The 70,952-nt window shown below is 33.6% G+C and overlaps 5 protein-coding genes and 1 pseudogene across 9 annotated transcripts in view; 3 read left to right on the top strand and 3 right to left on the bottom strand.

The window, feature by feature from the left end:
- The window catches only part of LOC107618263 (type IV inositol polyphosphate 5-phosphatase 3), a 14,101-nt gene extending 2,701 nt beyond the window's left edge, over positions 1–11,400 (bottom strand). The window contains exons 1-10 of one of the 5 annotated variants that reach the window (XM_088500512.1): positions 11,206–11,400; positions 5,160–5,440; positions 5,004–5,076; positions 4,810–4,914; positions 3,931–4,717; positions 3,653–3,837; positions 3,322–3,430; positions 3,055–3,194; positions 2,466–2,692; positions 1,857–1,986 (exon numbers count right to left, since the gene is read on the bottom strand). In XM_088500512.1, the coding sequence (XP_088356638.1) occupies positions 2,479–2,692; positions 3,055–3,194; positions 3,322–3,430; positions 3,653–3,837; positions 3,931–4,717; positions 4,810–4,914; positions 5,004–5,076; positions 5,160–5,403 (1,857 nt within the window). In that variant the 5' untranslated portion in view covers positions 5,404–5,440; positions 11,206–11,400 and the 3' untranslated portion in view covers positions 1,857–1,986; positions 2,466–2,478. Of the gene's footprint in view, positions 1–1,856; positions 1,987–2,203; positions 2,693–3,054; positions 3,195–3,321; positions 3,431–3,652; positions 3,838–3,930; positions 4,718–4,809; positions 4,915–5,003; positions 5,077–5,159; positions 5,441–11,205 lie in introns of those variants that run through there. The other 4 variants (XM_088500511.1, XM_021110764.2, XM_088500513.1 and 1 more) reach the window with 4 other exon arrangements.
- A 1,881-nt stretch (positions 11,401–13,281) lies between these two features.
- LOC148546810 (uncharacterized) lies at positions 13,282–16,388 on the top strand. Its single transcript, XM_088497830.1, has 3 exons — positions 13,282–13,870; positions 14,494–15,486; positions 15,565–16,388. Exons 1-3 carry the CDS (start codon positions 13,282–13,284, stop codon positions 16,386–16,388), a joined length of 2,406 nt encoding a protein of 801 aa, XP_088353956.1.
- Positions 16,389–37,867: 21,479 nt separating this feature from the next.
- On the top strand, positions 37,868–41,351 carry PDE338 (Nucleic acid-binding proteins superfamily). Its single transcript, XM_016321576.3, has 8 exons — positions 37,868–38,917; positions 39,209–39,283; positions 39,361–39,432; positions 39,678–39,758; positions 39,883–39,980; positions 40,230–40,355; positions 40,473–40,521; positions 40,634–41,351. The coding sequence occupies exons 1-8, from the start codon at positions 37,967–37,969 to the stop codon at positions 40,790–40,792; spliced, it is 1,611 nt and encodes a 536-aa protein (XP_016177062.1). The 5' UTR covers positions 37,868–37,966; the 3' UTR covers positions 40,793–41,351.
- A 507-nt stretch (positions 41,352–41,858) lies between these two features.
- Positions 41,859–45,095, bottom strand: LOC107616307 (ran-binding protein 1 homolog b). Its single transcript, XM_088498045.1, has 4 exons — positions 44,728–45,095; positions 44,469–44,620; positions 44,207–44,332; positions 41,859–42,428 (listed from the first exon to the last, which is right to left on the bottom strand). The coding sequence occupies exons 1-4, from the start codon at positions 44,877–44,879 to the stop codon at positions 42,202–42,204; spliced, it is 657 nt and encodes a 218-aa protein (XP_088354171.1). The 5' UTR covers positions 44,880–45,095; the 3' UTR covers positions 41,859–42,201.
- A 13,460-nt stretch (positions 45,096–58,555) lies between these two features.
- On the bottom strand, positions 58,556–61,135 carry LOC107616751 (receptor-like protein EIX2; annotated as a pseudogene).
- A 1,733-nt stretch (positions 61,136–62,868) lies between these two features.
- Positions 62,869–63,998, top strand: LOC107617092 (non-specific lipid transfer protein GPI-anchored 14-like). Its single transcript, XM_016318900.3, has 3 exons — positions 62,869–63,236; positions 63,451–63,552; positions 63,659–63,998. The coding sequence occupies exons 1-3, from the start codon at positions 62,915–62,917 to the stop codon at positions 63,790–63,792; spliced, it is 558 nt and encodes a 185-aa protein (XP_016174386.1). The 5' UTR covers positions 62,869–62,914; the 3' UTR covers positions 63,793–63,998.
- The last annotated feature ends 6,954 nt before the right edge of the window (positions 63,999–70,952 follow it).

Genomic DNA, 70,952 nt, shown 5'->3' with positions numbered 1-70,952 from the left:
AAATTAAATGTTGATGTGAAAAATAAATTTCACATGACTTGTTGTTATTTGTCCATATTTTAAACGTATCGGTACGTATGAATTTATCATCGTACCATAGCAAACACCATTTAATAATACTAATAAGAGATGAAATGAGGAGAGAGAAACGGATGAGAGGTGAAAGATAACGGATAAAAGTTATATAAAGGTTGCCAAGTAGTGGAAAAGTTAATAGAAAAGGTAATGCTAGAAAGAAATCTTGGACACCAAACCCATGTATTGCCATTATATATTGTTATAGACAAGTAGTGGAGAAATTAATAGAAAGGGTAATGATGGAAAGAAATCTTAGACACCAAACCCATGTATTGCCATTATATATTGTTATAGATTATAGATAAAATACTTATTAACGTTTAATTTTGTTAGACAATAAAGTTTTCCTCTATTAATCACTAACGATAATTACTGACGAAAAATGTTAACTCGCAGACATAGCCATTAAGTATTCAAGTGTACAAATTAGACAAATTAGTCTCCAATATTAAGTACAAAATAGTCTCCAAAAAATTTAAAAAATCTTAAAACAATTTCTTTGAATATTTTTAATCTCTTTCAAAAGTTAATGTTCTATAATATTTTTATGAGTCAGAATAATAAAATATTATTAAAAATATATATAATAAATAAAGAATACAAAAAAGAATGAAATGTAAACTAAAAGATAATTTTATTCTTTAATACTAAAATGTCAAAAAATATAATATTATTTAATTATTGACATATAATACCTATATTGAAGTGATGTAAAAATAATAATAATAACAACTAAATCTAAGAGATTATTGCATTATAAAAGTAATTATTTATATACCTAAACGTGTAAGATATTGGCACCAAATAAACTTAGAAAAATATTTATAAGTGAAGAAATTTATTTTTTCTTGATATAACTATTAATTGTAATATCACAAATAGCTTTAATTATAACTTATAAGTCTATTTTATGCAACTTTACAACTAGTGAATCCTAAAACTTTTAGAAAAACATGAACAAAATACTTGAATTTGGCAAGACACTTTTTCTTCAAATATTTGTAAAGTATTAGGAGTTTTTACATTGCATTGGAATTTTGTAAATCGTCCACATTGACTTTGTAATGGACTAAAACTTACAAATTTGACTTTATAGATGACTTAATTTGTTGCATGCAAATTTTAAAGTGTTATTTTCATAAATATTTGCACAAATATTTTTAATTGTTTATATAAAATATTTTATTTTAAATGAAAATTTTCTATTAACTTATTCTCTTTTTCATCATTAAAAAATGATCATAGAATATGATACTTATAAATTAAATTAGTATTTTGCATGATAAAAAATAAATATGAATTCATTTAATTATTTTAAATTATTTTTTATAAAAAAATTAAAATTAATATATAATTTAGGGTTTAAAAATACATCATTTTTTTTTGTATATATGAACAATGAAATTAGAGATAAATAGCTAAAAAATTTTAGAAATTAAAATTTATCAATATAAAGATAGTTATATATAAATAATTCAAAAGGATTATTTTAAATTTTTTAAAAATTTTTAGGAATTGTTTTGAAATTTTTTAAAACTCTTTGAGGACTGTTTTATATTTTATTTTTGAAATTGATATGTCCAGATCACATAGGTAGATATTTAACGGCCACGTGTACGAGTCAATGTTTTACATCAGCAATCACTATTAATAACTAACAAAAGTAAACGTTAAAATTATTTTATATATTTTAAAATCTGAAAAATTAAATCATCCCATTTTAAAAATTTTAATACTGATTTAAATAATTACTCTAATATAATTTTTCTTTTGGAAAAAAAAAACTTGTACCAAGACCTGCTCATGCATTACACATTTCATTTAAAACTTATTCTTTCTAACTTCTCAAATCTACCTTATACTTTATGCGATATTATCATCTTCCAAATAGCATATAACCTGTTTCACCTGCATTCAAGTTTCATAATTTTCTAGACTTATTTGGGTGAACTTAAAAAAAAAAGGTTTTATTTTAAAAAAAATTAAAAAAATAAAAACAATTTGATATTTAAATATCTCATTCTTCTAGACACATATACCAATGAAATGCTTTTTGTTTATTATATAATTATAAAGAAATTTTCCATAAAAGTTCTAACAATACATAACTCACTACAACAATATAGAACATATATATACATCCAATCTATGAACTAACTTTAAATCCTTTTGTAAGAGTAAGATTCCTTACAAACATATCATGCAATGCAAATATTTATGAATATATTGATTTAAGAATATAAATAAATAAAATGAATAAATATAGTAGTGTGTATTTGAGAAGTTGGTATTATCATTGGACCCTGCAAATCAATATGGTGATTTTATTTATTTAAAGATAATTAATTATATTTATATACTTAATTAATGAAGAATGAACAGTTCACCTGTAGTAAATAATTAAATATTCCAATTAGCTAAATTGTTGAAGACTTCTGCATTTTCAATTTCTGCATCAGTGAAAGTTAAAGCCTTCTGTAGCTTTCTTGGAGAGAACACCTCAACCTCAGCCATGTATGTGGCAGTTACAGGCCTATGATCTGACAGTTTAATCTCTTCTCTTCTATAACTTATCAATCTCAATCCGCTTCCGTAAGAAAGAATGCGATCGCACCTGAAATACAATACGATTAAGATATAACTATTCATATGATTTCTTTTTATGAGTCTAAGTTTTTTTGGAGTGATTTCATTATACAGTAGTGAAAACTCAGGTGCAATCAACTTCACGTGAAGTTGATAATTGAGAGTTGTTAGATAAAAATTCATTAAAATCAGTCAAATTATTTAACTGCTCTCAACTATCAATTTTACCTAAAGTTGACTGCGTAGTTAACTTCACTTGAAGTTGATAGTTGAGAGCTGTTTGATGAAAATTTAGTCAAATTAGTCAAATTATTTAACGGTTCTCAATTATCAACTTTACGTGAAGTTGATTGGAGTTGTATGTAAATGTGAAATTATTGTGAAGCATACCATGATGGTATACGTCTTCCTATCTTTGGATCCTCTCCATAGTACTTATCTGAATTAGCCTCATACTTATAAGTTGGTGCGAAGTTTAACTGTCCTTCTGACCATCCTCCAAACACACCCTTCTCCATTTCTTTCGCTAGCTGCACAAGCAAACAACAAATTTTTTAAGAGCATAATTATATATCTAACTTTATTTAATTAGGACTCGTTAATAAGTGGTAGAAAATTCATGTAACCTATTTCTATTGGTAATAATTATAATATTACCTGGTCTTTCTCAAATAATTTTGACCACTGTTTTTTTGAGATAAGATCTCTTGTTTTCTCATATGACAAATTGATTCGGTAATTCAGATCACCCAACCAAATTACTCTCCTGCAAATACAATAATTGAAATTGATCTAAGTCATTATGTTACGTTTCTTTTCATACAAAACATATAAGGCCATATAAGTAATTTCCTATATAAATATATATAAGAGAAAAAATCTCAAACTAGCTGAATTTGTTATTTTTTGCCAGTACTTTTAGTCATAAGTTCAATTTTTTTAGTCTAATAATCCAATAATATACTTTTAACCGAAGACATAGACTTACTCATGATCAAGAATATTCATTGGAAGTTGAATATCAGAAAGTGAATGAAAATGAGTTCTGTGATGAATCTCACGCACATCAGCATTCCTTCTGAGTTCATCCCCTTCTTTTTCACCAGCAGTCAGATGTGTGCATATAAAACAAAACAATGTTTGATATATGGACATGCTGATAGAAATTGAACCCTGAAAATAACACAAAATTATCTTTATTCATCTATCATTATTCTCCTATAATGATAACAATAATCCTAAACCACAACAACAAACTCACTAGACCTTGTTACCAATATATCCCATAACACCAACTCCAACTGTTGAAACCTTCAAATTCTGAATGTGTTTCCTCAGATTCCTCCGAACCCAGATGGTGATGAAGATTCCAACCATCTGTTTGCTCACTATTCTTACATAGGGTGATCTTCTCTTCCTCCTCATCAATGCTTCAAGATCAATCTCACCAAGAAAACCTATGTCATCCATCATGGTTGTTGGTTTGAAAGAACCATAAGTTCTGAAAGACTTCATTGTCTTAAATGACTTGAAAGTCTTCAAAGTCTTTGATTTGTTCAACACTTTCTGTGGCTGCAGATGCATTGGTTGCTCTGGCCAACTCAATCCAATTCTTTCACTTCCACTCAGCATTGATGTGTCCATGTTTATGTTTTCCTCCGCGGGCGAGTCTTCGTTGCGAAAACAGTTCAGCCTGTTCAGCTTTCTTGGGTAAGAAGGTAACTGGCTTTGCAAATCAGGATCAGCATTTGTGATGGATTCTTCTGTGGCAATGTCACCAACATTGTTGCCTTCTTCTTCATTGAATGGATGAACTTCTTCGCCGATGTCACTGTCACTTTCCTCAAGTAGAATCTCTTCTGCTACATCCGGGATGTCGGCCGTTGGCTTGAATCTGGAGGGCGAGGGAGGATCACTGAAGGATTTCATCTTAGTTGCCGGTGGCCTAACTCTGTTAAGTGTTTCTCTGATGATGTTTTCCCATTTTGGCACGCGCCGAGTGTCTTCAGCACCAAAGATATTGCCAGGGTTCAAAGGTACAATCTCTTGAAAACTGAAAAATCATATATAGAAAGCTCTTATTGGATCCAGAAATCTTGTAAAGATCAAATATTTAGTGACATTATATGAGAATGTATGAATTACCCAAGAACATAGATATCGGCAGGGTGGTTGATGCATAACCAATCATCAATGTCTAAATCATCAGGGGGAGCTTCTCCTCCAACATTCCATGTCCCAACACATATTCTATTACACAAATTGATGAAATCAAGTTTAATTTGCAACTACTATATGCTGTTGCATGCTAATTAATTAATTAAGTATAGAATGGTAACCTGAGTTCCTTGTTGTTTATGTACTGAGCCCTGGAAGTTAATGACTTTTGCCTCCTTAATCTTGGAATAAAATCTGCACCCTCATTCAGATTTGTTCTGTTCTATGAAGAAGATTGAATATTTAATAGCACAAGTGACAAAGAAAGAAAGAAAGACCTTGATTAGTATGAGAATGAGGAGAATCAGAATCAGAATCAGAATGAGAATCAGGATCATTCTGGTCATCAGGGTCATCAGCAGTGTAATCAGTTTGATTAGTTCCCATGTTAAGCCATTTGCGCATCACCACGCTTCCCCAGAAAGCCTGCAACCAAAAATATGTGACAAGCAAACAAACAAAGAAACCATGCAAAGACAAAGAAAGAGATACCTGTGGGTTGTTGGTTGACCGTTGCTTCATCACTCACTCTTGCAAGAACCTTACTTACTACTCTGATCTACTTTTAATCAATCAAATGAAAACAATCACAAGAGGCAAAACAATGTCTTTCATTCATCTACTTAACCAACTTAGATAATTATGCTATAAATAAAAATGAGATATAATAATATAGATATGCATGATATAATTGAAAACTTTAAGTTTAGAGATTTTTGTTTTGTTCTTTTTGATTTCTATCTAATTCTCTCTATCTCTCATCTCTGGATACAATATCGTATTATCTAATTAGATGTTTATATAAAATATTTTATATGCTTCAAAATTAAATTATATGTGATCTAATGATATAATTATATTTGCAGGTTAACTTTGAGGTGTTTGATAAAAACTTAGGAATAGAGAATCAAACATGTAGTTGCTGTTGCTGTTGGGCCCAACTACATGTTTGAGTTGGATGTGGTGTCTTTTCATCTTATGTTCTCTTATTTGATTTCTTTCAGAAATTTTGCTGGTGGTCGAGAGCTCTCCACGGTTGGCCCAACAAGTGGTATCAGAGCCGATAGTTTAATCGGTCTGGTTTTAAGGAGTATTCAAAGGTAAAGCATCGAAAGTCTTCCCGGCAAAGGTAGTTCGGGCGGCGTGTCTCGCAGTGTTTTGCGGGGATGTGATGGACGAATACTCGTGGTGGTAGAGGAGCTAAAGGGGAGTTGATGCTTGATGTGGAGGCTCACACTTGAAGAGGAGATTGTTAGCGTTGCAAGTGTGAGGAGTGTTGAAGTTAGTCTCACATCAAAGAGAGCAAGAAAGAGTGAGGAGTTTATAAGATGAGAGACGCATTAACTTAACAATTTAAGGTTTTGAGTTGGATGTGGTGTCTTCAATTGACAGTGTCACGGGGAATTGTATGTTATATTATATACCCAGAAAACAACAGGTCTCACATCACATATGTAACTAGACGGCAATAACTGGGTCCATGTCTATAAGAAGACAACATTATCCACACATTTTAATTTTTTTTTTTAAGTAAAAAAAAGTGTGAAGGGATTCAAGAGAAATAAAAATTTTTCACCAAATTAACATAAAAAAAATTTATATATATAATCAACCACTAAATCAATTATTATTTCATATACTTTTAATTTATATTTTATATTTCATATATAATGGATTTTTTATGTACATATATCTTGATTGGTTGTATCAACATTATACCTCCACTAAGAAAGAGAACAAAACTTACCAAATCTTAAAATGTGAACTTGGTTAATTAGATTTAAAAGATCTATCTTATATTAGAATAAAATGTAATACTATATACATGATGAAGGATACGTTGTCGTGTTTCTATCTCTATTAACATTATTTATTATCTGTCACAAATATGACTTAATGTTAATAATTTAATATGCTAAGGGATAAACCACAGCCATTCAACTGACACGCCAACTAATAATGGTCTTTTTTTTTCAGGTTAATTTAATTACATGGTCTGTGTTTGGCTGTTCCTATTCTAATTATTGACCCTTTTTTATTTTGCAATACTTTTTCACTAACGTACATTGAAACCCCTTTCAAGAAGTAACCAATCAAACATTTGGGAGAATAATATATGTAATTTGGCATTGCCTCACCTAATTAAGACCCCATTGATCTATTCATTTAATTGGACACAATTAACATTCACGGATTCGTCAATGCACCACTTGATTTATATTTTTAATAAGGGAGTTCTTTAGATAAAAATGTCTAACATTTTTTTTTAAAAGATATTTTTTAGTAATTAAAATTTAATATATATAATAATCAATTAAATTATATTATTTTTATCAAAATTAAACTAGACAAATTAATTTAATCAAAAAATAATAAATTAAATTTTAAATTAATTTAAATTAATATTATTTTTTATAAAAATTAACTTCAATACTTTTATTATAAAAAATAATTAAAATATTTTTATTATATATATATATATTAATTTTAAAAATTCTATATTTTAATTCTATAATAACAAAAAAAAAGATTAGAATTTAAAATTTTTAAAATTAATATATAATATAAAAATATTTTAATTATTTTTTATAATAAAAATATTGTAATTATTTTTTTAAAAATAATATTAATTTAAATTAATTTAAAATTTAATTTATAATTTTTTTAATTAAATTAATTTATTTAACCTAATTTTAATAAAAATAATATAATTTAATTAATTATATATATTAAATTTTAATTATTAAAAAACATCTTTAAAAAAAAGACGTGTTTATTATCTGAATGCCTCCCTTTTAACAAATATTGGATATTACTATTAGGATACTAGCTAAAACTTGACTTTAAGATATCAAAAGTCACAAAATAATGATACATGAAGAACATTTTACTGCTTAGTGCTTACCTACCCAAATATATTATTATATCGATTAAGAACAAAATAGCATATGACATCTAAACTTATTGTCATCATTGGCTCCATTATTTATAAATGTGTAACAACCAAATTAATTAACCACCGTAGATAGGTACAGAAAGATATGATTTGCCGCACTAAAAAGCCCCATTAATTAATAGAGTCTATACGTGTAAAGGGGAAGCAGACAGGAAATTAAGGGATTGCATTCTTTAAAACGTAATTTGTTGGATAATTGACTATAATTAAAAGCATAAAGGAAGGCCGCAACCACAAGAAATTAGAACATTCAATTATAGCACATGATGATGACAATAGTTGGTCCCCGTTTTTATGTGAAGAGTGAAGACTATATTTTCTTTATGAATTAAAAATAAATATAAATGAAAATGAAATATTTGGTGAAACTTTTTTTATGTCTTGTCAGCATTGACTCAGCTAACAAACAGAGTAATAAGCTGAGATGATAAAGTAGAAGCATATATGCATTGCCAAGAAAAAATACCAAGGTTGCATGCATACCTTAACAAGCACACACATATATAGGTGATCTCAACTCTTGTAAAATTAGAAATCTAGAAAAGCAACATGCAGTGGCTCCATTCATAAGAAAAGAAGAAGAAGATGAAGAAGTGTTTGTATGATCAAAATGTCTTCAAACTATTTTATATGCCAACATATATTAAAATAACATTACATTTATTTTTAATAGATACAAAAAATATATGTCATTTCACTGTTTAATATGGCATTGAAGTGCTTACTCATCTCTTTGTTTAGTGTTTACTGAGTTTATGTCGAAAAGAGGTCGAGACTCGAGAGACCAATAATCTTATGGATAATAATAGTATAATTGGAACTATCGCAAAAATTAAATCAATGCAAAACGTAAATCTTAAAAACAATTTTAGAATTTTAGCCTTGAATTAAATTATAAATCTGATTTAGTGATAGATATTAAAAAAATGACTAATTACTTAGGAATGCTCCTATAAAGACGCGGAAAACGTCTTTTTAAAGACGCTTACGTGTCGTATTATTATTGAACGTATTAATGAATAGATTATTTTTTAATTTCTTAACAAATTAGAATAAAACCGTTTTTTTATAACAATAACAATAAATTTTTTTTTTAGAAGTTTAATTGTATTTTTAAATTTTTAGGGATTTAAATATCTGTAAACAAAAAGTTAGGGATATATTTGTCTTTTTATCAAAAAATTTAAAAATATTCGGTTTATATATCGTGTAATTCAATCAGATCAAATCGGGTCTAATAATTATAATGTAGACAATTGGATTTATTATTGTTGCTATAATAAACTAATTTTATTCTAGTTTATTAAAAAATTAATTATTAACCGATTTAATAAAGATATCTAATAATAACATAACTGATAACACATGTAAACCTCTTTTAAAAATAAGATATTTTGAGTATCTTTATTAAAATGATCTTCTAATATTTAATGTTCAAGTAATATAACAACGCTTTGATAAGAAAACCAGTTATATCGAAGATAAGGATTTTTTTTTTTTCAAATTACTAGGTCTATTATTTTAAAATAAGTATTCACTTTCATTTTATGTTTAGATACATTAATTGTTTAAAAACCTTAAAAAATTAAAAAGTCACTTATTTTAAAATAGAAAGAATATAAAAGTAGGTAGTATTATATTTTAATTCATTATCACCAATCAAATTATAGTTATGGGTCTAAGAATAAAACAGAACTATGAGACTAACTGAAAATTAACCATTAAATCAGTCTAATTTAAAGTAGAGAGATCGGTTATTAGAAGAAAAAAATATTAAATCAATTCAATTTTTAATGATTAATTGGTCTTAAAACAATAAAGTATAATTTAAAAAAAAAATATATATATATATATATATATATATATATATATATTATTTTAATATATCTAATTTTACTCTAATAAGTAAATTTTAATTAAACTTTTAAATATTTAAAAAAATGTTAAAAAATTATCAAAAATTATTTATTATTAATTCAATTTTTTTAATTTAATTTTTTTAATTTAATAATTTAATAAAATATTTTATTTCATATTTTAAATATTAATTATTAACTAATAATAAAATATACTAAATTTTGATGGTGATATAACATTATTCTTAATTTAAATATTTAATCACCGATTCAATTTTAAAACCTTTGTCTATAATTGTATACAAATACAACAATATTGTTCCATTCATTAATTATTTCCTCGAATAAGATCACATGTCCACATCGACTATAAAATGGAACATGTGTTTCACGGTGGTTGTTTTAACTTCAAATTAATTAATTAATTAATTAACTATGGCGTATTGTTGTAGGGTTTCCACCGTGTGAAGAGAAATAATAACGCGTGATAATGACTGATGAGTTTCTACTTTTACTCTTTTAGTGCATTGGTTGCAATTGCCCCCGTTATTATTGAAAGAAAAAGTATAAAGAGACAATACAAATATTAAAAAATTTAAATATTTAATTTATTAGATATTTAAATATTTAATTTATTAAGTATATAAATAGTTATTTTAATATTAAAATTTAGATAAATAATTTAAAGTATAATATATTTTATTTAAATTAAGTTAATTTTAAAATTTGTTATTTATATATATTATTTATGAAAGTCATTAATTAATTAACATGATGTATAAATGTAACTTCAAACTGAATACTATTAAGTATTAACCCCTGTAGTCGTTGTTGGGGCAATTAAGATATTGTGAAAAAAAAATTGTAGAAAATTAATTTTTAATTAATTAATATTAAATAATTTTAAATTTTAAATTAATAATTTAAAATTTTATCTTAAGAGTTTATAATTTAAAATATAAAATTTAAAATAAATAAAATAATTTAAAAAATAATTAATATTAACTAAAAAATTAATTTCTTAATATTATTTGTTTTTCAGTCTCTTCAACCACCAAAAAACTAAAAATGTATTTGATTTGTATTTATATTTTTTATTTTTATTTTTAATATTTTTATTTTTTAAATTCTATGAAAAAAATAAAAACAGTAAAAATAATAAAATTTGATTTTTTTTTTCTTTTTTTTAATAAAATTCTGAAAATAAAAAACACTAAAAACAAAAAAAAAAAATACTATCCATTATTGTTATGTATGTATAGTTTGATTTCAACTTGAATAATATGCATCCTAAATTTTATTCCTATGTTACTAGCTAGTATTATCCATTCTTCTCTTCTTTGCTTTAGTTTGCCGACACTGTCTAGTAGTTTATTAACTATTAAAAGAATAACAGTGATGAAAGCTCGGATACACAGATCTTAAACGAATTGGACATGCAAATTAATTAATAATAATAATAATCAATAATTAATCATGAAATATATAGTAAATAATAAGTAAGAAGCATACCTTTAATTTGTTGATATAATTATTATTTGATATTTCTTGTTCTTAATTATTATGTGCTTGTGCTGCTACTTCATCATCAGCTTCTTCAGGCTTCAATAATTCTCCGATGAAGAAGTAAGAGAGAGAACAGAGACAGGTTTATGATGTTTATATATATATATATGATGATCACAACAAGAATATGCTAACAATTTGCTATATAATATAAACATATATATATATAACAACATTGGTCACTATCAATTTAATGGGAAAACAGGTAATACATATAACCTTATTGATACACGCGTCATATATCCATTCACATATCTTGTCTTAAATTATTCTTAATTATAAACCCTCCCTATATATGCACCATGTACATGTAGTTATTAAAAGTCATGCTATGCTAAACATTTTTTTTAATAAAGCATAATATTTTTTTATAATAATATATATATTTTTCTTAGAAAAATGTATAAAAATAATAGTATATATTAGTTAATATTTTTAATTCTAAAAATTCTTATTTTTCAAAAAATTTACTGTATAAGATTTGTAATTTAGGGAGAGATAAAGTTATTAAGGCTATATATATATATATATATATATATATATATATATATATATAGTCTTAGTCTCTTACCAGATTTTACATCAATACCCTTGACAAAAGTTAAAAGTTTATGATTTAATATTTAAAATTTAATATTAATAACTTAAAATATTTTTATTAAAATTTGTTATGTTTATTGAAAAAAATTGATTTCTAACATTATTATTTCTAAAAAATTAATTATAACTATTACTCTTCGGTCAATTCCATTCTTCGTTCAACAAAAAAATTTCAGTTATTAATAGAGAGATATATCGGTTAAAAAAAAAGAGTATGTAGTAGTAATAATATTTGCAACTAACACAGAGAAAATTATATTATGTAAGGTTCATGGATCACTTGACGCTATGAATATGATTTATATAGTTAACTGTTTTTTTTTTGTTCTGAATATATACACGTTTCAATAATATTATAGAGACAGGTTACCAAATGAAAGCTTTCATGCATTTCCACGTGAAAATTATTTGCTGCTACTCTCTTTAGGTAAAAATTATTCTTTTATTCGTTACATACTATCCAAAATTTAATAAAATTGCTGTCCAATAATCGTTAGTTACTAAATAATATTTAATTAAATATATTAAATTATTTAATTATTTTTAATTATTATATTAATATAAAATTACATGTGAATTTTCATCTATTTCTAATAATCTCTAATTTATTGCGATCCCACAAAACCATACAATCATCAATCAATCATGTGCAGTGCGTTGAATTTCAGTCACTCATTTAAAGGGTTTTCTTGGTACATAGATTTTATTTTTGCTTTATTATCTGTCCCTGCATGACCATGGAGACTGAAGAAGGATCTTCCGCCACTTCTAATTTTGTACTTTAATTTTATATCTTGATGACGGCATATATATATATATATATATATATAAAACGAAAGAAAGTACAAATAAATGGCTCAATTTTATCGAAATGGAAATTATATGTGTGTTTTTTTTGAATATGGAAGCATGGTGTACTAGACGTATATATGGGGCAGTTTTTTGGCAGTGTCACAGAGAAGAACTCGGACCGTGAATTTTCTTTGTTTCTGCAATTTGCATACGAAATCTCACGGTCCGATTTGTCTGATAATGGGAATTAAAATTTTGGGTGAACCAAATCGGACCCTAAGTGTTGTAGAAGCCGCATGGTCCGAGTTCCATGCTATAATTTTAAGAAGAACTCGGACCCTCCGTTTTGAGTGCATATCAAAATTGTTTTGGTGAACTGCTAGCTCAAATCGCATGGTCCGATTGCATTTCTTAAGATTATTTTAATCATGTTAACCTAGTCGAAGGGTGCGAGTTCTATTAAGTGGTCCATATAAAAGTGAGAAGTGAACTCATAACTGATGCAAGTCTTCGTCCCGAACTTGAGCGGCTGCCCCTTTTGTTTCTTCTTTCTCGTTGCTTTATTATTTGCTGTTTTACAGTTGAAGATCTAGTAGCTATTTTTATGTTTTTTTTGGGGGATTCACAGAAATGAGTGATAGAGTGTTACTAAAAGTGTATTATTTTGGTCAGATTTTATTACAAACATCTGAAGGAGTAAAATTTATTTATGAAAATTCGCTAGATGTTGTTATTCCTTTTATCATCTCATTTGAAGAGCTCAAAGGTGTGATCTGTGAAAAGATTGATTCTGAGAGGGCAAGAAAGATATCTTGTATTCTCTACAGATATCCCTTACAGGTGTTTGGTGGATTTATCCAGTTTCAAACCAAATATGTGACGGACGAAGCGAGCATGCAAGAGATGTTTTCAATGTATATTGAAAATCGGGCTCAGATCTCGTTCATCGAGTTGTATGTTGAGTTTGAACAATCTGAAGCTGACCGGAATATTGTACGGGAAGATTATAATAGTGACAGTGAAGAAGAGTTCGAAAGTAACTACGAGTTTGTTGGTCCAGATGGAGATGAAGATCAAGGTGAGAAAAATACGGCTCCAGATGTGACAGAGGTGGCAAATGCACTCACAAACGAAGTGCCATTTGAGAAGCCATCATTCATGCGAGTTTTGGACTTGGAAGCCATGCATGTTCCGAAGTTTCCGGAATATATGACTACAGGTACGAGAGACGTCGTATTTGAATTTTTTTTTAGTCATTTATTGATATAGTTATCAATAAATTAGTATTTATTTGCCATTATTTAATCATGCGTTGATGTCATAGTTCTCAGCATCGAACCGGCGGTCGAGCAGCTCAGGTGACTGAGTCACTGGTTCAACCACTGGTTCTATGTAAATAACAAAATAAAAAATAGCAGGAATGTTAAATAACAAAGTTGAAATGTATGTGTTTTATAACAATAAATATTTTTTTCACTTATATATGTATAGTATAAGTACTTATTTGGTAATAAGTATATTCTCTCGAACATGATTAGTAACTATTACGTGAGTTTCTAATTATCATTCACAGTTGATCGATCCCTTCATTGGTTAAAACCCACTGAACCGGATCGGTTAGGTTCCGGTTCTTTTGGCTTGGCGGTTGAACCGGCTTCTCCGTCCGGCCCGTTTTTAATATCTTCTGCTATTGTTCTTTTTTTAATTAGAGTGACATAGTAACATGTTGTCAGATTTGGATTTATATCATACTAGAGGCAGTGACTGTAGATGTACCCATATTATTGGTTTGAAATATCTCTGTCTTTATTTGATTTTTCCTATGGTGGTTGTCAATTGCAGAGATTCCTATTGTAGCAGATGGTGAATTTGCCGTCGGTATGGAGTTCAGTTCCAGGGAAGCTGTTATTAAGGCGATAAAGGATTATACCATACGACGAAGCGTTGACTACCGGGTGTATGAGTCTAAGCCATTGACATTTTATGCAAAGTGTACGCAGTACGGGTCCGGGTGTGATTGGCTTATCAGGGTTAGCATGATCAGCAGGAAGTACTGTTGGGTTATAAGGAGGTATAATGGTAGTCACACCTGTACCAGAGCCACCATTTCACAGGATCATTCGAAGCTGGATTCTATCACAATTGCGGAAGCGATAAAGCCATTGGTTGAGGCTGACCCCTCCTTAAAGGTAAAGTCGGTTATAGCAGAAGTGCAATCGAAGTTCAACTACACCGTCAGTTACCGGAAAGCATGGTTGGCTAAACAAAGGGCAGTAGAAAAAATATTTGGAAGTTGGGAGGTATCGTTTGAAGCGTTGCCTATATGGTTCAAAGCCATGTGTCATAAGGAGCCATCAGCTGTTGTCCATTTTGAGACTATGCCTGCATATCAAGGCGATGAGTTGGTGGGTGATATTCAAGTACTGCATCGAGTATTTTGGAGTTATTACCCCTATATTAGGGCATTCAGACATTGTAAGCCAATTGTCCAGGTGGATGGGACTCACTTGTATGGAAAGTATAAGAGTTGTCTACTAGTGGCAGTTTCACAGGATGGCAACAACAATATCGTCCCAATTGCGTTTGCTATTGTGGAGGGAGAGACTTCTGATGCATGGCACTTCTTCCTTAGTAACCTTCGTCAGCATGTTGTCACTCGGGATGGTGTGGGTCTAATATCCGACCGACACGAATCCATCAATGCAGCTGTGAAATGCAGTAACGGAGCTTGGTCACCTCCTAGAGCTTTTCATATTTTCTGCATCAGGCATATAGAGTCGAATTTTCTGCGAAAATTCAAGGCACCGTACCTCCAAAAATTGGTCGTCAACATTGGTAACCATTTACTAAATTTAAGTAACTTATTAACAGAAATAACCTTCAATATTTGTTTCACTTGTTGCTATCCTCTAGGATATTCGAGGAAGGTGCGGGAGTACGAAGTGCGTTACCAGCGATTACGGGAACGGGGTGAAGCGTATACAAACTGGTTAAACCGAATTCCTCGCGAACAGTACGCATTGGCATTTGATGGTGGATACCGATGGGGTCACATGACAACGAATCTAGTGGAATGCATCAATTCAGTGTTGAAGGGTGCACGCAATCTTCCCATTACTGCTCTTGTCAAGGCAATATTCTACAGGCTAAACGAGCTGTTCACCAGAAAAAGAGCGGAGGCAGAAACGCGGATTAATGCTGGCCATGTGTTCTCCGAAGTCGTGACCTCGAAGTTGCATGCAAACCAACTTTCATTAGGAAACATTCAGGTCAGTTGCTTTGACCGGCAGAATGAGGTCTTCGAGGTGCGTGAGATGCCAAGCGGACTGGAGTTTGCAGCCGATCTACGTGGCCTTCGATGTGACTGTGGTGAGTTCCAGGTGGACCGGATCCCCTGCAGACATGTGTTCGCATGTTGCGCCAACCAGCGACTGGATTGGAAACTGTATTTGCATGATGTGTATAAGATTGACCAAGTTCGGCAGGTGTACCGAGCAAGATTTAGGCCACTAGGTAACCCGACGACATGGCCTGCGTACAACGGTCCTCGCTTCGTACCGAATCCGTATCTGAGACGAGTCTCGAAAGGGCGCCCCAGGATGACGCGCTTCTTGAATGAGATGGACACGCGAATGTTACGTCGTCCTAGGCGATGTACGCTATGTGGAGCTGAGGGACACAGTCGTAGTAGATGCCGTCAGTCAACTGGTACAAATGCCGACGGAGATGCTCAGTAGGTTCACATTATGGTAGGTGTATAACGGCACTAGTATGGCATGGGTTGTCCATTTGAGGTAACTTGACCTGATATGTGTAACATTGTATAACGTTTTTAATTTGTTTTTATTTTAAAACAGTTTTTATTTTTGAGTTTTCATAATTTATTTGGTAGTTTATATCTATTATTTTAATGTATACCAGATGTATGTATTAAAAAATAAAACGGATACGTATCACAAAAATATATTATAATTTGCGTACTTGTTGAACCGGCCGGTCCGCTTCACAGTTTTTCTGATTGAACCGACCAGTCCGGTTAACAGGTATTCTGATTGAACCGGCTGATCCGGTTCAATTAATTTTTCTGATTGAACTGGCCAGTCCGCTTCACAGGTTTCCTGATTGCACTGGCCGGTCCTGTTCACAGTTTTCCTGATTGAACCGGTCGGTCCGGTTCACATGTTTCTAATTGAACTGGCCGGTCCGGTTCACAGGTTTTCTAATTGAATCGGCCGGTCCGGCTTCTCAGGTTTTCTAATTGAACCGGCTGGTTCGGTTCACAATTTTCCTGATTGAACTGGCATGTTCGGTTCACAGGTTTTCTGATTGAAGCAGCCGGTCCGGTTCATAGGTATTCTGATTGAACCGGCCGTTCCGGTTCAATCAATTTTTCTGATTGAACCGGCCAGTCTGTTTCACAGGTTTCTTGATTGCACTGGCCGGTCCGGTTCACAGGTTTCCTAATTGAACCGATAGGTCCGGTTCACAGGTATCCTGATTGAACCGACCGGTTCGGTTCACAGGTTTTCTAATTGAACCGGCCGGTCCGATCCAATTTTTACATTAGTACATATACGATACCTGTAGCTTGTTATAATATGATCTCAATTGTCCAACTGAGGTATATTGACATGATATCTATAGCAATATACTCAGATTTTATGAAACCTTAATACGTAGTCAAGATCAATAATACCTGAATAGGGTCATTAATGCATAAATACTCTAAACATACAATATAAATCTTACCATAGTCCATCTCAGTAATTCATAATGTCCAACAGATACAAATTAGTCTAAACACAGTCCAGGTGATTAATACTTAAATAAATAATTTACACCACAACTACTTTCTCATGGCCCACTTCACATCCTTGACAAAATTCTTGCATTTCTTGGCCGCCTTTTTGAAGACAGATGGAATGTAGCGACTAGCTGCGATGTGGTGGATCAATCCTCAGATTGTAACCTTTGGAGGTTTCATCCGGAGTGCGTGCCTGACCTGTATACAATTTATAAAAAATAATTAAATGTAGTACATCAGGTAATCAAAGCAAGACATATACCACATATCATTTACTAAAAATCAAACAAAGATGCCAATTATGAACAAAAAATAAATAAGTAATCGAACATGTAAGGTAAAATACAAAACATAATACCATCATTACGAGATTCCTCATCCTCATCGAACTCCTCTATTTCATCATCCTCATGATCCTCCTCGTCATCCGGGTCATCTACTAGATACGCATCGATCTCTTTCTCAAGTGTGTTGGCATTTTCCTCAATGAGTCCCATGGAAACACGGTTAGGGTTCTGACTAAAAAAAGCTCCGCGTCCACCGTCACTCCTACTAGAGTCAACCGACACAAACCCCCCAGAAGCAACCGTTGAGGTATGGCCCGGGTACCTCGCATCCAATGAATACCTACCTGCCATGAACTCAGACTGATGTCCATATTGTGATAGTCCAGGATCTGCAGATATCAACCCAAGCAACTGGCTAAAAGAACCTCCTTCTCCTGTTTCAAACTGTGAGGTTCCCCAATATTGTTGACTTATTGGAACTGATGGGGGGAACTGTGTCTGAGGTACATACTGGCTTGAGGACTGAGGTTGTTCTTCTGGAATCGGGTTTGGAGGTAATATATGCGGTGAATGTGGCTCATGTCCTTCATTGTCATCATCCATATCCTGACTACCCTCATCGGTATCCTGATTATCCTCATCCAAATCCTGATCACTCTCATCCATATCCTAATCATCTTCATCATTATCTTGACCCACAAGATTTGACAAGTTCAAGTGGTCCTCATATTTTGATCGGTACCAATGCATGTAACTATCTAGTAGATGATGTGAAGGCATGGGAAGCTCAGATAGAACATAGTTATACCTGTTTGACCAATGCATCACCCAAATTGAATGACTCGGTGCCGTGGCTCAATTAAGATTCTTGGGACCAGTCAGGGTTTCTCCATGCGCCTTGTCTAGATTCCGCTCCTGACTAAGTAGTCCCTGAACAAAACCAAACTGTCGCCTAAACCTATCGGTAGCATGCCACTCGATACATTCAAATGATACCAACGAAACTGTAGCGCTGATAAACCCCATTTGTAGGGTTTATCTTGTGCTTGATTTAGGGGATTTTATACCCTTTTACCCACATTTATCCATTGAAATGGCATGGTTTTATGACTTCTTCTTTAATTGTGCTTAAGAGTGAAAACATGCTTTTTAGGACTTAAAATAGCTAAATCTAATTCCCCCTTTGATTCCACTAGATGCCTTGATATGTTTGTTAGTGATTTCGGATTGAAAAGGCTAGGAATGGATCAAAGGAGTGAAGAGGAAAGCATGCAAAGTGGAGAAATCATGAAAAGTCAAAGAAGTTGAACTCGCCCATGGACGCGCGCGCGCACCTGGCACTTGCGCGCACCTACGAATCACCCCATGGACGCGTACGCGTGCTGTGCGCGTACGCGTCGGTGCTGGTTTATGATTTTTTTAATGAAAACGTGACCAACGAATTCTCAAGGGTTGTGGGGCCCAATCCCAACCAACTTTGGCGCCAAAGATGCTATTTAAAGCCAAGGATTGAAGAGCAAGGGGGATTGCAATCATACACACTCATTAGTTTAGTAGTGAGAGTTAGTTTCTAGAGAGAGAAGCTCTCACTTCTCTCTAGAATTAGGATTAGGATTAGGTTCATTTTCTTAGATCTAGGTTTTAATCTTGCTTTCTTCTACTTCTACCTTTCAATTCCTTGTTGTTACATTCATCATTCTTCCATTCTTTTGTTGCAATTCCCTTTATGTTGTTCTTATGTTTTGTTGTAGATCTACTATTGTTCATTCCATTTTCTTTCAATTCAATAAGAGGTAATTCATGTAGATCTTGTTTCCTTTAATTGTTGTTGTTAATTCTTTACATTTGATTGTAGTTAGAATTAATTCTTGTTGTTGATTTACTATATTTTTCTTTTGTGCCTTCCAAGTGTTTGATGAAATGTTTGGTTGGATTTTAGAGTAGAGTTTTATGTTCTTGGCTTGGAAAGGTAACTTAGGAACTCTTGAGTTACTAATGTCCAAGTAATTGATGATTGGGATCCATTGACTCTAGTTCTCACTAATTGAATTAGTGGAGAGTTAGGACTTATGAACTAGGATTGATATAGCCCATTTGACTTTCCTTTACTACTAGTTAGAGGATGATTTAATGAGATTAATCCTTGCCAATTCTCATATTGTGGTTAGGGGTGGCAATGGGTAGGGTAGGGTAGGGTTTGGAGTCAACCCTAACCCTACCCGCGGGTTGAGATTTTTATATAAACTCAACCCTACCCTACCCGCGGGTTGAGAATATCTCAACCCTAACCCTACCCGCTCTTAACCCGCGGGTACCCGACCCTACCCGCGGGTTACAAAAAAAATGCAATGTTATTATATAACTTGATGATAATTTAAAATAGAACTGACTTTTATGTAAAAAAAAGTTTATTAAATTATCAATTAATGATTTTCTTTTAATGACTAAAGATCTTTTGTATTTAGTGAGAAGTCTTTAGTTCAATATCCACTTAAAATATATTTTTATATAAGTATATAACATATACATATATAGGGTGCGGGTTGGTCGGGTAGGGTTGAGGCTCAACCCGCACCCTACCCGACCCGCATGAAAACCCTACCCGCACCCTACCCTACCCGCTGCGGATCGGGTTGGCAACCCTACCCGACCGGGTGGGGTTGGGTTGGGTACCCGCGGGTAGGGTACATATTGCCACCCCTAATTGTGGTTAGTGATTAGGATAGAGATCCTTGACCACCAACCCTTGCCAAGACCTTTTTAGCCATTAGTTTACTTTCTTGCCATTTATCTTTCATGCCTCTTATCAAAACCCCAAAAATAATTCATAACCAATAACAAGACACTTTATTGTAATTCCTAGGGAGAATGACCCGAGGTCCAATACTTCGATTTATAAATTTTAGGGGTTTGTACTAGTGACAAACAACTTTTTGTATGAAAGGATTATTGCTTGGTTTAGAAACTATACTTTACAACGAGATTTCATTAGTGCATTTCTAAACCGTCAAAAATCCAATCATCAAAATGGCGCTGTTGCCGGGGAATTGCAATGGTGTTATGTTATCGGTTATTGTACATATGTGAATAGTGTGAATATCTTGCTTTTTGCTTTAGTTGCTAGTTGTAGAATTTTATTTCTCTTATTTTCCATTATCTTTTGATTTTTGTTTTCTCTTTCCATTATGAATTCTCATTTTGGCTATGAGTGTAGTTACAATTATGTTGTAGGTGATGAGGACTATAATGGAGATGTGTATCAAGGATGGGACAATCAAAGGTGAGAAGAGCCATATGCTTATGATCAATCCTCATGGCAACAACCCCCACCAATGCACTATGAGGAAGAGCCATTCTTTGATGCATATCAATCAAATGGCTATGGTGAATCTCCTTGTGATTTTCAAGAACCACCACCATATGCCTATGAGTCATATCCTCAACATGACCCTCAACCACACTCACAAGCCTATTTTCAACAAACACCTTCATATGACCCTAATCCATATCCATCCTACCAACAACCATATGAGCTATATGAACCACATATAGAGTCACCACAATTCCAACATCAACATTTTCAAGAGCCACCTCCTCCACATTATTACCAAGATGAACCACCTCCAATATATGAAAATTTTCAACCACAAGATGAATACTACTTTCCACCACAACCTCCCATGGAAGAATACTCATATCCATTGATCCAAGAGCCACATGATCCTAATCATATTATCCAAGAGGAACAAGAGTCAAGGGATCGTCTCAAGGAAGCATTGGATCAATTTCAAGCAACCATGGAGTGTGTTGTGCAACAAGTGGAAAGAGTGGAAAACATAGAACCACCACAACTCTACCAAGAAGAACCATCTTCCTACTATGAACCCTTCCCCCAAAATGATGAATCCTTCCGTCCACCCCAACCTCCAATGGATAACATCCTTGGTGTTCTTCTTCAAGGACAAGAGGAGATGACAAGGGATGTGCAACAATTCATGACCGCCTTGGATGAGGTGGTAGACCGGTTAGCATCCCAATGCTTGAACACTCAAGGGACTCCCATGGCTACATGTGGAGAAACAAATGAAGAGCATAACATGAAGGAGAGATTGGTGGAGAATGAGGGAAGTTGCTTTGTATTGGAACAATTGGAGGAAGCTATAATTGTTGAAGAAGAGGAAGAATTGGTTGAAGACTTAGGAGATGCGGAGCCTTCATGGGAACATAGAGTTGAAGAAAACCCCTCCAAGATGATTGAAATTGATGCTAGGGAGGAAAGTGCACACCTTCCAAGGCATATTCCATATGAAGACTTGGATGAGATAGAGCGAGAGTTGAGTTCCCTTGGTGATGACGATCAAGTATCAAGTCATAGTGGTGAAGAATCCTTTGAATATGAAGAACCTTCTCCCGTTGGATTTGAAAGCGTTGTGGAGGTAAATCTCTCTCATCCTCCCATTTATGATTTGAGTAAGGGAAAAGGCTTAGGTAGTATTGTTGAACAAAGGATTACATTTGAGAAATCTTTTAAAGAGGTGGAAGTCCTTAGAAAAAGGAGGAGGGGAATTGAATACGCTTTGTCAAGACCCTTGGAATCACCTTTGCCTAGGTTGCCATCTACACCTTCATTTGAGTGGGTGAAACTCATTTCTATTAGCTTTATTATCCCACTCGAATATGGTTTGCTTGAAACGGATGGCCAACTTAGAATGCTTTGTGGGATGAAGCGTAAAAGAAAGATGTTTCGTGGTTGGCGTTGCAAATCAAGGCTCATTATGGTTGATGCATCAAACATGAGACATAAAGGTTGGAGTAGTTCTCACCTAGATGGGTCTAGGAGGATTGTTGGATATTTTATTGAGAATTCACCCTACTCACCACCCGGTTGGACTAATAATGATGATCAACTTCAAGACGGGTGTGAAAATAAGGTGTGGGATCCCGGATCACAAAAAGAGGATCAAATTTGGGAGCCCATGGTTTGTAAAGAACTCCATCAAAGCTTGAAGATATTAACTTTGAAGAATGGAGCTTATTGGAGATTCAAGCATTGGTGGATGTTCAAAGATAGCTTCAAGCACAAGCCACCTTGAGAGGAGCTCCCTATAAGTCCAACTTAAGGACAATAAACAAAAGTGCTAGGTGGGAGACATCGCACCATGGTAACTTCTTTTCATTTTCTCTTTTTGTACATATTGGTAATTAGTTTAAATTCATGTTTTTGGTTGATTTGTTGAGTATATTTGGTAGTTTAGTATGTTAAATAAGGTTTTATGGTGTTTTGGTAGCTGTTTGGAGGTTTGGAATGCTTGGATTGGTGCATCAAGCATTTTCACCTATCCACGCGCACGCGCCATGTACGCGTACGCGTGGGTACCAAATTTTCATTCCTCCATACATTGACCTGAGAGTTGTGCAAGTGTTGAGCGCGCACTGTGCCCGAGGCACAAACCAACTCGCGCGTACGCGCACATGACGCGTCACTCTCGAAATAAGCCATCCGCGCGCATGCGCCATGTACGCGTACGTGTCGCATCCATTGCACCACCATCCGCGCGCGCGCCATGCGCGCGTACGCGTGGATGTCCCTCCTTCACACATTTCTTTTCTTCTCCTCTTTCCATTTCTTTCCTTCTCCTTTCTTCTTCCCTTCTTCTACCCCTTATCCAACACTCCCAAACACCATTGATAACCATTTATTTTAGTTAGTTAATTAGTTAGTTACCTAGTTAGTTAGTTAGTTAGTTAGTCGATTAGTTAGTTTTAGTTTAGTTTTCATTTTATTTTCTATCTTTTTCATTGTAAGTGTTGGATTGTTATTCTTGTCTACCATTAATTGCTGCTGAGTTTTAAGAAGGGATGTTAGTCGATTATGTTTATAATCTTTGTTGGATTCTATGATTGGGGTTATATTTTGTTACTTGGTTTTGAATTCTTCATGCTTACCTTTTGAAAAATACCAAGTGATGAGAATTGTCTTCGAGCTTATAACCCTTTTGAATTGCATGTTGTAGCTAGCCATCATGTGATTTGGATCCTTTTCCCTCGATTAGGCAATCTCTTAATGGATGATGTTGTGTATTTACCTTAATGCATTGTATTTCATGATTATATCCATCCATATGTTTGGCTTGAATGTTTTCATGCTTCTCTAATGCTTGTCTTACCTTACGAGCTTACTTAAAGCATCTCAAGAACACTAGGATAAGTGACGTGCATGCTTCTTTTGTGACATAGCTCTTTATACTAATGTGTGTTCTAAACCGCACAATTTAGAATTCACACACTTATTTGTCATTCATGTCACACTAATTCACTCACTCAATTCTAGTGATTTACCTCATTCCAATAATGTATGCTTCCTTGCTTTTATATCTTCTCATCTTATGGTGTTGTATTTTTGTTTTTCATGATAAATGCACCATGCAAACATGGAAGCAGAAGAAAGAACACATAGCAATTCGTGTAAAGTATAGTTTCTCGTTGTAAAGTATAGTTTCTAAACCAAGCAATAATCCTTTCATACAAAAAGTTGTTTGTCACTAGTACAAACCCCTAAAATTTATAAACCGAGGTATTGGACCTCGGGTCGTTCTCCCTAGAAATTACAATAAAGTGTCTTGTTATTGGTTATGAATTATTTTTGGGGTTTTGATAAGAGGCATGAAAGATAAATGGCAAGAAAGTAAACTAATGGCTAAAAAGGTCTTGGCAAGGGTTGGTGGTCAAGGATCTCTATCCTAATCACTAACCACAATATGAGAATTGGCAAGGATTAATCTCATTAAATCATCCTCTAACTAGTAGTAAAGGAAAGTCAAATGGGCTATATCAATCCTAGTCCATAAGTCCTAACTCTCCACTAATTCAATTAGTGAGAACTAGAGTCAATGGATCCCAATCATCAATTACTTGGACATTAGTAACTCAAGAGTTCCTAAGTTACCTTTCCAAGCCAAGAACATAAAACTCTACTCTAAAATCCAACCAAGCATTTTATCAAACACTTGGAAGGCACAAAAGAAAAACATAGTAAATCAACAACAAGAATTAATTCTAACTACAATCAAATGTAAAGAATTAACAACAACAATTAAAGGAAACAAGATCTACATGAATTACCTCTTATTGAATTGAAAGAAAATGGAATGAACAATAGTAGATCTACAACAAAACATAAGAACAACATAAAGGGAATTGCAACAAAAGAATGGAAGAATGATGAATGTAACAACAAGGAATTGAAAGATAGAAGTAGAAGAAAGCAAGATTAAAACCTAGATCTAAGAAAATAAACCTAATCCTAATCCTAATTCTAGAGAGAAGTGAGAGCTTCTCTCTCTAGAAACTAACTCTCACTACTAAACTAATGAGTGTGTATGATTGCAATCCCCCTTGCTCTTCAATCCTTGGCTTTAAATAGCATCTTTGGCGCCAAAGTTGGTTGGGATTGGGCCCCACAACCCTTGAGAATTCGTTGGTCACGTTTTCATTAAAAAAATCATAAACCAGCACCGACGCGTACGCGCACAGCACGCGTACGCGTCCATGGGGTGATTCGTAGGTGCGCGCAAGCGCCAGGTGCGCGCGCGCGTCCATGGGTGAGTTCAACTTCTTTGACTTTTCATGATTTCTCCACTTTGCATGCTTTCCTCTTCACTCCTTTGATCCATTCCTAGCCTTTTCAATCTGAAATCACTAACAAACATATCAAGGCATCTAGTGGAATCAAAGGGAAAATTAGATTTAGCTATTTTAAGTCCTAAAAAGCATGTTTTCACTCTTAAGCACAATTAAAGGAGAAGTCATAAAACCATGCCATTTCAATGGATAAATGTGGGTAAAAGGGTATAAAATCCCCTAAATCAAGCACAAGATAAATCCTACAAATGGGGTTTATCAACCTCCCCACACTTAAACCAAGCATGTCCTCATGCTTAAACCAAGAGAAGGCAAAGGGGTATCAACATTTATTCAATGAAATCTAACTAAATGCAACCTAAACTCATACAACCGACTGCATGTAGATTTCAGGAGGAATGATGTTCGGATCCACGCGATCCACAGCATAAGCAACCCAAACAAACTGGAAAAAATAAAGGAACCTCATGATCACAATCCACAATGCCAATTACAATAACATTGCTGTATAATTATGTCTCAGACCCTAAACCGAAAACTAATACTTCTTTAATTAAAACACACCTGCCCTTCCTGAAGTTCGTCAAATGCCTTCCTAAAGTGAGCTAACTTCAGATATCTATATCGTCGGTCACCACGCTCCCAGTTCCGCCACCTAATATGATATATTCAATTACCTCAACTAGCATTAACTGAATCTTAAATATCAAGATACGGGTATATTGTAACAAATTATTACCTGTTTGCTAGCGAAAAACTTCGGGGTTCCCTAGGTAGCGGCGATAGATATGGCAGCCTGATCCAAGCCCAACAGAGTAGAAGTATTAGTGGACCATCTATTTCCTTGCAGTTAAAACGAGATGCCCGGCATAATGCCCTGTAGAGATGTGCTAGGCATGCCGCTCCCCAACTATACTGACCAATACTAACAAAATCACGTAGCAAGGGTAGAAATTTCCAATGCACACCTACCCCAGACTTATCCCCAAACAAGATCGTCCCGATCAGCAACATAATATGGCACCTCACATACCTCTGTATACTGATATCATCAGTCAACTCTAAATTTTCTTTTAGATCCCGCAGCCAGGTAATTTTTATGCAACTACCTCTACAATCCGACTTACGCGGTGCAACTCCAAATTGAATCAAACACTCCGCCTCCAACGCTTCAAACTGCTCATTGTCATCCCTGTGACTGGAAGACCATCTGTGGGAAGACCAAGAATCAGAGCTACATGTTCAAGTGTCATAGCACATTCACCAATGGGAAGGTAAAACGTATGTGTGTCTGGGTGCCAACGTTCAATTAGAGCATTTACCAATGCTTTCTGACACTGCACTATCCCAATCTGAGACACATGATAGAACCCGGTAATTCGCAAATGATCCTCCACCCTTTCGTTGTACCGATCCGGAGGAACTGGATGGTTACATGTTAACATTCTTGATTTCTACAAAAAAACATAACAAATTATTAGTCAAATTATTAACAATTACTAACTTACCATCATCAATCATTTTACTGAATCCTTATATAACTAATTCTTGTAACTTCTAAATTTATTTAATTAATCCTCAAAATTATTCATAACTGCAAATGAAACTCATTACAAATACATATATTTCTAATCATAATTCTCAACAATATTACAACATCTACAATAATATCGAATGTTAATTACTCTTTTGTCAAAAAATTTTTCCTCTGTAATAAAAAATATTAACAATCAGTATATGCCATCATTCATATTCTAACAACGGTAATAATTAACTTGCTAATAATAATTACTAGAATTAAAAATATTTAAATATTCTCATAAAAAAAATCTAACATGGCTTAATTAAAATAACCTTACTAATCAACTCAGCATTAACACTTTATCACAATAACAATAACATTAATATTTAACCAAAATCGATAACAGTTATAGTTAATTTTTTAAAAACACATTTAAATAAGATTGGCTTACAAATAATTATACTAAAAATAAAAAAAATTAAAAAAATTTACATTATCTACTACTTATTACAGTCGAAAACACAAAACATAACAACAACATAATCATAAAAAATTTCCTAATCATGATATATATAATTAATAATCTGTAAAAAAAATTTAAAAAAATCTTACAAATATTCAAAAATTAGTCATAATCATTCTATTTATATTCTTCAACTGCACGTCTAACAACAACATAATCATAACAAATTTCCTAATCATAATATATATAATTAATATTCTGTAAAATAATTTTAAACAAATCTAACAAATATTTAAAAATTAGTCATAATCATTCCATTTATGTTCTTCAATTTCATGTCTAACAACAATATAATCATAAAAAATTTCCTAATCATGATAAATATACTTAATAATCTGTTAAAATATTTTAAAATAATCTAACTAATATTCATAAATTAGTCATAATCATTCTATTTATATTCTTCAACTGCATGTCTAACAACAATCATAATATTAAAATTTTATATTTTAATAATTATAAATATAAAAAAATTAAAAAATTTAAAAAAATTTAAAAAAATACTTACATAATTAGGATCACTGAGATAATGAATAATATGAAGCTCAGGTCGATCAACATCTTTAACTTTGTATTTTTTTGGCATTGTTGTTGGTCCTCCACCATGCAAAACCCAGAGAAAGGAAGAAGAAGGTGACTCTGAGAGTGAAAGGTTAGTGAGTGAAGTGTGTATTCGGATGGTGAGAGAGGGTGAGCTTCTTTGTGTGTTTTTTAGGGGCACCATTTATGGATCAGCGGGGGAAACGACGCGTGTTCATTGTTAGACCAACTCGGACTGTGCATTTGGTCCACTGGAAATTGGACGGTCCGTGAAGTTACGCCAACTCGGAGGGTCCGAGTTCGTCACCAACCTGAGCCAAATGCACGCTACTCGGACCGTGCGTTTTGTGGCTTGAACTCTGAGGGTCTGAGTTGCTTCACCCCTGACACCACAATTTGGTTACACACCTCCCACCCCCATATCATACTCATACACCAGCTTGGGATCCATATGTAAATTAATAAGCGCAAATAAATACTTTAACATTGGTGCCAATAATTCTCAATAAATAATTATGGATCGTCAAAATAGATTAAATTTATTGGGCCAATTTGATTATTCATTTAAATAGATGGACTTTATTTTTAAAATTAAATTTATTTTAAAATTTTGAGTTAAATAGATTGAGTCTAATTAACCAAAAAAATATAGACTAAACAAATAGTTTGTTTAATATATTTTTTTATAAGGTAGAGTACATTTTTTATCTTTAAAATTTACAATTTTTTAAAAATATTTATAACGTTTAATTTTATTCAATTTTGTCTCTAACATTTTCGATTCATTCAATTTTGTTCTTAATATTTTCGATTTGTTTTAAAATTATCGCTAAATATTTTTAATTTTATCCCCAACATTTCAAATGAAGTTAACATCCAGAGATAATTTTGGTACAAATAAAAAATATTAGAGACAAAATTAAATACAATTAAATATTAAGAGTATCTTTAAAAAAAGCACAAACATTAGAAACAAAAAATATGCTTTATCATTTTTTATATATTTTTTTTTAAAAATAGCATTTTTGACCAATACTTTTTTTATTCGATTTAAAAATCTAACCCATCAAATAAAAAAATCTTTGTTTAAGATTTTTTGTTTAAAAGAGATTTTTTTTTGTCAAAATATTTTTTAAAAAATAAAATAAAAGAGTAAATGAGCTATAAAATTATTGCTTGTGAATAAGGCACTTAAACGAACGGACCGGCCTATTTAATCTGTGGGTTTAAGCGAGTCGATTTAAACAGGTTGGACTGATCCGTTTGACAATTTTAAATAATGTACATTTAAATAGAATTTAATTTTAGTATATTATTTATATAAAATAACTATATATCTAATTATATAATGTTATTTTAATAAAAATAATTATCTAAATAATCATTTAAAATTACGAATATAATTAAATGATTATATAAAAAAATTTATATTGTAAGTGAATTAAAATTAGACTCGTTTAAACAGGCACCTAGGTATAATGTTTTTACATACAATTAATTAATAAACTTTTGATATACTAATTTATTTAAAAAAAAATATTTGAGAGAGAATATAAATAAAGGTTGGCTTTTTTTTTAGATAAAGTATAAGTAATACATCCACTAGTCAACATAAATAATTTTTTAAAAAATTAATTTTAAAAATTAGATTTTAATTAATTAAAAGTAATCAAATTTGAATTTGGATAATTAAAATTAAATATCGTAACCTCCTCTAAACACACTCTCACACCACGTCTCAGTTTCTTCTCATCAGTCAACCTTCCGCCATTTAGACTGCCGCATATCCACCTTCGCAGTGCCGCTGGTGGGAGCTCTCACGCGTCCTTTCCTCCCTATCTTCCACGTTGCCGCTGCATGAAGAAGCTGTGCGAGTGATACAATTGTGCGCGATCCCTATGGTGCCGCTGTTACCTCACGATCCCCATCCGTCGTGCCAGGCAACGCAAAATCTGCACCCCATGACTCTCCATCCATCGTGACGCAATAGCCGCTGAGTCTTCCATTTGTGATGTGCAATCGACTACATCATGGCGACTCCTCCACTTGGGACGGGTGACTCCTCCACTTGGGACGCGCGACCTCCACGCAGCGCTGTTGAAGACGTCGTCGCCGACAACCCTGCAGCTCTTCTTCTTGATTTTGGATAATTCTTTTAAACAGTTTTGGATTTTTTTTTCTCTAAATTTTGGATGATTTTCTTTTATTAATTTTGGATAATTCTTTTTTCTATATTTTAGATGTTTTTTTTTGGGTTAGAAAATTTGTTTAGTAGTTTTAAATATTTTTTTTCTTAGTTTTTGAATGTTCTTTTTTTTTTATATTTTTTAAATGTCTCGTTTTATTAAGTTTTAAAAATTTTAAAATTAACGAATATTTTTTTATTAAAATTTAGATTTTTTTTTGTTATGTTTTTGATGTTTTGGAATTTAAAATAATTTTTTATTTTTTAAATTTTAAAAATAATTTTAAATATTTTTTTATTTTGAATCTTTCTTTTCTGTTGCAAGTGGGGAGAGCCACAGTGGTTAGAGACGATGCACGTCGCAACGGAAAATTTAGAGGTGGTCGGTGAAAATATGGAAAAAAGGATTAGGATTATCACGTAAAGAAAAATTAAATTTTGTGTAGTAAATAATAAAAGATAAAAGATGAATTAAGACAAAAAGGGATAAATGAATTAGAATATTTTTTCATATTTAATGAACCTTAGAGTCTAGTAAAATAGGTGTTTGTTACGGTACGATGTTAAATTCATACGTACCGATACGTTTAAAATATGGACAAGTAATAACAAGCCACGTGAAATTTATTTTCCACGTTAGTATTTAATTTTTTCTTTTTTAAATATATATTATATCACCACTTTTACTAATATACCCCTTTAATTAAATAAAAATAAAAATATTTTTTATTTAATTTTATAAAAAGTCTTAAACATCCTTACTTTATTTGATTAGATAAAAATACCCTTTTAAATCAATCAAATTTTAGAATTCAATTAATCCTAATTTTATAGTTTCAATTCATTTAAACAACAAAACAAAAACATATTAAAAAAAACAAAAATTAATCATTCTTCGTCTTCTCCAATTCCCCTAATCATTCATCCCCATCTGAAATAAAGGAAAACATATCAAAAAAATAAAAAATCAATATGTTTTTTATCTTCTCCTAATATCATTCGTGCCCCCCTCCCCTCTGAAGCACACCAAAACGGCAAAATTCTAACAATAATTGACTACATTGATCTCGGTAGTTAGCGACCCACAAAATTTAAAGAACCTAAAGGAGAAGGAAGGTTAAACCACTCAACTGGACAAACATTACGTCTTTCTCCTCTATGAAAGATCTTCGAATGCTCCTTCGCCCTCAATTCTTGAAAAGCTTCTCAGTATGAGAAAAATAGAATTATTGTCAACTAGAGAAGAAAAAACCCCACAGTGGCAGATTTGGATCCAAAGGGCAGGTTTAAAATTTAGAATAGAACTAAAACAGTGACAAAGTAAGAACCAAAGGTGAACGTATACTGACAGCAGCGCTGAAAGAATATTTATTGAAATAAGCTATGCGATGCATACCCAAGCTCACGAACAAAAGGCAATACAAAGCCACCCAGGCAAAGGTCTACATGGAGACAAATACCAAAGCTTGATGCCAACTGACCAAGTTCCTACAAAAGAAAGTTTCACATTATCAGCGTTATGAAATTCATCAATAAAGTTGAAGTTATGTTCACTTTTCAGCAATTAGATCAAAATAAAATAGTAACAAAGAACTTACTTCAATGGGGTCAATTATTCCATGAGGAAACCCTGGCGCAGATCCAACAATTTGTATTATCATATGAATGTCAGTTACACTTAATAGCCTAAAGAATTAAGGGCGAAGGCGCATTCAAAGAACTTCTATAGAGGAGAAAGACGCAGCGTTTACCCAATTGAGTGGTTTAACCTTCCTTCTCTTTTAGGTTCTTTAAATTTTGTGAGTGGCTAGCTACCGAGATCAATGCAGTCAATTATTGTTAGGGTTTTGCTGTTTTGGTGTGCTTCAGAAGGGAGGGGGCACGAATGATATTAGGAGAAGATGAAGAATATATTAATTTTTTATTTTTTTGATATGTTTTCTTTTGCTTCAGAGGAGAATGGATGATTAGGGAAATTAGAGAAGACGAAGAACGATTAATTTTTGTTTTTTTAATTTGTTTTTGTTTTGTTTAAATTAATTGAAACTATAAAATTAGGATTAATTAAATTTTAAAATTTGATTGATTTAAAAGGATATTTTTCTCTAATCAAATAAAATAAGGATGTTTAAGACTTTTTATAAAATTAAATAAAAATTAAAGGAATATATTAATAAAAATGGTGATATAATATATATTTTAAAAAAAAATTAAATACTGACGTAAAAAATAAATTCCACATAACTTATTACTATTTGTCCATATTTTAAACGTATCGGTACGTATAAATTTATGATCGTACCGTAGTAAAATATTGACTAATGTTGTCCGCACTCCTGTTTATTACATATAGGAATTATTTATTTTTGGTGTTTGCTACGGTACGATGATAAATTCATACGTACCAATACATTTAAAATATAGACAAATAATAATAAGACGTGTGGAATTTATTTTCTACGTCAGCATTTAATTTTTTCTTTTTTAAATATATAGTATATCACCACTTTTACTAAAACACCATTTTAATTAAATAAAAATAAAAAATATTTATTTATTTAATTTTATAAAAAGACTTAAACATTCTTTCTTTATTTGATTAGACAAAAATATCCTTTTAAACTAATCAAATTTTAAAATTCAATTAATTCTAATTTTATAGTTTTAAATAATTGAAATAACAAAACAAAAACATATTAAAAAAACAAAAATCAAAATTATTCTTCATTTGTGTTAAACATATTAAAAAAACAAAAAACTAAAATTAAAGATACGAGGGGTTTGATCTAAGGTTTTTCGATTTTGTCGTTGGTCTCTCTTTAGCAGTCCATGCCAATTGTTCGAATCTAGGGTTTTCATTTTTTGCTGTTGTGGGGAAATTCGACCTCGAATTGATGTTTCTTTTCAGGGAGAATTGTGGGATCAATGAAGATGGAGGAATATTATGCATGGGTCCGGTCCTGAGGAGTGGAAACACAGCCGGCACATGTGGCCTGTACCTTCCAACGCGTAGCCCCCGATTCTTCACCGTCTGAATATATATGCAAAGACAGAGAGAGAGAGAGGGGATAGGAAGAGGAGAGAAGAAGATGAAGAAAATTAAAACTTTCAAAGACTTGAATGAGAGGTTTCTGAACTCAGATGAAGAATAATTTTAGTTTTTTGTTTTTTTAATATGTTTAACACAGATGAAGAATAATTTTAATTTTTTGTTTTTTTAATATATTTTTGTTTTGTTGTTTCAATTATTTGAAATTATAAAATTAGGATTAATTGAAATTTAAAATTTGATTAATTTAAAAGAGTATTTTTGTCTAATCAAATAAAAGAAGGATATTTAAGTTTTTTTATAAAATTAAATAAATAAATGTTTTTTATTTTTATTTAATTAAAATGATGTTTTAGTAAAAGTGGTGATATACTATATATTTAAAAAAGAAAAAATTTAAATACTGACGTGAAAAATAAATTTCACATGTCTTATTGTTATTTGTCTATATTTTAAACGTATCGGTACATATGAATTTATCATCATACCATATCAAACACCTTTATTTTTTCTAGTTTTTCCCATTCCATGGTGCATGCATATATTTGAGACACTTGGAACTTGGGAGTCCACCATTTATTAGGGAAAAAAGTCAAAGACATATCTACGTGGCTTCCAAATATTGTTCTACATGTCCTATCTTTCACTTACATAATAATGTTTATACGAGTATTATTAACTAGCATCGCGAAATATTTGACCTTGTAAAAATATATACTACAATAATATAATGTACGGCTAACATCAATAAATGAATATCAAATAATCTTGACTTTGGTGCACAGATAATATAATGTTCACTTGATGGTAATAACAACTTAGATTAAATGAAATGATATCAGCCAACATACCTTCAACCTTAGCTTAGATACATTAATAATTCATACATTATTATTCATACGTGATGCAATCTTTTTAGTTTTTTTTTTTTTCCATCCGAAAGCATGCAGCAATGTTTTGATCTTGATCGAGTAGAGTTTGCCTTTTCTATATATATATAAGTGGTACAAAAAGACAAAAGGATCATTTTATATAAAGATTCGTTGTATACACAAAACCTTATACATTATTAATTGGTATGTAGTTCGCGTATTCCCGAACATAACAACGAATAATGTTACATTGAATATCCACAAAAGACATTGCATATGCTTTCTTTGTTGACAAATGGCACAGGTCATATCATAGCTACTAAAAAATGTTGATGAATTTTTTTATTTGAAATAAAAAAAGGTTATGATAAAGTTTATTTGTGTTTGGATACGACTCCACATTGGCATTGGTTTAAAATATTATGATTTAGCTAGTTATGTTTCCTTTCTATAAATTAAACAAATTAATAATGTAGTAGTATGTGTAAATTCATACCAAGTGTCACAAAGAGATGCAGAGCTTAATTTTGACATCAGAGATCACAAAGCTCATAGACATTATCATGTGACAAAGTCAACGGTTTCAATTGTTTTTTGCACCAATCAAGGGGTTATTTGTTCTTGTGAGTTGTGATGGAAAATTATTGATTTTGAGGGTACTACGTCATCTGATTTAGTCTAATGTAATACTAGCAAGTGAAACAAATAATTTTTCATAAATTAGTTTGTAATTACAATTAGTAGACAATAACACTTTTAATTACAATAGAGAGGTGTTTGATATATATAAATATAAATTTGGCTCCAATCCATTATGCACATTTCCTTTATAGTAAATATTATTTTAACACTAATATTTTTTTAACAACTAAGATATATTCTTTTTTTTAATTAAAAAATCCTAAATATTACAATTAATTGATAATAACTATATTTTTATATGACTGTTAAAAATATTAAGTGTACAAATAGTGTTTTTTTTTTTCCGATGAATCGGACAATTTTTATCTTTAAACATTATATCATAAAATTCATCCATATTACACATTCACAATACAATACTTAAAGAGAGTTATTACTTAAAATAGTCTCTAAATTTGCAGTCGAGTCTTAATGTCGTTTCTAAACTTAAAATTATCCTAAATTTATCCCTCAACTTAATAACAACATTTCTGAGATATTTTTCGGTGACAAAATAATAATGTGGTTGGACGAATGTCACGCTGTACTGATAAAACGTCACCGTTTTATTCTAAATAGAACATAAACGATCGACGTCCTTTAAAGTATTTTGAGAAGTTTTAACTCTAATATGTTAAAACCTCTCAAAAAACCCTAAACGATGTCGTTTATGTTTGATTTGAGCACAAAAAAATGAAACAATGATGTTTTGCCAGTCTAGCATGGCTTTCAACGTGACCTCCATCCAATTACGTTATTATTTCGTCACTAAAAAATATCTCAAAGACTACCGTTGTTAAGTTGAAGGACAAATTTAGGACAATTTTAAGTTCACATTGAGGCTGGACTGCAAATTCAGAGACTACTTTGACTATTAACTCTATTTAAGGGTTTTCTTTTATTATTTGGTCTTCACCAAATTTCAAATTCAAATGCAGCATATTAAAAGACGGCAAATTTTATGGTGTAGATAGTAAATTAGCATCTACATGTGTAGATATGCGGTGACAATCTGTGGTTATAACAAGTGGTATAGGAAGGAGACATGATGTTCAGTGTGTTAGAGATGTTGCAGAAAAAGTTCAATAAAACCACGTGAGGAGGCTCCTAATTTGGTTGGATAATGAAATGTTAGGATGAGTAATTAACTTTGGTTGATTATGGGCTCAATCCTTGGCTTTTTTTTTTTCGTTTTTGGACAAAAACTTGGTTTTATGTCAAAAGCCTTTTTACTCAATATCCAACAAACCCAAAATAAATATACTGTTCACTGTACACACACATCATCATTGCTAACCCGTCCATTCTATCTTTTACCGTAATTCTTGCCATTGGAAAGCTCCTCATTCACTCTTCGACAACCCACCCTAATCCCCTCTACTGGAACTACAATGAATACTACATGTATCATTGTGGATAACACCAATCCATCCATAATAATAATAATAATAATAATAATAATAATAATAATAATAATAATAAAAAATTGACGTTCTAACAATTTTATAATAAAACATATTATTTATTATTTTAATTAATTTTATATTTATAAATAATTGACAGTGCAAAATATTTTATACAGTCTTACAATCACATCTGTTTTTTTAGATGACATTCACGTGGTCACTTTAAAAATTAGTTTTTTTTTTTTAAATAGAAGAATAATTTTTTTTAAAATGTTACATATTTCAGTATTTTTAGATATCCAAATAAATATAAAATAAATCAAATTTTATTATTTGATTTACTATTATAAAATCTTTATTTTGATTTAAAATGATTCATTAAATTAATATTACTAAAATTAACTATAAACTAATTTATATAACATGCAAATTTAATTAAATGTTGCATAAAATTACTTCTAGCTAATTTTTATTATTATTATTATTATTATTATTATTATTATTACTATTTATTTTTTTAGACGTGGCATAATTACTTGTTTTAATATCAATTTTCCGCACATGCATTATGTTAATTAGATGAAAGCCCAAACTTGGAATGGCCTAGTAAGTAGTAACGACACTAATGTTCTTTTTTATTTTTTTCTGTGAGTAATCATAGTTGCAGTGATTTTTGGGTTTGTTGGGTATTGAGTAAAAAAGCCTTTGACACAAAACTAAATTTTTGTCCAAAAACGAAAAAAAAAATCGAAAATTAGGTCCATAATCAACCAAAGTTAATTACTCATCCTAACATTTCATTATCCAACCAAATTAGGAGCCTCCTCACGTGCTTCTATTGAACTTTTTATGCGACGTCTCTTGCACATTGAATATTATGTCTCCTTTCTATGCCACTTGTTATAACCATAGATTGTCACAGTATATCTACACATGTGGATGCTAATTTATTATCTCCACCATAAAACTTGCCTTAAAAGACACCATAATTTGTATATTTATAATTCCGGCTGGTGATTTTATTATTAGAGAATATAGTAAGTCAGGCCCAATATTGCCTAAAATTTTGGGCCACTTAAGCATCTCACTTGATATTGGAGAATATTTGGATACTTTGGCCAACAAGCAAACTGAAGCTTTCCAAATCCTTTTACATTTTAATATACCAAACGAATAAAGAAAAGAAACAGCTTAAGACCATGCTATTGGATCCGACCCCTTCACTACCCTGCCACCATCCTCCAAAAAAAAAAGAAAAAGAAAATTAACTCTTTCATTTGTAATGTCCCAAAAATTTATACAAAGAAAAAAGTCCCAAAAACAAAAAATCTTTCATTTGTATATTTCATATTCCTTTATTTTCAGCCATGGAGTGTGTGTATGTGTGTTTCTTTAGTCATCACAAATGATAAAAGACAGTAGATATCTTTGCCAAAAAAAAAAAAAAAACTAGATTTCTTTTTCTATTTTTTGTGTACAAATTTTTAAGTTTAATTACAGTATAGCACAAACTTATGAAAAAAAAAATCATAAAATTATCAGTCTTAAAACTAAGAATATTTTTTCCAGCATAAATTGCACAAATAGCTGAATATTTCTTGGTGCATGCATATAAGGCCATGAATGATAGACATCATCCATAAGGTTAAATTTTATAATTTGACTAAAAACGGTTAAAAAAAATAAAAATTAGAGAACACAAAAACAGAGGGGCAGAGACACAAGAAACCTCAAATGGATAACACAAATAAAAATCAGTTTCGCTATGTCTTCTGTCTGAAAGAAAAAACCAAAGGTGGAAGAAGATGCACTTGTTTCTTCATCCTTGCAAGTCCCTCTGTTGTTCAATTCCATTTAAGGATATCACTCTTTTCACATTCAATAAGAAGAAGCAGCCACATACCAACAACCCCACAAAGCAACCATTCTCAACGCCACAAAAGTTTGGTTCTTTTACCAATACTATAGTGCTTTCAAATTCTCATGTCTCCGTTGTTTCTAACAAAGCTTCAATTTTGGGCCCTGCCCACTTCACCTTTTGCTCCAAAAATGAAGGCTTTAATGGCTTCTCCAGTGATTTGTCTCCAGAGGCTGTTGATGATGATGGAACCCAAGAGCTTGAAAAGCTTGAGTTGCTGAACAAGCCTTCTCCTTTGCCTGTCACAGAAGAGTCTTCTACTTCTGATTCTGAAATGGAGAAGGAGCAGGAGCAAGAGGTGCCTTCCAAGGAGGATGCATTGGCACCGTTTTTGAAGTTTTTCAAAGGAAGTGATGGGGATGATGAAGATGATGCTTTCGAGGGATTGGAAATTTCTGAGGAAAAAGATGATTTTGGTGGTGAGAAAGAGGAAGGAGAAGAAGATAAGAAGTTGAATGTTGAGTACTATGACCCAAAACCTGGGGATTTTGTGGTTGGTGTTGTTGTTTCAGGGAATGAGAACAAGCTTGATGTGAATATTGGTGCAGATTTGCTTGGTACAATGTTGACAAAGGAAGTGCTTCCATTGTATAACAAAGAAATGGATAACTTGTTATGTGATATGGAAAAGGATGCTGAGGGTTTTATGGTAAATGGGAAGATTGGAATTGTGAAGAATGATGATGCAATGAGTGCAGTTGTTCCAGTTCCTGGAAGGCCTGTTGTGGAGACTGGAACCATTTTGTTTGCTGAGGTTTTAGGTAGAACACTTAGTGATAGGCCATTGCTTTCGACCCGAAGGCTCTTTCGCCGCATAGCTTGGCATCGAGTTAGGCAGGTTTTTCTCTTCTCTAATTCCTCTTTTCCAAGTTCCATGTGTAGATTATGTGAGTTGGGTTCAATTGTTCTCATTACTACTTTGCTTGAAGATTTGATTATTTATATGAATAGGAGGCAAATGATAAATCACATTTATAGTTAGTAAGGAAATAATTGACAAAATTGATGACTATGATTTAATGAATGGAATTTTCATTTTCCTTTAGCAAATTTAAACCTTGGAAAGTTTTGAATGATGTCTTATTCTGCTGCTGAGATGTAAATATTCCATTGTCAATGTTTTGAGCAGATAAAACAGCTCAATGAACCTATAGAGGTTAGAATCACAGAATGGAATACTGGCGGCCTGCTAACAAGGATCGAGGTTCGTGCCATTGACTGTAATAGCTATGTTCATGTATCTGTTTGATAGATGTTTACTCCTTGAATATGGCTGTGCAGGGTTTGCGAGCTTTCATTCCGAAGGCTGAGCTTATGAAAAGAGTAAATAACTTTACCGAATTGAAAGAAAATGTGAGTTATATCCCTGGAACTTTCTTTCTTCTTGGTCAGGAAAATAAATCATCTTTCTCATTTGAGATGGGTTTAGCAGATTACCTGAAAAGAATCTGCAATCCATAAATGTGTTTACTTTCTTACACCTGAAAAACTCCAGGTGGTTTGAAACTTTTTAAATACATTTGATGCTTCTGTCTTCAACCATTCTTATTCTTTCTCTAGTCCTACTTCTTACAGCTATTTGATTAATAATGATGTAGGTGGGACGCCATTTTTTTGTACAAATCACTCGAATAGACGAATCTAAGAACAATTTGTTACTTAGTGAGAAGGCAGCTTGGGTCAGTATTCTCATCTACATTTCTATTCTTCTTTCTTGATGCTATATTCCAATGCTGCATGGTGTGAGCTTTTCTATCTTGTATTTGTTTTTTGAAATTCCTGCTATGTAATGTGATGTTGCAGGAAAAGCTATATCTTCAAGAGGGAACACTTCTTGATGGGACTGTGAAAAAGATCTATCCCTTTGGAGCACAAGTTAGAATAGGAGAAAGTAACAGAAGGTCAGTTAAATCTTGAGTGCACTTTTTCCATTTTACAACTTTAAACTTTCATTACATTTTACAAAATTTGATAATAGCCATTACACTGTAATGGAGAAAAATAACAAAACAAAGCATATTTTATCTGAAGGATAGATTTGAAATTCGAAAACATCATGTTACAATTGTTAGCACACTTTAGCCCTGCTTTGAACCATGGATATGCATGACCTCACATTTTAAAATGTACTTCTTTGAGTAATCTTTCAGTGGGTTGCTGCATATTTCAAATATCAGTCAAGCTGAAGTTACTTCTGTGAGTGACGTACTTTCTGTCGACGAGAACGTTAGAGTTCTAGTGGTGAAGTCGATGTTTCCTGGAAAAATTTCTGTGAGGTAATAAATTGCTGACTGAAACATGAAAACTGCTCACAATGCAAAACAACAGATCAGCATATAAAGGAGAAAGTAAGGACATTCTTTTTTAAACTTTTTATATTCTTTGCAATGCAGCATTGCAGAACTTGAAAGTGAACCTGGCCTTTTTCTATCAGACAAAGAGGTACTTATTTATTTGCTACTCTATTAAACTTAATTTGTTGTCTAAGTTGGATTGATCTTGATTGGTGCTTTTATTAATTTATTTATTTGCTTATTGGCCATAAAATACAAAGAGAGTATATAAGGAGGCTGATATGATGGCGAAGAAATACAAGCAAAAGCTACCATCTGTTCCTATCAGTCAACAATTAGAGCCCCTTGCAGCCGTTCCCTTGCCTTTTGAGAACGAATCGCTTTATGCGAACTGGAAATGGTTCAAGTTTGAAAAATAATGGTTTCACACAAGACAGGCATGGAATGATTCACTAAGAGAAGCTCAACTGAGAGAACTTGACAGTGCATGGATCACTCAGTTACAAGAGGGGCATGCCATTTTGGATGGAAACCATCAAGAGCCTCCAGTGGAAATTGGATGAGGTCATTGTTTGTGACTTCTGATGAATTCTTTGCATGAAGAGAACAAGCCACAAAGAATGTGGTGCAATGGATCAAAGCGTAACTCGGTTCCATTCTTTTTTTACCCTTCAACTTTCTCTTCTCTTAATACCAAAAAAACATACATCTGTTCTTTTTACATCAAATTTTCTTAATTTTTTGCCCTGGTTTGTAGCCTAGCCATTTTGTACTCATGTAGGTAAACATACATCATAAAATCATGTGTCAAGCACAATTGTTGAGAGTTTGAAATCATTTTAATAAAAAAGATTTTAAAATCATCATATTATGTATCTTGTGTTGATACATTGTTAAATGATGATGATGATGTAAAAAGTTTACCCTGAGAAAGATCCGGATAAATTCAAATTATAATGGCATGTTCTACGTATCTTTGCGCATCTTGCCCTTTTTCAAGCGTTTGGACAGCTACGGTTACCAGTTAAGTTCCCTCTGATTGATTCATCGACGTTTCCCTGGTGACCTGACTATTTGCTCAGAGTGATTTAATGCTACGATGTAATAGGGAACGTTATTGAATTCATCATGTCCCAAATCCCTACAAAATACTCCCGAGCTCCACTCAGATCGGTTTCCAAGATAGACAGATTAAGCGACAAAAAAAATTCACCAATGCAGAAAGTAATATTTGAATTTTTTAAACAAATTAGAACGATTCCTATATTTGTCGAATTACTATTTTGTATTAATAATACTTGCTAGGAAAAATTCACCAATATAAGGAAACGACAATATTATTGTATTTGGTTAATAACAATAATAATAATAGTCCATTTTCCCATTCACATCAGTAGGATTGCAGAGGATAAAAAAGGTTAGAAGCAAATGCAGGCAAAACTATGTTGTAGCTTTGAAACTTTAAAATTTCTTGAAAACAAACAATTTGTATCCAAAACCTTTGTTTATAACTTTGTTTCTCGACTGCTCCCTACAGAGTGCCGGACCATGACCAAGATAACTCGTTACTCGAATAAATATATAGAATGAAAGAAACACTCAAAACTCCCAGACCCAGAGTGCTCAAGCCTTAGAATTCAAACCCAACTCTAACTTAAGCTTGATGACAAGAAGACTCAAAGGAGGACACAAACACCTCAATTAATTGCATGGCTCTGACACAATTCCATGACTAACGAGTATGACACTATCCCAAGATGTGATGGCAAACACAACCACCTAACCTTGTCATATTAACCATGTACCGTAAAATGTGAATGAATAATACTCAAGCTGATGAAGCAGGCTCTTCACCTTCCTTCTCTGCATCCGCCTTAGTTTCCTGTTGTGTTTTGGATTCTTTTTCCTCAGACTTCTCGTCTTTCTTCTTTGCATCTGTCTTCTCTTCAACACTCAATTTCTCAAGAAGACCAGCTGCTGCGGATCCTTCTTCTCCTTCTTCTTTCTTCTGGGACTCTGCAACTTCTTGGAATGTTTCCATGAAGCTTTTGCAATCTAATTTGAAGAGAAAACAAGAGTAAATATACACAGTAAAACTATGATGAGAATGACAACATTAAGCTTTTTGTCCAGCAGTGAATACATAAAGCTGAATTTTAACCTTCAACAATCAAAAAAACTTCCAACAACTTCCAACAAGTGTTTTAAAATTGTGTCCATGACAGCACCATGGCAAAATGGCATGACAGAATTTGGGCCTGCCGCCATCTGGGTAACACTGCAATACGATAATGACGGTGGACACAATGGTGGCAATGCCATGGTGGTCGATGACATGAACGGCGGGGCTGGGTGAACCATTTTTTACATTCGAGGGTTGTTTTGTCATTCAGAAAACTCTAGAAGTTAACATTAGTAAGGTCACATTCTCATACCCCAATTTCAGCCTCTTGCGCCATAACCAACCCAAAAATATCTTCCCTATGTCATTCTCCCTCCCTCTTTGCTGCTGGAAGAACCACTGACAGCATCACCGCCACATGGCACTGGCGGTTGGCCCTACAACTATTACTCCTCCTCCTCCTCTCTTCCTTCTCTGTTGTTCTCTCTGCTGCTCAAGTAAGAAACCTCTCTTCTATCCTTATTACAATGTACATAGGTCACTATGTCAACTTTAAAACATAATGAGACAATGTCTTTAATCTTTCTTTTTTATTTTTAGTATTTGACTATACCATCGTTGGCATTTAAACTCTGCCTTTTTATGGTGTTTATGACTTAAAGTTGTATGAAATTGCTGAATTAATTGTATGTTTTATGGGTAGAAAGTTGCTTATATTGATTAGATTTTATAATCTATTACATGTGCAGTTTTTCTTCATTTTTGTTGTACATATGCATGTATTTTCAGTCCATCCACCATTTTCCGAAACGCATACGCCATAATCCTATGGCAGATTTTTGGCGCTCTGCCATGAGTCGCTATCCACAATAAAAAAAAGCTATGCTTCCAACATTTATTGAATATAGTTATCAGATACTTTGTTCTCATTTGATAGAAGAAAATTTCATTAGCAAGAAAAGAATGGCATAATGGACAACAGAGGGGGATTAGATATCCTCATATACATACAAAAAGATATAGTCATCAAATGCACAGAAGCCTGCTAGATAACTTGTTATAATTAATCACATATGTAGATAACTTCACCACATCAAGACAACACACAACTAGCAAGGTAATAATAAATGATATAGTTAAGTGCATAAAGAAGCCGTCAAAATAACAGTAAGTTCCTCTCTAATAATTGTTGCAAACAAAACACAATGGAAGTACAGTTAAGTGAGAAATGTCTCCTAAGGCCCTAATTAACTATAATGCTTAAAAAGTTCTCAGGAAATGTGACAACAGACTCCGGTTCAAACTGCTCAATTCACTCCAAATTCATAAGAAAATTTTAATGCAAGTGATTTAGCAAACTTTAACCAACAAACATAGGAAAAGACACACAAATACGCTAGTATCTCAGAGTATCAAAGAACACTGGGTGCAAAACAGAATACGCTGTGCTTGGTTGGTTTAAAGTTCAAACTACAAATAAAATAAGCATAGACTCAACGAACCGATTAAATGTACCAAGGCACAAGATGAACATCACAGATCATTGATCAACATAAAACAGAAATCAGTACATTCATGAATAGCAGCCAAGTGGTGACAGACTTTGTCAAACACAATCACAATTTAATCTAATCAACTAAAAAAAGGCATTAAAAAAATAGTCAAAAACATCCAAGCAGGATTATCCAAAAAGAAAAAAGGACATGCTCACTTTCAACTGAAGGGAATCGGATGCAGAAGAGCTCATCCTTGAGTTCGCCGTCAGCAAAGTCCCTTGCATGCCAGACGCAAGATTTATCGTTCCCAGCATGCTCTTGCACGGACATAGTAGCTAAAACTGCGACAATCAAACGGCAAAGATGATGACAAAAAAAAGGGGGAAAAAAACTCAACCTAAAAAAAGAGAAATGAAAAAACAAGATCAAATAAAATAAAAGCAATGAAAGAAGATGCAAATGAAAGGAATCACATACTGAGATGATTGGCGCAGATCTTGAGGGTTTTGGATTGCCTCATGAGAAGCCTAACCTTGCCAGTAGCCTTGTGCTTCAGGAACTTGACGGTACCTGCGCCTCGCTCCTTCCACTGATTCCCATCCTTGTCGAATCGGTAAAGCTTCGATTTCCTACAATCAATTGGAATAAAAGCACAGATTTATTGTAACATTCCAAAAAAAAAAAAAAACGATGATCGAAGAAGAGAAGACTGAAAAAAGCGTGAGTTAGGGATTACAGATCGAGGATGACATCTTCGTCCTCTTCGCCGGTAGTGACAGCAACCTCCTCGAGTTTGACGATGGGAGCAACCTGAGCTCCGGTGTCTTCGTCATCGGCGGGAGCGGGTGCTTCATCCTCTTCCCGGTGTTCGGGATCGGCGCTCGACATGTTTTCGAGAGAAAGAGAGAGTGGTGGAGTTTAGGGTTTGCGCAGTGCAACTGTGTGAGGGGAGTGAGTGAGGTGTTGGGGCAGTTAGGCTAATGGCACAGTAATCGAGCTGTGTTGTGTTGTCAGTACTCACTACTCAGTAGTGTCTAGTGTGTATTATTGATTGGGCTTCTCTTTCTCTTTCTATCTCACACCGAAAAAGTGCCAATTCATCATGTGGTCGTGGGCTCCATGCGTCTTAAAATACTGAAATTTGTGGGATCAATTTCTTTATCCCTTTAAAATAAGTGGATCATAACATAAATTTTATTTTTCGTCAACATATAACATAAACTTTTTGTTATGTATTTTCAGGAAATACTTTAATTAAAAATATTTTAAAATTTAATAAAGTTATTAATTTTTTATTTTAAATATATTAAATTAAAAAAATATTATTATACTCTTAAAATTTATTTTTAAAAAACAAAATTGATAAATTTTTTATTTTAAAAATAAATAAAAATAGTCATTTTTGTTTATATAATAAATCTGTACATAAAAATTTTCCATTTATTATTATTACTTTGATAAGCAACGGAATAAACACTTAGAAAGAAAAAACTAAACAGAAATTATTATTGTTATTGTATGCAGGAAAATCAAATTTATTTTTATCTATTTAATTATTTTTTGCCCAACCGTCAGATATTCAGATTGAGAAGCCAGCCATGAGCCATCTGTGTACTCATATAATGTTTTTTTTTGGGGCACAAACTTTTAATCCTTATTTCTTGGATCAGTGAGTCAAATTATATTAGCTAGCGTGGTAGCAAGCTTAATAAACTGAAAGTGCTCTCTTATAAACCAAATTGAGCTAAGTGTGTCAAATTGGGCAGTAGATAGTAGAGGGATGCACAGCTAACAAATGGTATTAAAATTTTAATTTGTAGCCTCAAAAATTTTATCTCTCGAAATTGAAATTTTAGTTAACAATACTGTGTTTCTGTCTCAATTACCAAACGTTACCACATAGATTGATTTGATTTCCCGGGCCCGTGTGTAATTGATGTTATACATCATTTGGCAAACACTGATAACTAGTAACAATTATTGGGAATATACAATAATGTATGTGAAATTGCAACATTGTATTAATTATGAATTAGGTAATTAGAATTGGATGAATGTAACAACTGATACCTAGATAGTGAAATTAACAGATAAAATGGAACCGCTAGAGCAAATAAAGAATAAAGTAAAATGATCTCACTCAATTTACAGATATAGAAAAAAGGAAATACAAGAAAGAAAGGTTTAGGCTGTGATAGTAAGAGCTAGCCTCACTCTCCTAGTCAATCCTTCATCTTTTTCATAAGTCAGCTCTTTTCTGTCTCTATTTTGTTAATACTTATACTCTTTTCACTCTAATCATAAAAATCCGTCAGAATTATTTCTATTGACAATCTTTTACGTTTTTTTCACTAACACTATCATGATTCTCTTCTCTATTCTTTCCTATTTTACCTTCCATTCTCTTTTTTCTAGTGTAATGTAACGGCAGAGAAAAAATTTACTTCCCTTTATGATTAGAAATTTTTATTCCTAATACTTCATTCTTGTTTGGGTATGTAACAATACCCCCCTCTTAAAGATGCACTTTGTCCTCAAGGTAGAATGAGAGAAAAGCCTCCTGAATATCTGCTGCTGCCTCCCAAGAGTCATCGAATTCTGACAAGTCTTTCCATTTAATTAGTACCTCCAATTGAGCAGCAGTATTCTCTCGCACTGCCAGCAACTGTTCAGGCTCGGTCTGTAGCTCGTAATCTTCTTGCGAAGCCATGGGCAATGGCTAAGATTGAGTAGTGGAGTTCACACTTTTCTTGAGCAACGAAACATGAAAAATAGGATGGACCTTCGACCCTTCTGGAAACTTGAGTTTATAAGCAACATGTCCCACCCTTGCCAAAACTTCAAACGGGCTATAATACCGTGGACTCAATTTTTGATTGTGCTGCTTAGCCAAGGATCTCAACCTATAAGGTTGAATCTTCAAATAAACTGAATCTCCCACTTAAAAATCTAACTCCCTTCTCTTTCTATCCGCATACTGCTTTATGCGCTCTTGAGCACGAGTCAAGTGATGCTTCAATTCATCAATCACTTAGTTCCTTTCTTCTAACAACACCTTCACGACCTCCACACTGGTCTCACCTTCCCCCTGCAACAGAACCGGGGGTTCCCTCCCATACAAAGCCTTGAAGGGAGTCATCTTGATTGAGCCATGGTAATTGGTGTTGTACCAATACTTTGCCCAATGCAACCAGTTTGGCCACTGCCTTGGTTTGGTGCCAGTAAAACAGCGAAGATACGTTTCAACACACTTATTTATGGCTTTGCTTTGCCCATCTGTCTCCGGGTGGTATACCAAACTCATCTTGAGGGTGGTGCCCGCAGCCTTGAATAACTCAGACCAAAAGGCGCTCATAAACAAATGGTCCCTATCAGATACAATTGAATTAGGAAAGCCATGAAGTGATACAACTCCGCAGACAAAAACCTCAGCCACCTCCTTTGCAGTAAAGGGGTGAAGTAAAGCAAAAAAAAAAAAAAAATGCCCGTACTTCGACATCCTATCCACCACCACCATGATAGTAGCCTTACCTGCTACTTTTGGGAGCCCGCCAATGAAATCCATGGCCACATCGGACCAAACATTCCCAGGTATAGGCAGTGGCTGCAACAACCCCGCTGGAGACAATGTCGAATGTTTATTCTTTTGACAAACTTCATATTGCCACACGTAGTCCATAATAGCTTTTTTCATTCCCTCCCAAAATAACACTCCCAAAATTCTCTTATATGTGTGGAAGAATCCAAATGGCCCCCAAGTCGCGAGTCATGAAACTCCTGTAAAATCCTAGGTATCCACTGGAATTACCATCCTCCCCATATGTAGCAGCTTCCTTTGCTTTAACTTATACCTTAATGGCACTTCTTCCCCTCTGAGCAGCCTCTGTATTATGGTTTGAAGTCTCTCATCTGCTTGAACCTCCTCCTCTAGTTTATCCTACTCGGCTGACTGCACAATTGACAATAAAGAGAGTTGAAACTTCCGAGAAAGGGCATCGGCCATTGTATTTTCGCTGCCCTCCTTGTACTTTATGTCAAAATTATATCTAAGAAGCTTGGTCATCCATCGTTGCTATTCCTCCCCACATATTCTCTGATCCAACAGAAATTTGAGGCTTTTCTAGTCAGTATACACAGTAAAATATTGTCCCAAAAGATAGTGCCTCCAACGTTTGACTGCTAACAGTATTGCCATGAGTTCCCTCTCATACACTGCACGCTCTGATAGCTTCTGGCTCATGTACGCAATTGGTTTTCCCTCTTGCAGTAGGACTGTTCCCACTCCTCTACCAAAGGCATCAGTCTCCAAAGCAAAAGGCTTAGAGAAAGATGGAACAACCAAGACCGAAACTGGTACCATGGCTTTCTTAAGTGCTTCAAAAGCCTCTTATGCCTCTGTTCCCCACCCAAAATTGTCCTTCTTCAGAAGTTGTGTAAGAGGTCATGCTATCTTGCTGTAATTTTTCACAAATCGCTGGTAATAGCCCGTAAGACCCAAAAACCCCCGCAACCCTTTAAGGTCCCTAAGGACTCGCTGATATGATGTGACCTAAATACTCAACCTTTTCTTGTGTGAAGCTACACTTCTTCCTATTCAAGCACAATTTATTCTTTTGCAGTACCTCAAAAACCATGGATAAATGGACCAAATGCTCCTCCCATCCAGCACTATACACCAATATGTCACCAAAGAAAACTAAAATGAATTTCCTCAAAAATGGCCAAAGTATCTGATTCATGAGTGCCTGAAATGTCGAAGGTGCGTTAGTAAGTCCGAACGACACCATTAGAAATTTGTAATGGCCTTCATGTAACGGCCCAACATCCAGCATGTCATGATCATACTAAAAGTTGAACGTTACCAACTTGTTTCCCCAACTTAAGTAATATTTAATAAATATAAGCCTGTATGTTGTTAACACCTCGCGAGTTTCGAGTAATTAATTTTTTTTTAAAACAATAGTAGTTTAGAGTCGCATACATAGAGTATAACAATGAAACATGAGTACACACATTCAAGGAATTGTAGAAGGCAATACATGGAATATCACACCACAATATACATCATAATGCAGAAGCAGCTCAATTATACTAGTAAGGAATTATAACACAGCATCCTTCAGTTAGTGACTCATATAATATATACACATATATACATAAGACGTCCCGGGGCCTGGCCTGTCCAAAAGCCCCTAAGCTGGCACCCAGGCTAGGCTAACTCTATGACATGCCTATTCCCTCTGAGCATGCTAGTACAAGTGAGGGAAACACTCTAAGGTACCGTGGTTAGAATGGACGCCTCAAAAATCTCCTCGTCTCTGATCCAAAAGCCCCTCACAGAAAACCGTTGGGTAGGTGATGATGCCTGCTCGCTGGTGCCCTATCTGGCTCATTGCTACCAGAAAAGATATCCTCGATCTCAGGGTCACGTACTATATAATTACGTACACAAGGTGCCGCACATCGGATGTAATACTCGTAGCTGCGCACTGGGTTGTCGTGGATGTACGGATGATTAATCTCGTAGGGCAGGACTCCCGTGTCCATCTGAAGAGGTGTAAGGGGTAAGAACTGGGGAGTTCTTAGTAAGGTCGGGGTTCATAGTTAAGTCCATTTATAATGTCCGCTTGCAAGTTTCTAAATCCTTTGAAAATTGATGGTTTAACAATCAAATATTCAAAACCTTTTCAAAAGAAATCAGTTAATTAACCATAAATCCAAACTTCTTTTCCAGATATAAGAATCTGAAAAGTTTCCTAATGGTATGAATGACCAACTTGTCCCAAGCATAGGTTCAATTAAGTCTATGCTGTAAGAGTTTGATTTTTCATACTTTACTAGACTATAAACATAAAAGAAGTTACCTACGCGGTATAAATGATCATCTTGTTCCAAGTATAGGTTCATTAAGTCTATGCTGAATCAGTCAGATACTTTATACAAAGCTAGACCTCAAACAAACCAACCATAGCCTTAGGCCCAAACAACTCAATCAACATCCAATCACCACAATCCAAACAATCAGTTACAAACACAAGTAATGAGGTTCAAACACAATCAAGAGCAGTTACGTCAAGTATAGCAGTTAGCAATTAAACAGAGTTGTTCACATAGGCAAACCAATTAAAATATGCACAAACAAGTATGATGCATGTCTGATCCTACTGCAGGTAATGAGCTCATTTGTCGGTTTCGACCCGCACCCGACGCAATCCGACCCTCCAGGTCAGATAAGGCCTTCCCAGAACTTAATCCCAGATTAAGTACCGCATACCCTCTACCAAGTACTCTCGACTTGCAGGGCTGGTATTTGCTCAAATCTCAATATACCGCAGGTATGCGAATCAGGCCTCTACCAAGCATTCAGCTTGCAGGGCTGGTACATCTCTACTGCAGCCTATCTGGGAAGCAACATCACAATACGGGCGTCCCCGCATAATATTCACAAGCATCGCCCGAAGGCTCATAAGTCACATATAACCATACTTTTCATCACTTAGTAATCATCTTCATCATCTTTCCACAATCATAAATCAAGCATCACAACATCACAGTGAGCTCATTTACAATTCTCTGCTTACTCTGTAAGGTCAAGCACACTGCTATATAGCTTTTAATTCCTTTTCTTTCCAACATGTATGAAAGTTTCTATAACCTCTTTCATTACCATACATACCTCAATACTTTCTCTTGAACTCTTCCTTAGGTGTTTAATAAAGAGAATTAAGGAATTCTGGACTCAAAACTGCCTTCTTGAGGCTTTTAGGAAAAACTGTCTTTTTATCAATATTTTATTATTATTAATAAAATAATATTAACAATAAAATAATATTTTAATATTTTAATATTAAAATAATAATATTTTATTCAACTTTCAAAAATTACATTTTGACTCCTGAACTTTTTGGAAATTGCATTTTGACCCCTTAACTTTTAATATTTGTACTTTGGCCCCTTAACTTTTCTTTAATTAACTTTCAACCCCAAACTTTTTAATAATTATAATTTGACCCCAAAATCATCAAAACCAACGTTTTTCTTGTCCTTCAAAGACCAAAAATATTTTTCCAAAAGTTCATCAGATTTCAGCTTGATTTTCAACTAGTTTTTCAATCTTTTCGGTAACCGATTTTTACCTGATTTTGACCAAACCAAAGAGCAACGTTTCAGCCATCAAATACACATCAAAAACACATCAAATATCATGAATTTCATGGCTGGAAAGCCACGTTTTCCAGCAGCAACAACAACAACTTCAGAACCATCAAAAACTTGATTTTCAAGCATTAAACAACAAGATCTCATGATCAAACCATCACACAAACACTCAAAATCAAGCTTCAAGCAACAAGAGCTGATTTAACACTTCAAGAACCAAACCAATCATTGATTAATTTACCAAACCTTACCTCCTTTGCAGCTGCCAAGAATTGAACCAAGAACAAGCTTCCAAAAGCACTTTTACGCCTATTTTAACATCAAAAACAACTTTAGAACCATATGAACCATGAAGGCTGAAGCTTTATGATGGTGAAAAGTAAGTTTTCCTCACCTCAAGGCAGCTAGAAATCACATTTTCTTAGAGCCTGTGGTGATTGAACAAGAGATCTTAAGAGAAAACATGAAGAAAACATCATCAGCTTGAGTTCCCACCATGGATGAAACTTCAAGGAGGAGGAGCAGCCATCATGCCTTGATTTACTCCATGAAAATTGATATAGAAATGAAGAGGAGGAAGAGGTGATCATTTTGGTCGGATTAGATTTTTGATAGGGGTTTTAGTTTGAAAAAGAACGGAGAAAGAAGCTTAGGTGTTCATGGAAGTTTTCATGGAAATTCTTCCATTTCTCTCTCAAGAATTTCAAATTCTAACTTGTTTAGAAAGTAAAAATGATATTAATGATGATACATGGGAGAACGTGGGGTTTGGATAAGCATTATCCTAAATTTTGGTGTAAAAATATCTCAAGAAAGGATAATTACGGAAGCTAGATGTATTAGAACACAAGTATTTCTTACTTTCTCCTTAAGAAAGCTTTGCTTGGAGAGCAAGAAAGGAAACATGTGGTGGCTAACTCTGGGAGAGCCACGTGTCACTGGGTGCTGACTCATCAGAGTTTAATAATAAAATATCATTCTGAAGATAATTACGAAAATTAGATACATCAGATTATACTACTTAAGGATAAGCATGAGCTTTACTAGTATAAATAATACTAGTAACATGATAATCATGAGAATAAAAGATATATGATGAAGCATTAGCATTGCTAAGTTCATCTAAGAATGCTGGTATTATCCATTACCGGTAGATTTCTAGCTCAGTTATTATATTACCAAACATAGATCAACATTAATCACATTAGAAAAAATAATAATATAATATTCCAAATAAAATAATAATATATAAATATTATATTAATATAATTTTTCTCTCAAAATTCGAGACCGGCTCGTCACATAGAGAAAAACTATGGAAATCAGAATTTTGAAATTCGGACCCGAAGTGGTTCAAAAACGCAACTTTTTGCGACGTGCCTGCTTAGATTAGGAGAGGTGTCTGGTGCAGTCAAGTTGCTGACTCAGCAGCTTGATGACATAGCACCTGTGTAGTGGAGGTGCTTATATACACTAAAATTCCTAAAAATTCCATAAAAATTCCGGTTGATCCTGAAAAAGCGCTGTTTCTTCGAGGCTAAAGGCTAGGCCGTTACACTTCATGTGTGCGGAAAGCTGTCTTGTGAATGTCTTCCTCTTTCATTCTAATTTGGTGGTAACCAGACTTCAGGTCAAGCTTGGAAAACACCCTGGCCTCTCCTAACTCATCCAGCAGCTCGTCTATTATAGGGATAGGAAATTTATCCGCTATACTGACTCTATTGAGTGCCCGATAATATACGCAAAATCGCCACCCACCATCTTTCTTTTTCATTAGTATGACTGAGCTGGAAAAAGGACTAGTGCTTGGCTGAATTACTCCCGGTAGCAGCATCTCTTCAACTATTTTTTCTATCTCCGTTTTTGATAATGTGGGTAGCGATATGGCCGAATCCACAGAATCTGAGCTCCTTCCTGTAAAACTATGGCGTGATCCTTCACACACTTAGGGGAAAGTTCTTCAGGGGCTTGGAATAAATTCTCAAACTGCTGTAACAGCTTTTGAAGGGGCTAATTCTCCACCTCCAGCAGCTCTGGCTCACCGCACATCATAACCAGAGTGATCGATTCCTTTTCTTCCTTTAAAGATTGGAGGGTGGCTTTTCAAGAGGCACGTTTCCGGGACAGAGCGGGATCGCCTCTTATGCACAGTTCTCGCCCCTTCTCCACCCAACAAAGGATCATCTCATTGTAGTTGGCCCAAAATCTCCCCAAACTCACCATCCATCCAGCACCTAGCACCACCTCAGTGCTCCCCAACTCTATTACAAAGTAAGATTGCTTAATGGTGACTCCTTGTACTTCCAGCTCTACCTCTGCCACACCACTCGTCCCACACTCATAAGCATCATTTTCCACTTCAACCTTGAATTTTCGAAGTTCACAGGTTGGAAGGCCAAGTCTCTTCACCACCTTAATTTGGTCACTATGAAATTGGTGGAAGCCCCATGGTCGATGAGAACAATCACTCTTTGGCTAATCATTCTCCCTTGAACCTTGAAAGTCTTATGGGTAGTCAAATCCCAAAACTCTAAGAAGAGAGCTGCAACTCCAATGCCTCTGGTTCAGTTTCTTTTTCTTCAAGGCCCATGTTTGCTGCCTCTTTAGCCACTTCTTCCTCCCCTACTTGGCCCAAAAGAATAATTTCACAATGCTTCATTTGGCATACATGTTCTGGTCCCCACTTCTTTTTTCTGTCTCTCAGTCCATTCTCTTTAGGACAGCCTTCTCACTCCCTGCTGCCTAGGCCCATTACTACTTATTCCCCTTAAATTCATCGAAGTGGAAATAGAATTTGGTCCAACATTAGACTTAAAGCTTTGTGTATTGGCCACAACCCCATTTCGGATCCCATTACCCACTTGGACACTTGGGCCTTGCCGAATCCAGTTGGAGCTCCGACCCGGAATGAACCCACCGCCCCTAGTAACTGAATCCACTCTTCTTCCTCCCAGAACTATCCCCGCATCCCGCCACGCATTGTTTTGGTGTTCTATCACAGTCGCGTGATCCATCAACTCTTGGAGGTTCAAAAAATCCGAGATCACCACCTCCGCAGACACCTCCGGTTTCAATCCATTCAAGATGCACATAAGGGCTTCGTGCCCCAGGCCACACTATGTTCTCGCCGCCGACTCGAACTCCCGACGATATTGGGCCACCGTTCCCACTCTATTTCACCGTCAAAAGCATACCCATCGGATTCGCGATGGTACTAGGTTGGAACCTCTTCAGCAAGTCTTCCTTAAATCTCCTCTATGTGAAGAATGGAGTCTGTTCCTCCCACCATTCTATCCACGTCAAGGCCTCCCCACTGAACGCCAGCGTCACGTAATCGAGTTTCTCCCCAGACTGAATTTGTGCCATGCGAAAATACCTCTCAATCTTCACCAGCCACCCACACACATCCTCCCCCTCGAAGGATAGGAGTTCCACCCTCCGCTTCACCTCCACGCGCGAGGTTACCAGATTCTCGCTCCTCCTCTCCGCCGAGTTTTCCTTCGTTTCTCTGTCATTCTGATTTCCATGCGATTGCTCATCCGCCTTATTCCCTTCTTGCCTTCCTCGCGGCCCCAACTCCTCCAGTCTCTTCAGGATCATCTCCATATTTCTAGTTTGTTCCTCCTGCATCACATCTATCCGGTGTTCCAATCTGTCCATCCTTGCTTCGATTGCAGCGGCTCGCATGGACGCCATACACAACGCACTCTCAGAACCTTGCTCTGATACCAGTTGTAACAACTGGTACCTTAGGTAGTAAAATTAACAGACAAAATGGAACAACTAGAGCAAATAAAGAGTAAAGCAAGCTGATCTCACTCAATTTATTGATATAGAAGAAAGGAAATACGAGAAAGAAATGATAATGGCTGTGATGGTAAGAGCCAACCTCACTCTCCTGGTCTATCATTCATTCTTTCCATAAGTCTGCCCCTTCCTCTCCCTATTTTGCTAATACTTATACTTTCCTCAATCCAATCATAAAAATTCGTTAGAATCATCCCTACCGACGATCTTTTATGTTTTTCCCACCAACACTGTCATGATTCTCTTTTCTATTCTTTCTTATTTTACTCTCCAGCCTCCACTCTCTTCCTTCTAGTGTAATGTAAGGGCAAAAGAAAAATTTGCTTCCCTTTATGATTAGAAGCTTCTATTCTTAATACTTCATTTTTGCTTGTGTATGTAACAGTGAACAAGTAACAGATTGATTCTGTTGTGTGCTGAATGACCAGGCCTGCCTAAGCCATCACCATGTTGGTAGGTGCATTGTGAAACTCGAGCCATGTTGATAGCTATTTCTTTGAAAGCTGCTAGCAGTAGTGGTGTACACTCTCCATTCATCTTCTTCCACTCTTTCTCGATCATTGTAGAGCCTGAAAATGGTGCATGAGGAGCGAACCAGGTAGTTAGTAGTAATGGAATCATCGATAGCTTGAGCTAGTAAGAAATAGCAAGGAGCAAGTAACGCCTCGCTGGACGACGAAATTGTTGCATTTTGTAGGTAGGCATGAAACGGCGGAATGATGTTCTTGTTGCACCAGTTTGCTTCTTGCCGGAATGCTTTGCACAACTCACATCACTGATAACATTCACCACATCAGTTATTATTTTTAATAATTTTATGATATAATATCAGAATTTTTATTTACCGCAATTTTGCGAGATGAGGAAGGCAATCATGCCATTGACACTATTGAAGAGTGCTAAGAAGATCAATTTCATGTAGTCTGGAAGAGTGTTTACTGCAATCACATCCCATCTGTAATTGAATATATTTGAAAATGAATAAGCTAATCAAGTAGAGGAGAAGCCAATAATGAATAGATATGAATAATATACCTTAAAGCTCTTGAAAATATCTGCACTTGCACCATTATTTATCTTCATAAAAAATTGTATAATGATATATTAAAAATTATAAATATAATTTTTCTTGTTATTGAGATGATACCCTGGGAGACATGGAAACCGTGCTGTCGAAGTAAGCGAAAGGCAAGAGCTGTAGCATGGAGCTGATGTTTCTATCGAAATCCGAAGCAAGAATGGTTTAATTTTGATGTCAGCGTCAAACTTGTAGGCCAAACCCAAGCGTTGGAGATTGTAGATGGATTCTAGTAACATGATGGGTTCGATGACTATTCTCTTCAACATCAGCATGCGTCGCACCTCCTTCTCCAACTCTTTTGCTGTCTCTTCCGCTACTCTTTCTTCCGCCTGTGCCTGCCCCTGCTCCTATCAGTATATAAATATGCCGCATCTTCTAATTTTTATATCTAGGAAACTGGCTTATTTAGTATTTTTTATTTTTTATTACTTTTCTATTTGAATCTTATTTCAAGATTTTTTCTTTTAGTGTCGTTTTTTGTTCTATTTTTCTTTCTTTCAGTTAAAAAGAACTCCAAAGTCTACTTTTTTGTAGATCACGGTAAGAGAAAGAGAAATTTCTAATATTTTTTCTATTTACTTTTTCGATATTTTTATTTATCTATCTATCCGAGTAATTAATATTAATTGAATTAAAATATTTTAATTAATATTAAATAAAATAATAGAAATAATAAGAGAAGAGACGGTAAGTGAAAAGTCAGCAACTTTTGTAATTTGTAACCATTAAATAACTATCAATTATAGTTTTAATTGTGTGAGATTAGTGTAAAATTTCATCGAATGACTCATTTTTTTTTGTTGGTGCTATTACATATTACAACAACAATAAGCAATGAACAAATATTTTTAAATTGTACTTTATATTAATTAATGATTATTAATTAATAATTATTTAAATTTATTTTTCAAAATTATAAAATTAATTATTATTAATTACAGTTATTTAAAATTAGTTAGTTAAAAACTATTTATCTATATTTTTTCTATATATTATATACACATGTATCATTTATGTACATGCATGTATTCATATATGTATAAGAGCAATTAGGTATCTTTTAAATAATATTTTTTATTTAATTTTTTAAAAAATAAATAAATAATAAATAATTTTTTATTTTTTGAACAATTAATACTATAAAAATAGATATTTAAATTAATTAAATAATAATAAATTCTTCAAAAAACTGAACAAAGAATAAATTTTAAACAAGAAGTAACATTTTTTTATATGTATTTGTTAACAAATAGATATTTGTTAAATGGCCAAAAAATTTAGCTCCCAATTTAGTTTATAGGCGACCTATTAAAGCCTAAATTATTAAATATTAAACGTTTTACACATTGAAGAACTGTTTAGACTGTCAATAAAAAAATAATTATTTTTATTAACCTAACGATATATAGTTAAATGTATTTACAACACTATTTTATTGTAAATAATTTTTATTATTTTAAATATTTTAAAATTTTAAATATTGTTGTAATTTGAAACAATCCCACTACGTAACCAATAAAAATTCTACTAATTTCTGCCAACTCTTGTTTATGGCTGTGTTTAATAGAAGTGTTTTTGTGGATGTGTCTAATAAAAATATATTTTTTATGACGGTGTCTAGGTAACCAATAACTTTTTTGAACAACATGAACAACAACCAATCGAATTAAAATACACTAAACCTTCAAATTATTCACCTAAATCTTAACTTTAGAATAACCATCCGCACATCTAGTGAAATGAACATCCGATATATTCATTGTTCACATTGTTTAGTATTTTCATTGTTTACCTATAATTATTGTTGACAATAAATTAGCCGATAGTATATTGGTACAATATACTTTTCCTTTAGGAAATTAGCAAGAAACTACTATATAGTGGTAATATTAATATGTTAGGAATGATAGTCACCCAGAAAAACAATATGTTAGGAATGAATATATTCACTTCAATGACACCTTGAAATTTTAGCTTTAGTTACTTAAGGAAATTAGCATAAAGCAAAATCTTAACTGCAGAGGTACATTCTCAGTTTCCCAAACATCCAAGAACTTTGAGTACAAATGAAAGTAAATAAAAACAGAAATGACACCATTTCACTATATTAATAAAGACAACCTTGTGATAACACACTTCTTAGAATGTAAACTTATAATTTAGCAATCAACCTTCTTATCTTCAAGACTATGGAAACATAAATAAGATCATCCAAGTGATTAAGAACACGAAAATAAGCATGCCTGAAAGTTCTGTTAAAGAAAATAACACTGCAAATCCCCCAAAACCCTGCAGCAAATCCGACTCCCATAGCTTTGTAAAAGTCAGATGTATCAAAGAAAATCCCATCATCATGTTCAACAGAACCAGCACCCAACAACTCTTGGCCGCTCGAACAATTACTTGTCAAAGGAGGACCACAAAGTTCAGGGTTACCTGTGTAGCTAAGTGCCTCAAAGCTCTGAAGCTGAGTGCTTGTTGGGATCATACCTGATAAGTTGTTGTATGATAGGTTCAAGAAGCTGAGAAAGGACAAATCAGACAAGCTTTGAGGGATTTCACCCATAATTTGGTTCAATGAGAGATCAAGGGACTCCAACAATTTCATTTTACCCATGTCTTTGGGTATCTCTCCAGACAAATAGTTTCTAGACAAGTTCAGAAACCGCAGTGCAGATAGCTTGGAAAGTTCTGTTGGAATAGCCCCAGATAGCTTGTTACTTGAGAGGTCAATCATTCTCACAAGGATCAAGTTGTCTCTGTACTCTAATTCATCTCCTTTTGGAACCAAAACAAGACTTTCTTTGTAATTATCATAGTTGAAATCAAATCCATAGTAGTACTTCAAAGGGTTGGCATAGAAGTCATCTTCACCAGCCATTGCCTTCAAGCTATCCAAACAATTTGGAATTGTTCCTGAGAGGGAATTGTTGGCAAGGTCCAGCACAATGAGGGAGGAAAGTTGGCACATGTTCTGAGTAATGCTTCCTTTGAACTTGTTGGATCGAAGGCGAAGAACCATTAGAGATTGCATTTCCCATATCCATGCTGGTAATGTATCAGAAAGTTGGTTGTCACCCATGTCAATGAACTTCAACATTGAGCAATTTTGCATTGTCGAAGGAACTGATCCGGAAAAGGCATTGTCATCTAACAACAAAGACTCTAGTCCAGATAAGTACCCTATGGAGTTTGGAATTTCACCAGACAATTTGTTTGTGCCTAAGTTCAAATGCATTAAAGCTTGCCAATTCATCCAACATTGACCAAGATCACCGGATAAGCGATTGTTCGAAACATCGAGCACGGCTAACTTGTTAGTATAATTACCATTCATCCTCTCACAGAAGAAAGGAGAAATTGGTCCTGAGATTGAGTTGTTGGCAATATTCAGCACTTCAACATTTGCAGACACACTTGGCAATAGACCCTTGAATAGATTAGAACTCAAATTTATAATGCTGGAATTTAAGAAGACATTAGATAGATCTCCACTTATCTCATTGTTAGAGAGATCCAGGAATTCGAGCTGCAAAGTCCACTTCCAAAACCAAATTGGAGCCTTGTCTGAGATACCTGATTTGGACATTGTCAAGACCCTGAGAGAACTTTGCCTCTTAAGCCATGTTGGAAACTTAGGACCTACTCCACAGGAACTCATCAAAGCATATTCAAGTTGAAAAGGGGTCACCCAACTAGAATTGACACTGAAAAATAGATCTGTTGACGACATTCGAAGTTCCTTTAATTTGGAAAGTTTTAGAAAATTCAATTCATTCATTGGTCCTTCCAACAAATTTGATGAAAGGTCTAATGTCACCAAATTTGAGAGAATTCCTAGACTTTCAGGCATACCACCTGTCAAAGAATTTGAAGCAAGATTTAATACCTGAAGGTTTTTCAAGTATCCAAAACTCTTTGGAATTGTCCCATTGAGTTGGTTGTGACCGAGATTTAACGTCCTCAAGGATGATAAATTTGCCAATGATGATGGAATAGGACCTGTGATGGTGTTGTTACTGAGATCCAAGACTTCAAGATGCTCAAGCTTGCCTAATGAATCTGGAAGTTCCCCACTGAGTTGGTTTCGTTGTAAGACAAGACTCTGCAAGTTCTGAATTCTTGATAGCATCTCAGGGACTTCACCCTGAAGAAAATTACTTCGCAAATCGATCTGCACAAGAGTTCTACTGAGATTAGAAATCCATGAAAGTATCCCTTGATTGAGATTGTTGTTTGAAAGATCAAGCACTTGGAGATTTGTGAAGTTGGCTTTCCCTTTTGATGGTGATAAGTTATCAATTTGACAATTCTCCAAGTGCAATTCTGAAAGGGAAGGAAGTGCACCAAAAACTTGAATCCAATCAAGTTCTTTATGTAGGTCTGTACTACTCAAATCAAGGTATTGTAATGAAGAAAGGGTTGAAATCCAATTAAGGTTACCAACTTGAAGAGCATAGTTGTATCCAAGATTAAGATGCTGCAAGTTTGAAAGATTTCCTAGCTGATAAGGGATTAGTCCCATGAATCCACTTAAGCTAAGGTCCAAGTATCTTAGTCCCTTCATTGAGCCAAAGAAGCTTGGTATTTGAGTATGAACAAAATAGTTCAGACTCAAGTCCAGGCTAATCAAAGATTCTAGTTCAAGCAAGGAAGGACTAATCTCACCACTCAACTCCATGTAAGGCGAGTTGAGCGGGGTGCTGAGATTGAGTCCCACGACTCGGCCGGTGATGTTGTCGCAGCGAACTCCTAGCCATCTGCAGCAGTCCTTTTCATTAGACCATGATGAGAGCCTGTTGGAAGGGTCTGAGAGTCCATGCTTGAAGCTGAGGAGTGCATTCCTTTCTTTCTCATTGCATGTCATGTTTAGCCTTTTCACCATGCATAAACTGAAGTGAAGGAAGGTTGTTAGAATGATGAACAGAATCAGGAGAAGAGATTGAGTTGCATATGGGGATGCCATGATCAATTGCTAAACCAGAAGGAATATTATTGTATATACTATATAGTAACAGTGGCTGCTTTAACACAATAGTGTAGTGCAGTTTATATGTGAAATTATTAGTCTATAACATATCTATCACACATATGACTCTGAAATGCTTCTGAATATGTGAATGTGAATAATATGTGTGTAGTACAAGTATTTATCTTTTTATCTTTTACTTTTATTAAGGAGTTGGAGCAAAAAATCTGCTATTCGTCACACTTTATTTTGCAAATATTACTCTTATACAAACTTTTAACCAACTCCAATCTTTATCCACCTGGTATTTCCTTTTTAAAAATGAAAAATAATATTTTCTTTTTCTTTGTATGAACAGAAAATTGCACGCTAGTGCTTGTTAATTGTTGGTGAGATTTCACATGTTGTTGTTGCCTTCTTGTGAAGTCTATAATTGAGAATCGTTAGATGATAATTTAGTCAAATATGTTAAATTATTTAATGGTTTTTAACTATGAACTTTATACGAAGATAATTATACGTGAGTTTCTACCTTAATTTTACATATATTTGTACAACATTTTTTTGTGATCCTCAAATCTGAATTATGAAGTGGTTCATCACTTTTCCAGTCAACGGTGGAATCTCCCGGTTGCACACTTTGACTTCATGGACTCCTGATTTTTACTTGCATTTTATTGGGGAAAGAAAACTAAACTTCAAGTTATGATTAGGACACTCACTACAACTACTACTTGATCATTTGAATATATTTATGGTGGAAAAATAATACGTTAGACATTATTATGCTTAAGAAACATTTCTATTTTAAAGACTTTTTTCTTTTTATACCTTTTTTTTTTTGTTTGTCTAATGGCAGTGGTAGGGCCATTACCAACCCATTTAGTACAACTTGCATTTTCTGTGGTCAATCAGAAAAAACCATGATTACAAATTCCACATTTAGTTTTCCAATTTGTTCTAATAATATTCATACTATTTTTCATGGAAATCCTAACACCATTTGATGCTCATTTCACACGGCTTTTCTCTCTATTCAATCTTCTATGAGTTATATATAACAAAGTGCATGGTTTAGTTTGATAAATGTGGTTTATATGTTCTGCATAATAAGCTAGCTTGATCTCTTTGTAAGGTTATCCTGTTATCTAGTATAGTATCTACTATCTCTAGTCATTCTCACTCTTCATTTACTTTCCTCTTTTGAACAATGCTGATTGTTCAACAAAAATTCATAAGTCATAATTACTTGTATGATTTTCTATGAAAATAAAAAGGGGAAAAGAAATTCAATCCACTCTTTTTGGTGGTAGTGTGAAAGAGTTATGGAGACAAATTGGTGTATAAAGTCTTCCACTACACTACACATTCTCTAGTTTTGGCAGGTTGTATAATGAATTCTGCAGACTATGGGGCTGCGTCTGCGCTACCATACAAATTAAATCTCTTTTTGAATGATTAATCAAGGATCAAATTGAATTGCATATTTTGAAAATAGGGGATAGAGTAAAACACATTGTTTTAGTACCTTGCTGTTTGTAAGTAAAGAATGTTAAGTTATCATGCATTATTTTGCACATGGAATATTAAGTTATATGATCATATGATATATCTCTTTGATTATAGTCTTTTGTTCACACCAAAAATCATAGAAACTCCTATGAAAGAAATTGCTTTATTCTAGAAAGTAATATAATTTATTAATGGACAATTTAAGTAGTGAAAAAAATTGAAAACAAAACTGAAATGATTATATCATCTACTAGTCTCCTTTCCCACCCAAATAGACTTTTCTAATCTAACATTACATATATAACCTTTTAATAAACCACAATTTCTATATAAATAGTTTACATAACTTTAAAATTATAATCTACCTCCACCAATATTCATTCTCTATAATTGAATATGGATTCTAAGTTAGTGTTAATAACAATAGCATTGATATTAATCAGCAATGCAATGGGGGACTCAGCACAAGAGAAACAAAAATGTGCAGAACAACTAACAAATACTGCAACATGCTTGCCATATCTTGGTGGTGATGCAAAAGCTCCCACATCAGATTGTTGCAGTGGCCTCATAGAATCCTTAAAGAACAACAAAAAATGTGTCTGTCTTATCCTCAAAGACAGGGATGATCCTGACCTTGGATTGAAGATTAATATCACACTTGCACTTGGTCTCCCTTCGCTTTGCAAAGCTTCTGACAATTTCTCACAGTGCCCTGGTAAGTTTAACCAATCCCTCTTTTTATGTTTAAAAGAAAAGAAATAGTTTGGATCATAGTTACATGGTGATGAGAGTACTCAACTAGAAACTAATATTTAACTAGCTACCTAACACACACAAGGACTCAATGATATCTGAAATAGCTTTTAGTTCTTAAAGTTTAAGCTATTGATTGTGTTTTGAGAACTTTGAGTTTGGAATTGTTTGAGCAGCACTGTTGCACTTGGATCCTAAGTCAGCTGAAGCTCAATCTTTTAATAAACCTGATCCGAACTCAAATGGCGGCTCTAGAACTCCCTCTCCTAGTCCTTCTGGTAACTATAATGTCAAAGTACATATTCTTTTTTTGGTTTTGCACTTGTTTAGGCTTAACTGGGAAGCAGAAATGATAATTACAATGTGTGTCTTCTTTGTATTCAGCTGAAGGAAGTTCCCAAAATGGGAAAAACAAGGATACAACTGAAACGGCAACTGCAAAGAACTGTGCATCTAATAAGGGACAGAGACTGTTGCAAAGTTTTCTTGCAGGGCTTCTACTTTGGTTTTCTATATAGCCTAGCTCAAATAGCACCAAAAATGTCAATTATGTTACCCTTTTCACATCATCTGAAAATGTATAATGTAAAAGACTGCTGACACCGGATTACAAGAGACTAAAATTTTTCAGTAGCTCTGTTGTTATTATTGGTTCTTTATTTTTGTTCCGAGAATTTTGCCTACCTGTGATGATGTCCAAATAAAAGGGAGTGTATTTGTATCATTTTATTTATATGGATAATACAGAACATAATGATTGAATAAAAATAATTTATTTATAAGTCTCACCAAGCAGAAGATCAAGTACACACAAACCAGAAACAAAAAAAACTAGGCATAAAAGGAAAAACTAATCACACTTGATGTTATCAGTGGCTAAGAGAAGGGGGTTGAATCTTAGCCCCCTTTTTACTTGATAATACTTGATGACCTTTGAAACCAGTTTTGGAAACTTTTTATCTTTTTATCTCGTGACTAGCCACGAGACTTTTTCTTTTGTCTCGTCCCCAGCCACGAGACTTTTCTTTTTGTCTCGTCACTTGACACGAGATATTTTTTATTTTTGCTCGTGTGCAGTAGAAACATAAATAGAGTAGAGAAGAGAGAAAATTACACCCAGATATATCCTGGTTCAGCTGCTAAGTGCAGTGCAGCCTACATCCAGTCTCCATCACAAACATGATGGAATTTCACTATAATCTTTCTGATTACAGACTGTAAAGTGCTAACCCAACTTACAAGGACATCTATGGACAAAGGAACTCTAAGGACATCTATGGCTTTTTCTTTTAATTTTGCACTATCTGCCTTTTTTTGCTCTATGACTTTTTTCATACAAACCTCAATGTTTGCCTTTTTCCATGAGACTCAAGACATGACAAAATTAAACATAAAATTACAAAATAGAATACATTGAAGGAAAAGAGAAATCTGTTAGCTCAGGTAGCTCTGAGAACTCTGTGCCTTGCACTCTCAAACTTTCTCCTTGCTCCAAACCGTGGCTGTTCTCTCTTTTTATAGAAGAGGGAAGCCTCCACATTTGAAGCCAAAAACCAAGCCAACTTCTTCTTCTCCAAGAACAAAACCGGTTCGGCCAGAGAGAAAGAAGAGATAACCCATGCAAAACCCAACATGCAATTACCTCTAGTCCTTCCTTGGTCATCACTCTTCATCAATCCGAGCACTCCATCCTTGGCTTGTTCTCTATGATGGATTTCTGGCCCTTGATGCTTCATGATGATGATGGCTTCTTCTGCTCCACTTTTGCTTCCTCCCTCACGTAGCCACCCTAGCTACCTTCTGTGATGAGTGATGTAACAACCCTAGTTTTTGAAAATTAAATAATTGGTTATTTGTGATTTATTTTATTTGTTGATAATTTTTTTTTAGGAAAATTATTTTACTAAAGATAATTAAATGAAGTTTCATGATAATTGGAGTTTAAAGTAATTAGAATTTTTATATAATCTTTATTGGATCTTTGGTATAATTGAAATTATAATTTTGATAATTGAAAAATAAGAAGATTTGTATAATTTAATTTAAATAAATTCTATTTTGAATGAATTATGTTATTATTTGAACTCCTAGAAAATGATTTTATTAAAAATGATTAGATTGATATTTATAAATACTTTAAGTTTAAATCAATTAATATTTATGTACAATTTTTATTATAATTGGTTTGCCTATGTGAATAGTTATGTTTAATTGCTAATTGCTTTACTTGATATAACTGCTTGGTTGTGTTTGAACCTTCTTACTTGTGTTTGTGACTGAAAATTGGTTGGATTGTAATGATTTGGTTGTTGATTGAGTTGCTTGGGCCTAGGGCCGTGGTTAATTACGAGATGGACTGAAGACTGTGTTTGGTTTATATTTTTGGTTTAGAAAAGTATGAAAAGCTAAACTGGTTCAGCAGACTTAATGAACCTATGCTTGGAACAGTTTGATCATTCATACTGTCTAGGAAAAACTTTTAAAAAGGCCTTTGGATTTAGGATGAAATATAGTTTTTTTGAGTATGTTAATTATTTGCATTTTATTTCATTACTTTTACGGCATTCCCATTCCCTACTGAGAACGTGTGGTTTGTTCTCACCCCAAAATCTTCCACCCTTTCAGTGACACAGGTTTAAAGATTCAGTTTGAAGCTGCGGGCGATTCTAGAATTTACTTATGAGTTAAGTTTATAACTTGAGTTTCTTTCATAGAATTCCCTCGCCTTTGTAGTTTTAGTTTTTATTTTATGCAGAGGGATAGGAGTTGTACCTGAATTTTATTTAAATTCTTTTGTATAATATTACTATTATTAATAATTATGTGATTATTATTACTTTGTGATGTTTGCTATATGATTTTAATTAATAAAAACAAAAATTTCTGGTATTTTTTTACTAAAATTGAATCGCGATATCGAACTAAAGGCTTAATAGTAAATAGTTAATAAGGTAAACAGGTCAGTAACGCCTTACTTTTGGTACGATCATGACGTATTGGAAGTTGAGTCGTTACAATATGGTATCAGAGCAGTTCGTTCCTGTTAGAGCCTTGAGAATGGACTGACTATGCTCCATTGCATACTCTGAGTGTCTGTCATGCTTAGTGACTTGTTCTGATAACAAGAGTTTGAGTTTTATATGCATGACTGTCTGATGATTAACGTTGTTAGTTTACCATTTCATACTTCATGGTATTAGGTCTGGCCAACTTAGTACTAATGATTTATGTATATGGGAACACTAATAGGTTATCATAGACGAAATAGAAGTTATAGGATTTCAAAATAGAAGTTAGAGGTTATGAAGTTAGCTTCGATTCGACGTATAATCTTTACTCGTGCCACATGAACTCGTGCCATCCTTTTCTTCGTTGCTTTCATTGGAATTCTTTGGTCTAAATTTCCTTCTTAGAATGTGATTTGCTTGTTTCCCAACCATACTTTGTCATTCTTGTATACCTTTGCTTGCCTATGAATCTGATTGCTTACGTAACTCTTTGAATATTCATCCTTGACAATGCCTATACTTCTGTCCATATATTCTCCTTTCTTTGATTCAGTTTGAACTTATTTTATTCTAGCAATTTTCGAGGACGAAAATTTTTCTAAGGTGGGTAGAATGTAACAACCCTAGTTTTTGAAAATTAAATAATTGGTTATTTGTGATTTATTTTATTTGTTGATAATTTTTTTTTAGGAAAATTATTTTACTAAAGATAATTAAATGAAGTTTCATGATAATTGGAGTTTAAAGTAATTAGAATTTTTATATAATCTTTATTGGATCTTTGGTATAATTGAAATTATAATTTTGATAATTGAAAAATAAGAAGATTTGTATAATTTAATTTAAATAAATTCTATTTTGAATGAATTATGTTATTATTTGAACTCCTAGAAAATGATTTTATTAAAAATGATTAGATTGATATTTATAAATACTTTAAGTTTAAATCAATTAATATTTATGTACAATTTTTATTATAATTGGTTTGCCTATGTGAATAGTTATGTTTAATTGCTAATTGTTTTACTTGATATAACTGCTTGGTTGTGTTTGAACCTTCTTACTTGTGTTTGTGACTGAAAATTGGTTGGATTGTAATGATTTGGTTGTTGATTGAGTTGCTTGGGCCTAGGGCCGTGGTTAATTACGAGATGGACTGAAGACTGTGTTTGGTTTATATTTTTGGTTTAGAAAAGTATGAAAAGCTAAACTGGTTCAGCAGACTTAATGAACCTATGCTTGGAACAGTTTGATCATTCATACTGTCTAGGAAAAACTTTTAAAAAGGCCTTTGGATTTAGGATGAAATATAGTTTTTTTGAGTATGTTAATTATTTGCATTTTATTTCATTACTTTTACGGCATTCCCATTCCCTACTGAGAACGTGTGGTTTGTTCTCACCCCAAAATCTTCCACCCTTTCAGTGACACAGGTTTGAAGATTCAGTTTGAAGCTGCGGGCGATTCTAGAATTTACTTATGAGTTAAGTTTATAACTTGAGTTTCTTTCATAGAATTCCCTCGCCTTTGTAGTTTTAGTTTTTATTTTATGCAGAGGGATAGGAGTTGTACCTGAATTTTATTTAAATTCTTTTGTATAATATTACTATTATTAATAATTATGTGATTATTATTACTTGGTGATGTTTGCTATATGATTTTAATTAATAAAAACAAAAATTTCTGGTATTTTTTTACTAAAATTGAATCGCGATATCGAACTAAAGGCTTAATAGTAAATAGTTAATAAGGTAAACAGGTCAGTAACGCCTTACTTTTGGTACGATCATGACGTATTGGAAGTTGGGTCGTTACAAGTGAACCCAAAAGCAGTGGCAAGCCATCCCTCCAAGGATCTTCTCCTTGCTAGCCGAATCTCCTTCAACCATTTTTGGTATGGAGAGGCTGAGATCTCATCACCATATCTTTCCTTTCATAGTTGCAGATCTTAGCCACTATATTTTTTATGTTTTCTTGCCATCATTTCGATGGTCTTGATGCATGTAGCTTCTTCTTCCTTTTGATAGCTCAACTTAGCTTCCATAGTTCCCTGTGACATGACCGAAGACAAGAAAGAAGACATGAGAGAGAAGAAAGAAAAAATTGAACATTAACTAAAGGATTTTGATAAAGCAAGGTCCACTTTCCTTTCACTGAGCAACGTGTAGCTTAGTGATATCCATCAAATCAATGACCAACTCTCTCTCATGTTTCCAATGCATGTATTAATTCTTCTCAATAAAATTTTGAGTTCCATCACATGCTTAAAGAAGAGATCCGTTGAAGGCATAAAGCAATAATAACATTTGCTTTTCTGATTAATTGTTTTTGGATCATGCATTGGGTGTATAGCAAAAATGATTAACTTGGGCTTGTGGGAATAATAGCTCAATTTTGGCCCAACAAAGTCATAAATTGCTTCAGCCAAATAATATAGGAAACATTAATAAAGGCTGATTGGTTTTAAGCATATTGGGCTTGCAATAATTCTATTTTTCTATTCGGCCCAATAAAAAAAACCTGCATCACAAAATAATTAATTAACATATGTTAAGTGAAAATTAAATTAACAATTTTATAATTAATTATTTCAATAATGTTTGTTCATTATCAAAATAAATTTGAGTTTTCCAAACTCATCAACACTAACAATCTCATTAAACATTAAGTGAACTATGGATGAGGATGGTGAAAACTAAACTTCAAACTTCAAGTTTTACTTGTTGGTTCCTCTGCACCATTTGCTTTAGTTTGGCTACTTTCAAGACAACTGCAACATATATCTTGTCTTTTACCTTGTCCACATATCCAAAGCAAACATACCTCCAATTCTTTTTGAAATACAAAACCCCAAGAATTCCCCAAAAACCGATTGCAAAGCCAAGGGTTATGATTGAGTAAAACAACACTTTGTCTAGCTTGTCATTTCACTGTCTTCATCTTCATAGCCTTCAATGTTGGGAACATGATGAGGACTAGACCGGGACGATGTTTTGGAAGTGGAGCTCCACAGAGGTATTGGTTAACAGCGTAACTGAGTGGATCATTTAAGCTTTGAAACTGGTTTTCACCTGGAATTGGTCCTGAAAGATTGTTGTATGATAAATTCAAATGACTTAGAAAAGTTAAGTCAATCATGCTCCTTGGAATAGCACCACAAAAATGGTTATGAGACAAGTCAATAGATAACTTTATGTCTCCAATCATTTTAGGAATCTCGCCTGACAAATTATTATAGGACAAATTGAATCCAATCAATCTTGAATGCGAAAGTATTTCAGTAGGAATTGATCCAGACAAAAAGTTATTTGACAAGTCCAAGTTGACGAGATATTTCAAATTTCTAATGTAATCAAGTTCTCTTCCCTTGATGACTTGCTTCACTTTTTCATCGTCTTACCCCCTTGATTCCACCGAAGATGAAATGTTATATGAGAAAATATGCGTACACATTTTTTTACTTTAACATTGATCATTGCACATCTATAGGTTGTATCTATGTTCTTGTATCAAATAAAATTTAAATGTTATTTATATAAATCAAACTACCAAAAAAAAAAAATGTAATTCACAACAAAGAGATACGAATTGATTAAACAGTACATGATAATCTCAATTTATCAAAGACTTCTCTATACACACAACATTAATAGTGCAATTCTCAAAGACCACCTCATGATTTTGAATTAAAACATTTATCCCTTACTTGTTCTTAACTCTTAAAGAATAAATTACCATTTATACCCTTAAAAGATACAGACGCTGACAAATGTACTCATATAAGAATAAAACGACAATCATAACCACAGAAGATGGCCTCCGTGTGCCAAGAGTACCTGGACGTTGGTTACGCAAGTGGTCCGTTAGGGTACTTTTGGTACACGGAAGCCATTTTCTATGGTTATAATTGTCGTTTTATTCTTATATAGATACATTTATCAGCGTCTGTATCTTTCATGGGTACAAATGGTAATTTATTCACTCTTAAAAGTGCTACATATAACTGTCTGTGCATAAAAATCGACCTTGGTAAGTAAAGACTCACGGTTTTCAATTTGAGCCTTGTTGATTTTCACACCAAAAGACATCATCAACAGAAATTGTCTTCTCTGGAATTTGATTAGAACGATATCATTATTTGGAACTATATTCATTCTTGGGATTAATGCAATTCCTCCTATTTTGGTTCTTGTTAGTATTTCGCATTCAATCAAGTGGTTTCCAAGTCTTCTAACCTGTAGGCGTGTACCGTTTTATATGTCATTTGACTGGTCTATGTTTTTAAGTAGCTTCACCGGAACAATAATCTTAAGCGTGAGCTTATGAGGTTGAAGATCAGAACAATTAAAAGCATTCAATATTTCTTGACCAAGGAATTTCAAATGGTTTTTCATATTTCCCTCCTCAACACGAAGATTGTTTGAACTAAGATACACCTTTTCATCACCAGAAATAATTGACAGCAGTTGACTATTTATCTTGTCAACAATGTCTAAGGTCGGCGCTAAAATTGTTTGATTATTAAAGTAATTGCTCGATAAAGCTATGCACCAAATTCGGAAAGACAAAGTCAATTAACTCATCAAATGTCTATTCGTAATCTGGAACTATCATATCCATAGGAATATCAATTTTTGACTCTCCATCTAGGTTATCTTCTAGTAGGCCAT

The sequence above is a fragment of the Arachis ipaensis genome, chromosome B9, assembly GCF_059453495.1.
Source record: "Arachis ipaensis isolate K30076 ecotype BB chromosome B9, ASM5945349v1, whole genome shotgun sequence".
NCBI lineage: Eukaryota > Viridiplantae > Streptophyta > Magnoliopsida > Fabales > Fabaceae > Arachis > Arachis ipaensis.
The sequence above is the reverse complement of the archived record's forward strand: the minus strand, read 5'-3'. Positions and strand labels throughout refer to the sequence as shown.

Coding starts and splice junctions, on each gene's coding strand:
- LOC148546810 (XM_088497830.1), top strand. CDS start 13,282: ATGAGTGATAGAGTGTTACTAAAAGTGTATTATTTTGGTCAGATTTTA. Junction 13,871..14,493: donor TCCGGAATATATGACTACAG/GTACGAGAGACG, acceptor TGTCAATTGCAG/AGATTCCTATTGTAGCAGAT. Junction 15,487..15,564: donor AAAATTGGTCGTCAACATTG/GTAACCATTTAC, acceptor GCTATCCTCTAG/GATATTCGAGGAAGGTGCGG.
- PDE338 (XM_016321576.3), top strand. CDS start 37,967: ATGCACTTGTTTCTTCATCCTTGCAAGTCCCTCTGTTGTTCAATTCCA. Junction 39,284..39,360: donor GCCTGCTAACAAGGATCGAG/GTTCGTGCCATT, acceptor ATGGCTGTGCAG/GGTTTGCGAGCTTTCATTCC. Junction 39,981..40,229: donor ATAGGAGAAAGTAACAGAAG/GTCAGTTAAATC, acceptor GTAATCTTTCAG/TGGGTTGCTGCATATTTCAA.
- LOC107616307 (XM_088498045.1), bottom strand. CDS start 44,879: ATGTCGAGCGCCGATCCCGAACACCGGGAAGAGGATGAAGCACCCGCT. Junction 44,621..44,727: donor GAAGATGTCATCCTCGATCT/GTAATCCCTAAC, acceptor AATTGATTGTAG/GAAATCGAAGCTTTACCGAT. Junction 42,429..44,206: donor CCGATTCCCTTCAGTTGAAA/GTGAGCATGTCC, acceptor TCTTCAAATTAG/ATTGCAAAAGCTTCATGGAA.
- LOC107617092 (XM_016318900.3), top strand. CDS start 62,915: ATGGATTCTAAGTTAGTGTTAATAACAATAGCATTGATATTAATCAGC. Junction 63,237..63,450: donor CAATTTCTCACAGTGCCCTG/GTAAGTTTAACC, acceptor TTGTTTGAGCAG/CACTGTTGCACTTGGATCCT. Junction 63,553..63,658: donor TCCCTCTCCTAGTCCTTCTG/GTAACTATAATG, acceptor CTTTGTATTCAG/CTGAAGGAAGTTCCCAAAAT.